This window comes from Terrapene carolina, unplaced genomic scaffold, assembly GCF_002925995.2.
Source record: "Terrapene carolina triunguis isolate 2854851 unplaced genomic scaffold, T_m_triunguis-2.0 Scaffold42, whole genome shotgun sequence".
Taxonomy (NCBI): domain Eukaryota; kingdom Metazoa; phylum Chordata; order Testudines; family Emydidae; genus Terrapene; species Terrapene triunguis.
This window is the reverse complement of record NW_020664393.1, coordinates 63,232,719-63,304,807: the sequence shown is the minus strand read 5'-3', so window position 1 is coordinate 63,304,807 and position 72,089 is coordinate 63,232,719. Positions and strand designations below refer to the sequence as shown.

The 72,089-nt window shown below is 42.4% G+C and overlaps 2 protein-coding genes across 2 annotated transcripts; one reads left to right on the top strand and one right to left on the bottom strand.

Moving 5' to 3' along the window:
• The first annotated feature begins 22,940 nt into the window (after positions 1 to 22,940).
• Positions 22,941 to 37,988, top strand: LOC112105730 (zona pellucida sperm-binding protein 2-like). The gene is made up of 19 exons (XM_029911871.1): positions 22,941 to 23,079; positions 24,001 to 24,128; positions 24,841 to 24,984; positions 25,645 to 25,728; positions 26,494 to 26,661; positions 26,728 to 26,824; positions 26,954 to 27,177; positions 27,806 to 27,959; positions 28,034 to 28,242; positions 28,332 to 28,449; positions 28,576 to 28,781; positions 31,963 to 32,077; positions 32,226 to 32,395; positions 33,327 to 33,400; positions 33,486 to 33,613; positions 34,344 to 34,533; positions 36,069 to 36,210; positions 36,462 to 36,558; positions 37,810 to 37,988. The coding sequence occupies exons 1-19, from the start codon at positions 22,941 to 22,943 to the stop codon at positions 37,986 to 37,988; spliced, it is 2,766 nt and encodes a 921-aa protein (XP_029767731.1).
• A 17,429-nt stretch (positions 37,989 to 55,417) lies between these two features.
• MSGN1 (mesogenin 1) lies at positions 55,418 to 55,936 on the bottom strand. Its single transcript, XM_024198641.2, has one exon. The coding sequence runs from the start codon at positions 55,934 to 55,936 to the stop codon at positions 55,418 to 55,420; it is 519 nt and encodes a 172-aa protein (XP_024054409.1).
• Positions 55,937 to 72,089: the final 16,153 nt, after the last annotated feature.

Sequence of the window (72,089 nt, the reverse complement as noted above, 5' to 3'; positions counted from 1 at the left end):
ATTTCAGAATTTTAAATAAATGAATCAGTAGAAAACATTTTTGAAGTTTCCACTGCACTGTAGATTGGCAACACCAAGGGACTGATCCTGCAATTCTTTGAGGCCTAATCCAAGGCCAATTGACATGAAAGAGGATTAGGGCATGGGCAATTCAAGAATGCAGCATCAGGCCCTTGGTGATTCTGTGGATTTTGATATCATGAACTAGCATAAAAGTAAATTTTAATAGTTATAATTAGGCTTAGAAGTTGAGATTCATTAAAACGAACTGAGAACTACATTGCTTCAGTCTGGATATTGATAAAACATTATCTTCTATTTTATTAACAAATATTGTAATTCTGTTTACTTGTTGGGGATGACACATTATTTTCACTTTCCATCTCTACTCCTGCCATTTTAAATCTGCTGTCAGTTGAGGGGTTGTAGACCTTTACACCAAAGAAAGCTCCCAATATTAAATTATAGAAGACCATTTCTGTGGCAAACTGACTTTGTAGAATCAGATGTGATGCTACAAATCATCAGATGTGATGATTTGAAAGATTAAGATCCCAGAAAAACTGAAATAGAACATTAATATACAGCACCCAAGAAGGGAAATGTGTTCTTTGTAATAAATTTGATACACAAAATAAAAAGACTTTTAAAAATACATAAACATGAACATAAGACATCTCTCTTCATATCCTTAGCAGGAAAAAGTGGATTAAATACATAAAATATATTTAATCATATATATGTTTTCTAGAAACTTGTAAGTCCAGGTACAAGAGAGCGCATGCAATGAGTCTAGAGACTAAGGACAAGATTATCAAAACTGTGTGGTTAAATTAAGGCTTCTATACTCATATTTAGATATTTAAATAATTTTGCCTGATTTTCAAAAGTGCTGAGCACCCAGCAGTTCCCATTGACTTCAATGGGTGCTCGACATTTTTGAAAATCAGGCTATAAACTTATGCCTTACATCCTCAATGGAATTTAAGCACCTAATTCCCATTGAAATCAATTGGAGATAGGCACCTAAATAGCTTTGAGAGTCTGGATTGAGGTGCCTAAATATGGATACAGAAGACTTAATTTAGGCACACAGTGTTTAAAATTTTGGCCCAAGTCCACAGATTATTGATTATTATTAAACATTTATATTGTGGTAGCATCTAAAGGTCACCAAAAGGTTGGGCCCCATTTGTGCTAGCCTCTGTACAAGCAAATGATAAATAATAGTCCCTGCTTCAAACACTTTGCAACCTGAAAGACAAGACAAGACTAACACGTGGCTGGCACAAACAGGCAGGCTGGGGTGGGGAAGGGAAGATGGGGTGACAAATAATTGTAACAAAGAGTGCACATTCTTAGCTGGTCTCTGGCAGGGATCACAGAAGACAAATCTTCATGAATGAAAAGAGGGACTTCCATAATGTTTTAGCTTGTGACTCTGGACAGGAAGAAGAAAAGAAGCTCAACTACCACTAAAAAAAAAAAAAAAAAAAGCAAGAAGATTCTGTGTATGTGATCTGAAGGTCAGAACAATGAATGTGCATATTAGTATATTTTATATATATATATATATTTTATATTCAGGTAGGGGAAATAATGTGTCATTTCTCCCCGTGCTAGGGTCTCCTGTGGCTGGGTGGCCTAGTGGCTAGACCGCTGGTCTTGCAGTCTGTAAGGCCAGAGAGGGTGATAGGGGGACCCGGACCCTACCTCTGCATTGGGTCCCAGCCCAGGACCTTGTGTAGTTTAACTCCTAAACAGGGGAGATGAGTCTCCCTCCCAGGGGTGGGGGGCAGGGATAGTAGTCAAGACCAGTTTCCCTGGGCTTATTCCTACACATTTCTTTAGTTTGGGCCATGGCCCTGCTAATCCAGTTGCCCCCATAGTTGGAGCTTATTTGCAGGCTCCCCTTGGCAGGGGAAGCTTTACTTGCCTTAAGTGGCTGCGCTGGCTGGCAGGTCATTGATTCATCCCTACAGGCAGGCAGACAGAGAGCCCCTGCCTCCTCATCAGTCAGCCCCCAACTGAGCCAGGCCCCCTTCTTTTCTCTCTCCCCCTGCCCCTCCCTCCTGCCTCCAAGGCTGGCATTGGCTAAAGGTATAGCGGGGCAGGGCTAGCTGTATCCAAATGTTTTCTTTAACCCCCGTTGTGCTGGACAGCAGTTTCTGCTCCCTCACACGCGCCCTAAAAAAACCGAGAGAGAAGAATGGTATTTATATTCAAGGTATAAAACAATATTATACAGATTACCGTACATTTTAAAAGCAGGCAAATCTTCACTTCTGTTTATTCTGATTGTCAGATAGCGATCTATAACTACGTATAGGCAGAGAGAAATTGGCTGTGTACTGGCAGCAATAATTGAATGACATAACTGAATGGTAAATAAGAAGACAGCACATAAATATCATGCATTGGACACAAAATGTCCCTGGACAGTAGGCAGTCTTTATATTATGTCTACACATAACTCTTCTATGTAATCACAACACTCTGCATTTCTTCTCATTTGGTTCCAAACTGTATAAAACACTGTCCCACCCAGCGGAGTTCTCTGCTGCAAACTAAACTTGAGGCCAAATTAATCCCTGATGTAATTCCATCAGGTTCAATTTGTTCTAGGGACAGAACATCTATAGATTGATACAACAGCCTCATGAGGGAGCTGTTTCCATCATTCAGCAGCCAGCGCCAGTGGATAAAGAAGACAAGCTGCATATGTCCTAAAACTGCTGAAGTTACCAAGCAGGGATAGGAAGTTATGAGGACATTTCCCTACCTTGTGAGGCCCACATAAGTGCTGACCAGAATTGCAGTCCCTCCTCAGTGGACTGCAGACTCCTCCACTAGTCACGCCAGGGTGCCAAGGGTGCCCACACCTCAAAGGGAGCCAGGAAGAGTAAAAAGGAGGTGGAGTCATGGCTTTGTACCCTTTATGTGCTGGCTATATGTGGGGAGTAGGCTGCACTTCATGAGGTGGTATAACCTTAAGTGTGTATAACCATGCATGCGATGGTGTAACCTGTTTGTTACAGGTTCCCCTGCTTTGCCTGATCCACAGAAAATATAAGTCTTTTACAGCCCCACCTAGGGAACTTCAACTCATGCTTTCAGTTCTGGAGGTTCCCAGTTCAATCCCTGATGTGTCAGCCAAGACAGCAACCATCCCACATGCTGCCCCTGTGCACTGGGGAGCCCAAGGAGTCATTCTGCATTTTTGAGACAGAGTCCCCCCTGGGGAATGTGGGCTCCACCCCACCCCCAAAGCAGGGTTGTGCCTGAATGCCACTATCAAGCCCTAAATGATTTAGTAACTCATTAGTATCCCCCAAGGACTCATATCTGGCTATGGAGGCAGTGCAGACCAGAAGGCTGAGTCCTAGTTAATAACCTTTCTAGCTAATGTGTCTGCTTTTGTAGGCAGCACTTACAGCTGAATTGCATATTTTTTGGCTTCACTTTTTTTACATGGGAAATGTTTGAATAAGATCAGTACACAAGCAAGCTGCCTAGAAACATCTTTCTTGGGTAGGAAACAGAACAAGAGGTTCATAAGGCAATTAGTTGAGCCTCCTAACACTACATTGCAAACCTCACTGAAGAAAATTATACTGAATTTCCTCTTGGATGTGTTACCAGGGTTTTTAGTCTACTCTTGTCATCCAAGAGGGAGATTGTAAAATTCCTCTTGGTTGTATTGTTTCCATTACCATAGAGTAACTTATTATCCAACTACAGGATAAAGGGGAATTATCATGTTGTTTTGGCCATGAGGCTATGGCGTTAACAAAAGCCTTAAAGTTCCAGTTAACTGGTAGTCACTTTAGAAAATTGTAGCCATTATGTCTCCTTTCTTAGTCCAAGGGTCTTGGGTTTCCTTGCCCTAACCCTACTTGCCAGTTGTGGGTTATTGGCTACAGGGCCGGCTCTGGCTTTTTTGCCGCCCAAAGCAAAAAACGCCCGGCGGGCTGGAGCAGCAAGGGGGGCGGGAGGAGGAAAACAAACCTGCCCCCGGCCGGAGCGGCGAAGGGGGGTGGAGAACAAACCAGCCGGCCGGAGCAGCAAAGGGGGGGAGCGGGAAACAAACCTGCCCCCAGCCGGAGGGGTGCGGGGGGAGATAACAAACCGGCCAGAGCGGCAAAAGGGGGGGTGGGGGGGCCTGGGAAACAAACCTGCCCCCGGCCAGAGCGGCGAAGGGGGAGGGGGGAGAACAAACCGGCCGGCCAGAGCAGCAAAGGTGGGGGGGAACAAACCTGCCCCGGCCGGAGCAGCGGGCGGGGGGGACAACAAACTGGCCCACCTGCCGGAGCGGCGAAGGGGGGGGGGGGTGAACAAACCGGCAGGCCAGCGCAGGGGCGGTGGGAGCGTGGGTGCAGGGGGACTCCCGGCCCTGCAGACCCCGGGCAGCAGAGTGCGCACCCCGGCTAGCGGGGGGGGGGGGAGAGAGAAGGGGGGCAGCCAGGGCTTCCTTAAGCGGGGCGCTTGCCACGCGGCCCCTCCCGCTGCTCCGCGCCACTCCGTTCGGCAGGCAGGGAAGGACGTGGGCTGCCCTACCGGGCTTGATGCAGGGCGCTCCCCTCCTCCGCCCCCTACAGGGCGGAGGGAGCAGTAAACCAAAAAGAAAAAACCTGCAGGGGCGGCCAAAGTGGTGAAGTGCAAAACAAAACAAAACCAAAAAAAAAAAAGGATTAGATGGAATGCCGCCTTTTGAAATCTGCCGCCCCAAGCACGAGCTTGCTCGGCTGGTGCCTGGAGCCGGCTCTGATTGGCTACTGATCCTGCGGTTATTAGTAGCGAGAGAATCATCTTTTACCCAAAAGGGGGGAAAAAATAAGAAATGCCAATACTGACTGCCAATATAGCCACATGCTACCAAACAGTTACAAAACCTGTGTCGTGTGCGATACTATATCACTTCTCCTTCACTTTGTCCCATAATTATAATGACAGTCATAGATTTTAAAGATCTAAGCTGATCTGGTTAATGCAGGCCATAGAATTTCAGTATTCTTTAGAGATGGAGATTGTGATAATCAGGCTCCTGCTGGGTTTAGATTGGAATCAGCTGATCATTTTGGTCACATAGGACTCCCCAGCATCCTTTGCTTTGACTGATCACAAACTTCAACTTCCTTTCACACCACTGGCGGTTGGTTTGTTGCCAACTGCTGCGGTCTGAACATTGCAGGAGCAGCTCATGTAGCTCTAATAGAAATGATAAAGAACTAAAGAGAGGAACTCTACACTAGTAAGAAGCACCTCCCACACCTCACCGTGCTGTTGGAGTGAGCTTCATTCTCTTATGACACTGCCCCTTAGACTCGTTCCATACATGATAAAGGCAGAGTAGATATGTGACTGCTAACCACAAGTACACAAATGGCTCATGCAGGACTGATGGGAAGGGTCTCACTACCTGCACAAAACTACTCTAAAAAAGTTGTTTCTCCTGCAAACTGGAGGCCCTGTACCAGCCCAAGGAAATTTCAACTATTGTTTTAGTGGGACCCAAAAGCAGGCTCTGGAAATTGTCTATTTGTTATATCGTAAGTGTATACTGCAAACATAAATAAATAAATCCATATTTAAATAACTGGAGCACTATCCATATTAACAACAAGAGGATATGTTGTACTATTCAATAATTAAAAACTGATTGCTTGATTAGACTATTATTAATTTGTATCATTTATTATTTACATAGTTCCATTGGTCTGCATGGTTGTTTGCAGCCAAAGTCCCTGCCCTAGAGAGTTAAAAATCTGAACAGACACAGTTGTATGCAGTGTTGTGGTAGCTATGTTGGTCCCAGGATATTAGAGAGACAAGGTGGTAATACATTTTATTGGACAGGAAGTTGGTCCAGTAAAAGATATTACCTCACCCACCTTGTATCTGAACAGACACAGCTCAGACAAGGAAGGAATGAAGGGATGCAGCATAAAAGCAAAAAGATTAAACAGCTTGGGTTTGTGACACACCTTGTTTCCTGGCTAAGGAAAATTCTAACCTGTTATATTCCAAACTAAATAAATTCTGAAACATGACATCTCTCTCTTCATATTGGTGCATATTGAGGGAAAGAAGTGAGATACCAGATAGGAGGGTCTTAGGCTCTCTCATGAGGGCACCTTTGAAATGACAACCTAATATGGTCCAGCAATGTAGAAGCACCTCCTTAGGAGCCACTACTTCTGTGGCCTTCACACATTTAAAGGAGGAAACAAAGCCCAGAGCAATGCATATGAAAAGTGGAAACAAAGCATTCTTGGTCGAGGGGACCCAGCTATGAAACAAACTTCCACAGGAGAGCAGGCCAATCTGATCATCTTCAGGAAATGCTGCCATATCTTCCTCTTTGAAAAGGCCTTTCCAGCATAAGAATGACACGGACTTCATTGACACTCCCTTCCATCTCAACTCCCTACAAACAAACAAACAAACAAACAAAAAGAGGAAATCAATAAAATCTAACAAGCTAAAACAAACACACACACACAAACTACAGTACACCAAGCAGAGTTTTGACCCTGAAAAGGGTCAATGGAAAGGGTGCATGAAATCCAGTAGGGACTTTACTGTTGCTAATTATTTTAACACGGAGGGTGCCTCAGATACAACAGTGATGGGCAGCAGAATGAAACCTTTAGATTAGATTAGCTACGTAGACAGATATAATCTGAATTTCATTATCAGAAACTGCCTGTCATCCAAGAGCTGTTCTATCTTTTGAAAACTACTGTAGACTTTATTAAAGAAAGCAGTTTAAGATAATATTATATAGTACTCAAGGGCTCTGCATCCTAAGATGCCCAGTACATTTTCATCTCAGCGTACAAGCATAACTCCAGGGCTGCCCAGAGGATTCAGGGGGCCTGGGGCAAAGCAATTTCGGGGGCCCCTTCCATAAAAAAAAGTTACAATACTATAGAATACTATATTCTCGTGGGGGCCCCTGTGGGGCCCGGGGCCTGGGGCAAAATGCCCCACTTGGCCCCCCCTCTGGGCGGCCCTGCATAACTCCCATTACAGTTATTAGAAATCACTTGGCAAGACTAGAATTTTGCTTCTAAATGCTACACAGTTTGTACACCTTCTTTACCTTGTGTCTCTGGGTTGAATTTCTCCCACTGATTTCAGTGAGGTCAGGATTTTACCCCCAGTCTCTGTGACTTGCTCACCTGTTCAGAAGAAACTTTGCCAGGCTGTGGAAGCTGGCACTAGGAAAATTGCTTAATACCCACTATATCCATATCCCTGCAGGACTGGCAAAAACTGAGCTCTCCATCTGCCCAGCCAGTGAATGAGAGATCATTCATAAGCTTAGTCTGATACTGTGCCCTGCATGTACAGAGCTGGTACCTTCTATTTTTGTAATATTTGTATATAAATATACATTGGCTTTTGCATCTTATTATAATTTAATATTATTTTTTATTGTCAAGAAGCTTCATGCATAAACAGTTTATTCTCTGGCAATTGTATACTTCTGCATTTTGCAAACACTTTTTATTTTTACCTAAAACAGAAATTATTCCTAGATAAGGCCAGAAGGGACCACCATGATTATCTAGTTTGACCTCCTGTTAAATAAAGGCCACTGGACTCCCCTGAATTAATTCCTGCTTGAACTACAGCATATTTCATAGAAAAACATTCAGTCTTGATTTAAAAATTGCCAGAGGTGGAGAATCCATCACAACCTTTGTAAGTTGTTCTGGTTATTTAATACCCTCACTTTGAAAAATGTGTGCCTTATCTCCAGTCTGAATTTGTGTACCTTCAAGTTCCAGTGATTGGATCGTGTTACACTTTTGTCTAAAAGAAGGAAGAGCCCGATATCAAATATTTGCTCCCCACGCAGGCACTCAGACACTGTGATCAAGTCATCCCTTAACCTTCTCTCTGTTAAGCCAAATAGAGTGAGTTCCATGAGCCTATCACTACAAGGCATGTTTTCTAATCCTTTAATCATTGCCATGGCTCTCTCTGAACCTTCTCCAATTTACCAGGATCCTTCTTGAATTGTGGTCACTAAGGCTATATCCACACTTGGAGCTAGGGGTGTGATTCCCAGCTCAAGTAGACATACTCACACTAGCTCTCATTGAGCTAGTGCACTAAAAATAGTAGTGTAACCACAGTAGCATGGGCAGTGGCATGGACTAGGTGCCCTGAGTAGAAATCCTCCTGGACCACACAGGTATGTACTCAGGGGCTAACCCATGTCGCCAGTGCCTGTGCTACTGCAGCTCACTACTATTTTTAGCACCTTAGCTCGATGAGAGCTAGAACATGTATGTCTACTTGAGCTGGGAATCATACCCCGACTGCCGAGTGTAGACACAGCCTAAAACTGGACACAGTATTCCAGTAGTGATCACACCAGTGCCAAATACAGAGGTAATATAACCTCCTTACGCCTACTCAACACTCCCTTGTTTATACGTCCAAGGATCGCATTAGCCCTTTGGGCCACAGCATCACACTGGGAGCTCATGTTCAGCTGATTATCCACCATGACTCCCAAGTCTTTTTCAGAGTCACTGCTTCCCAAGATAGCATCCCCCATCCTGTAAGTATGGTCTGTATTTTTTGTTCCAGATGTATGACTTTACATTTTGGCCATATTACACATATTGTTTGCTGGTGCCCAGCTTATCAAGCAATCCGGAGTGCTCTGTATCAATGACCTATCCTCTTCATTATTAACCAGTCCCCCAATGTTCTGGTCATCTGCAAATGTTAGTAGTGCCGATTTTGTTTTCTTCCAGATCATTGATAAAAGTGTTAAATAAAACAGGGCCAAGAACCTATCCATGAGGAACCTCACTAGAAACATACCTGCTGGACAATGATTCCCCATTTACAGTCACATTTTGAGACCTATCAGTCAGCTATCTTTAATCCATTTAATGTGTGCCATATAAATTTTGTATTGTTCTAGTATTTTAATCAAATATTATGTGGTGCCAAGTCAAATTACAGAAGTCGATTACATCAACACTATTATTTTTATCAACCAAACTAACTGATATCTCATCAAAATAAGATATCAAGTTAGTTTGACGGAATCTATTTTCCATAGACCCATGTTGATTGGCATTAATTATATTACCCACCTTTAATACTTTATTAATCGAATCTCATATCAGCTGTTCCATTAACTCCATTCTTGTCTCTCCAAACTGTGAAAATGCAGAGGACTCCCATCAAACCATATTTCACAAAGTAGATGGTGACTCAAGAGTGACGTTTCCCATTCATCTGAAAAGATTTGAGGTGAAAATGTTCACTTTCTGGCAAGATGGAAATGTGCTATTGGAACAGGTGAGTAGCACCTCTGCAGCCTTTCTCTTGATTAAATAATACCCAGCTCTTACGCAGTGCTTTTATCAATAGATCTCAACGTGTTTTACAAAGGAGCTCGGGATCATATCCCTATCTTGCAGATAAGGAAACTAAGGCAGAGGGAAGTAAACTGACTTGCCTAGGGTCACCCAGTAGACCAGAGGCAAAGCTGGGAATAGAACCCAGGTCTCCTCAGTCCTAAGCAGTGCTCTAAAACTACTAGTGGTCTGTGAGCCTGCACTCTTGAGTCATAACTCCAGAACAACTATACACAATGAGCACTGCTCCAAAAGTTTAAACCATCTCTAACTTAGTCTAATCCATGCTGGAGTTTGCCACAGTGACACTGTAGGGAAAGACAAGCAAGATGAGAAATGAATCAACTGCACAATGAGCATAGTTTTCCAAACTGTTAAAGGAAACTTACTATAGAAACTGATTCTTCCAATGGCAATAACATGACTTCACTATCATGTAGATATACTTCCACTGCAGTGTAGTGATATGTGATGCTAGGCGGCCAGCTTCAGATCTTCTTTGTGTGAGGAGATGTTTTCCTAAAAAACAGAGGCTTGGTAAGGAGACCAAGAAGTTTCTTGAAACTAATGACATTTTGATGTAAACATCTTTGTGCAAACACACTTGAGTGCAACAAACTTTATCCACCACTGAAGCTCTGTATGTCCAACAACTCAGTCATGACAAAACTACATATAGAAAATAATACAATGAAGACCTCTGAGCATAATTTAAAGTCAAAGTCATTATAATAAACTGCTCTGGGCAAGCCAGAATCCCAATACTAATCTTTCTCTTTCTTTCTTTCTTTCTTTCTTTCTTTAGGTCATAGTGTTGAGGCATAGAATATGCATGGGCATGTATCTTCTGGAGCAGTCATTATGGAAACTAAAAAATTAAGTTGAATCCAGCAAGGTAATGAATGAGGACCCCAACTCTAATGTACTAATATGCTGCTCTAGCAGAATGTTGGATTACATTGCTATAACTTACTTTTTTTTCTTCATAGCTGAACAAAGACTAACATCTTGAAACTAGTCTTATCTATGTACCGAGACCATTAAATGAGAATTAAAGCTGTCTTTCTCCCTTTCTAATTCTTGGTAGTATTCTGAGACTAACTCTTGAACCAACTCCTGTCTAGATGGCATCTACCCAAAAACCTCAGCCTATTAGAACATTCACCATAGACCTACACAATGTTCATTTTCCAGTTGCAACTGCTTAGCTACCACATCTCAATATTGAGATCCTCTAGCTGATCCACTAAAAGATTCTTCTTTAAGAAGTCCCTAGGAAGATGCAAGGAACAAAGCCTACTAATGGAAAGCAAGTCACTTTCAGCTGTTAGCTGATCAGAATGTGGACATCTAGTGCTTATGCCCGCAGCTGATTGTGGGCTATGTCTTAACTACTCAAACCATACATTCTTCCAGACCATTACTAGAGGGACTTTGTTAGATTTGGATATTGCATTGACCTTGCTTAATAGGTCTGTAGGATAAAAAGCTCTTCAAGAACTTGCACCTTCTCCCTTCTCTCCCTCTTTCTAGTGCATCTTTAATCATCTTTCCCTCCATGCTTTTCTGCTTCAAATCTTAGTCCCCTTCCTTTAAAATATTCTTCATCATTGGAGTAATCCCAAGTGATTAGGGAACTTTTAATGAGATTAGGCTTGTATCTCTAGAGGCACTCATGCTAAGGTAACTTCATTTAAATTGTCCCATCAGAAAGTATTTGTGGCACAACTCCTCCTACTTAGAGCTAGTAAAACTTTAAATGTTGACAAATCCCTCTTTTGAAGAGCTCTATTACTGTTCATGTAACTAGTCCTAAAAGCTGTAGTGTTATAATTTGTAGCAAATGTTACTGTGCCACTTTCTACAAAAAATATTGGAGAGGAGGAAATGATATCTTCCTTCCCACCTGGGCTCTTGACACTCCCACTCACATCTCTTCCACTATGCAAATTGCATACATGTTACTTTTAAAGCTCTGCATTTACTTGTAATGCAGCTGCAGCTACTGAATCTTAACAGCACTCTTGCAAAGCAAGTCCTTAAAACACAGTTCAAGAAATTTAATCTCTAGGGGAAGAGAGGGGAACTAACAATCGTCCACCTTACCTGTGGACTGTGCTTGCTCCAGGATTCACTTAGAATTAATCTTGTACCCTTCTGCTAGCAAGTTTCATTAGGTCTAAACAACCATTAAATTGCTTAATGTATGAAAACACAGCATTTACTATAAACCATCTTGAGCTGAAATTGCATACTGCACTGGAAATGCTGGTTCTTAATGTAGTCTTCTGTTTGACTAGTCGCTGGCTATGCTGCATAGCCAAGATTATAAATGAGCTTGAGTACAACTAATGCCACTTGGAGTCAAGTAGGTACTTTGCTAACATCTTCTACTAGCTACTTTTGTTCAAGAAAGTTTATTCTTGTCAAATGATAAAATCAATAACCAAGGGAGGGAGAAGACACTTGTTCTGTAATGGAAAGCTAAACTTCTTAAATAGACTCCCTACCCTTTCTTTAATAAAATAAAACATTCTGTTATGACGTAGAGCCTCTCAAGCACAAAAAGTTGTTTACTGGGTGATTTTTCAACCTAAGTATCAGAAATACTGGCCTACTTTAGACCTTAGGCACAAACTTCTGACATCTCCCCCGACTGCAATCCAACCAGATAGATAGGAGGAATAGAAAAGGTAATCTTGTGGAAAGAAGTGAATACGGTGTACTCTAGTGAAACCAAAACTGAATCCTAGAATGGAAGCCGTGATCTTAGCCACCAACCCCACCTTTTTTGTTGGGCAAGAAGTATTTGATGAAGGGTGCGGTAGCACCTTATCTTGGTGGTGAAGGTAGGAAATTCCACTGATCTCCTTGGTGGAGAGATCTCCTTCCCTATCCTTCATCTTTTAAAGAGAAACTGAAGATAACTCATTCCCTCCAAGAATGAAGAGTTTCTTGTGGCTGGGCAGCTTTGGGCCAGAGCTCTGACCCTAGCTGTCTGCCAACACTCTACATTCCTCACGCTGGATTTTTCCAATGTGGTTACTCCTTGCAAGCTGAGCTTAGTACACTTTACTACTGTGAATTCAGTTATCAACCCTACTGTGACTCCAAGAATGAAATGGCCTATTAAAGCCAGGAGAGCTGTATGTAATACAAAATGTTACAGGGCAACTTTCGTGTTGAGACAGTGACTCTTAGCGGGCCTAGTAGTAGCTTTTCTTAATGCCTTTATTCAAGGTAGAACTTCTCTTCCCCTGACAAAGGCTATCAGCCTTCCTACAAAGGGAATATCACTGGCTGGCAGACCTGGCAGTGATTGTCTAGTCCTTGAGACTGTCCTCCAGCACCAACATCTACAGCCTCTACAACAACCTGACTGAAGTATCTTGTCACAAAAAAATCTTACTCTCAGCTGAGATAGGCTAGGTCTACTCTGACTCCTAGAACAGTACAAACACCCCTCGCCCACACCCCCCCCACACACACCCATGCTAGTATTTGAACACCAGTCAAAGGGCATTACTACACTGCAAATAGGTGTCACTGCAGCATATAGAGAGATACCCGAGTTAGCTCAGATGACAACAGTAGTGAAGCCACAGCAATATAAACTGTAGTAGAAGTCTGCTTGGGTTATTGTATATGTATTCAAGCAGCTAGCCCATGCTGCTGCCCATGACACTGGCTGTATTGCTATTCAAGCTAGCTTGATCAAAACTAGCTCAAGAACCTCCTACTTGTACTGGAATTACATCATCTGATTGCAGAGTAGACATATCCAAAGATGCCTGGTCATTCTGCTGAGAACTTATTCTCTGTTAGAGTGAAAGTTAGGAGTAGTAGGTGTGCTGCTTATCCTCTCTTTCCCTGCCAAGAATATAAACATCTAATGTGACTGGAAGGGGTACTTTAAAACTTGTAGAGGGAAGGGGGGCTTACTTCATTTCTAAACACAACCAACCACAAGGCTATGTTGGACAGTGCTATTTTAGCTGAAGTTGAAGAACAGCACAACACATCCTGCCTTCCCCATCAATTGATGCAGCAGTATTAATTTAGCAGGTCTGGTGAAGACAAGCTAAGTCAATGGCAGAGTGCTCTCCCGTCGACGTCTGTACTCCACTTCCCCGAGAGGCGGAAGGTAAGTCAGCAGGAGAGCGTCTCCCGTCGACACAGCGTGGCGTAGACACTGCTGTAAGTCAACCTAAGTTACATCAACTTCAGTTATGTAACTTACGTAACTGAAGTAGCGTAACTTAGGTTGACTTACAGCTTTAGTGTAGACCTGCCCTAAGTTTATAGTTAGGCTTTCAGATGACAGCTGTGTACTGCCCCATTAAACCTGAGGATTTTAGGTGAAGTTACTTAGACAAGCCAGCATCCACAACTAGCCAAAGAAGACAAACAGTCTTCATCAGGGATTCCCAGTGCTAAGAGGAGTGGACAGGAAGTTCTGCCAGGCACAGATGGATAGCTGGAGCATTTGCTGCCTTCCAGGAGTGAAGACTAAGGCCACCACTGCAAATATAAACAAGATTCTGAGTTTGACAGGAGTGACTCCTTAGATGATCACAGTGTTGTTGTAATTGTGTGTGTCTGTGTAGCTTGAATGCTTATCTCTTTCACCAACAGAAGTTGGCCCAACAAAAGATATTACCTCGCCCACCTTGTCTTTCCTTTGGAGATCTACATTGGCAGTCACAACACTGCATCAGATACCATTTCATGGCTCCACGAAGACTTCAGGGCAGGGTGTCAAAGGAGAGGAGTATCATGTGCCTTTCCTGTTCCTTGAGGAAGACAAAGAGAGGATACTAGAGGTGAACAGGGGCTAAGAAAGTGGTGTGGATGGGTGGGGGAGGTTTTAGGGAACACAGGGGTGCCTACTACAAGAGAAGGGGTTATAGAGTTCTGACTGCCTCCATCTCAGTAGGGGCACCAATTTCAAGGATGACTAGCTAGGGCAGGCAGGAGGGCTTTACGCTGTCACCAAAGGGTGAGGTAGGTGATGGGGAATCATGCTACAAACATCCAGATCTGTAAATCAGCACCAAGGCACCGCACATGACAAATCCAAGCACTAAAGTGCATGTAAGGAACATATTCTTTGTCTATATACTACTGCTAGGAGCCTAGGTACTAAACAAGAGTTGGAGACCCTCATACATGAAAAGAAAGGAGGGTTCATGTTACTGAAATTTGGTGAGATAGTCTTTTTATTGGAATATTAAAATAGATGGTTAAACTTGTTCTTGTAAGGATGGAAGGGGCAGAAAAGGGGCTGGGATGGCAATTTATATAAAAGATGTTAATCATATACAATGCAGGACCTCAAATGCTTATGGATTAAACTTCTAACCAGTTAAACTAAAGGTGAGGTACTGGTGCAAATCTGTTACAGATCACCAAATCTCACTGGAGCCCAGGACAAACAGACCTAAAAAATGGAATCTGGTGATCATGGTCTGGTTACATCTACTTTCTGCAACCAGAATGGGATATCAACCAGCAATTTGCATGTTTGAAACTTTAAAGGGCCATTCTGCCAAAATGTGAAGCAATTATTTTTTATTTAAATTTATTTATTTAATTATTAGAATACGTGAGGACTCAAACTTAATGAAGGAGTATTTAATGAAAACTGGGAATTGTTCAAGGATATTCCACTCAATGCCCCACAAGCCACTATTCCACAAACACAACAAAATTATGCTAAGCAAGAAGCCACCCTGTTTAGAAGGAGGTGTGGAAACAGTGATTAGGGTGACCAGATGTCCCAAGTTTATAGGGACAGTCCCAATATTTGGGGCTTTGTCTTATATAGGTGCCTATTACCCGCCACCCCATCCTGATTTTTCATACTAACCATCTGGTCACTAGCAATGATTCAACATAAGTTCCTCCCCTTGTGTCCCTCCCCCCCACTCCTCTCCTTTATGATCCAACTGCACTGAATATCAGGTTTAATGTAGGTGAGAAGAGAAGCTAAGCGTAGTGTATGTTGCAAACATGAATAAATACAGTGCTGTGCATTTTAACAAGAGGGTATACTGCACTATTCAATTATTAAACATTGCTTGCTTGATTGGAGTATTATTTATACAGCACCATTGGTGTGCCTGATGCTTTACAGGCAAATTCCTTGACTTGAAGAGGTAAAAATCGGAACAGACACAGCACAGGCAAAGGAGGAAAGAAGAGATGCAGCATAAAGAAATGCTGCAAAGAGATCGAACAGCTTCAAGGAAAATTCTAACCTGATTTAGTGTGAGCGCTAACAAATTCTAAAACAAAGAGGTGTCCCACTTCATGCTGATGCTGGTAGCTGAGGGAGAGATACCAGATAAGATGGTCTTAGGCTCCCTCATGAGGATACGTTTGAAAATGACAACCTAATATATTCCAGCAATGCTCTTCACACATTTACAGGAGGAAACACGCCCTGGAAGCTGCACATGAGAGCTGGGAACAAAACACTTCGGTCGAGGGGATCCAGCTATGGAACAAACTTCCAGAGGAGAGCAGGCCAATCTGACCCTCTTTAGGACAATGCTGCCAAACCTTCCTCTTCTTTTACATCAGAAGAATGAGACTGCCAATGTGGTGAATGTCTTCCCAAACCCTGTCACGAGACACAAAAAGAGAGAGGAAATTAATAATCATAATAAATGAACAAATAACTTATCCCAAGCAGAGTGTTGATCCCTAAAAGGAAAACGAGCCAGATACGCTAAGAAGTCTTGTAAGGAGTGTCACAGTTCAGAGCAACTGCACCTGTATTCCCTCTCTGTGGTTCCTCAAGGGCACCCACTCTACACTTTTGGCTCCTCAGCCATCACCTCTCTTGGACAGAGACCCATGTCTCTCCCCTCCTGACTGGGTTTTTTCTAGGCTGCACAGTTCCCTGTCTATACTGTGATATCCCCAGCAAGCCAGACTGCTTAAACAGGACTGCCCCATGTCCACTTTGCTTTATCTAGAGATTATGAACAGCTGTAATTGCCAGTACACCTCTACCCCGCTATAATGCTCTCCTCGGGAGCCAAAAAATCTTACCGTGTTATAGGTGAAACCGCGTTATATCTAACTTGCTTTGATCTGACGGAGTGCGCAGCCCCTCCCCCTCCCCCTCCCCCCCGGAGCACTGCTTTACCGCGTTATATCCAAATTCGTGTTATATCGGGTCACGTTATATCGGGGTAGAGGTGTAGTTACAAGTTACCACACAGCTATTTATAAGCAAGTACAGTTATTCTTAAGGTGAAAACACTACAGAGAAAACATATAAAAATAATAAAAGAACCTACATGCATGCTAAAACGCTTACCAGAGGCCACCCCAGCCCCAAACTCTGGTAGGTGTTAGTCCTTCAGAACCCAATAACTGGATTTTCCTCATGGTTACAAATTAATAACTGTCTCAGATTCAGAACCAGAACACCTGTGAATAGGTTACTCTTTCTTTACACAGCTCAGGCCTTTGATCTTAAAACCATGGGAACAGATAATCAGCTAATAATGGTCCTCTCCTCAAGGCATAGCTTCACAGGCTGGATTTTTGCACAACCAAAGATGGGAATTTGCATTTGCTTCCCCCAAGAGATTCCCCAGGCAGACCACATGACATTGTTTGTCCCAAAAGTCCATTCCTGACTGCCACATTGTTCAGTAAAGTCATCTAAAGTTTGTAACATATCCTGGGTTCACCTCCTCCCCTACACAGATGTTGCATACAATCCTGGCCCACAATAATGGATAAACATTCATTTAATACAATGGACTCCAAAGATATTGCAGGGAAATGCCATATTTGTCACAGGGAGTTCATTCTGCCTATTGATTTTACATGAAAGTTGATCAGCTACTATGGTGATGGGCATCAATATAAAACCTTAAGAGAGACAGAAACAAAGATGAGCAATAATTTAAACTTCATAATCAGGAACTCCATGTCATCCAAGAGCTGTTCTATCTTTTGAAAACTACTGTGAAATTTATTAGAGTAAGCAGTTTCTTAAGGCAATACTGTGTGCTATTCAAGTGTTCTGCATCCTAAGATTCCCAGAACATTTTCATCTCAATATACAAGCATAACTCCCATTACAATTATTAGGATTCACATGCCGAGACTAGAATTGTGCTCCTTAATGCTACACAACATTTGTGCCTTCTGTGACCTATGCCAATGGGTAGAGCCCTGCAAATCTGCAGATACCCATCCACTATATACCCACGTATATCCACAGATCAGATACGGATATCCACAGACCATATTTGCAGATCGCAGACGGATGCAAATCCAAATTTTATATCTAGAGCCCTACAAAGCTGTGGTTATCTGCTTTATATCCACGGATATCTGCATCCACACGTGGATATCTGCGGACCATGTTTGCAGATCGCGGATTGGATGCGGATACAAATTTTATATCTGTGCAGAGCTCTACCTGTGGGGTGAATTCCTGGCTCAGAGACTCCTAGTCTCTATGGGACTTGCTCATCTGTTCAGAGGAAACTTTGCCAGGCTGTGAAAGCTGGCACTAGGTAAAATAATTGCTTAACACCCACTATGTCCCTATCCCTGCAGGACTGGCAATGCTGAGCTTCCCATTTATCTAGATAGGGAATGAGAGATCATCTATAAAATTGGCCTGATTCTGTGATCTGCCTGGCCAGAGCTGGTAGCCTTCTATTCTTGTAACACTTGTATATAAGGTAAAGACAAAGACTAAGTCTACACTTACAGCGGCAGGTGTGATTTCCAGCTCAGGTAGACATACCCGTGCTAGCTCTCATCAGGCTAGCACTAAAAAATATAGACCTGGTAGCAGTGAGTGGAGGCACAGGCTAGCTGTCCCAAGTACATACCGAGGAGGTCCTGTTGGGTTTGTACTCAGGGTTACTAGCCCATGTTGCTACTCAGCTACATTACTATTTTTAGCATGCTAGCTTGATGAGAGCTAGAGTGAGCATGTCTACTTGGGCTGGGAATCACACACCCTGTGCTAAGTGTAGACATAGCCACAGTGCTGCAGAAGCAGGTTGTGGGATAGATTTTACCCTTCACAGTTTATATAGCAGCCATAATCCCTGAATATAGGGATTTTATAATGGAAATCTTGAAAGATAAGGCCCCCAATAAGCTCTTTTATAATATGATTATATTAAAAAATGGACTCACGTTGTTATTGACTTGAATTTTACAGTGTCTTTTGCTCTTTAGCTACTCCAGAGTGCTTTGCAAAACAATGAGTTTGATCCTGATAGCACCGTGACTGTGTAACAAAAGTAGTCAGGGGTCATCGGGAACTCAGTAATATCTCAGACGGTGTGAGCTGACAGATCCTGCTTTTTTTACAATCCCTTTTGAAAACATAGGCCACTGTCTCTATAGCAATTAGGGTAGGCTTAAAATTGGTGGGCAAAAGTGTCTAAACCTGCAGCTCTCTCCACTCCCCCCCCCCAAAAAAAAACTTTTTTGAAAGGGAAATATTTTTAAAATCCTGATTTAAAATAAACAAAGTTAACTGCAGCCTTTGTGAGCTGTTTTCAGTTTCTATACTTTTTTTTCCCCTGCAAGTTGTAATGTCATGTTGTTCTTAGTACATTCAAAGGTAAGACAGACCTAATTCACAAAATGGAAAGCAGACAGAGTAAGGAGGGTGTTAATGGAAATGCAGATCTTGCAACTACTAGGAGCAGAGCTGGGTGAATTTTTTTGCATGAATAGTTTATTTGCCAAAAAAAATAAATTTCAGTCTACCTGGAACTATTTACAAATTTGACCTAGATGCCATTCACAAAACAGGAGGAGGTAATGGTACCCTCTTTATAATTTTTAGGCTAGGGCACTCATCTGGAAGAGACCGATTTTATTCCCCCTTCTGGGGGAAAGGATTTGAACATAGATCTCCAACTTCATGAGACAATGCCCCAAACCACTGAGCAATAAGATCTTCCACAACAGGACTTTTTCATGCTCTCCTGTTGAAGCTGTATAAGTGATGAAATACTCTGGCCCAGGAACTCATTGGCACTCACTTGCTAGGTGAGTGGTCTAACTGTAACCACTACACTATACAGTCATTCTCACTTGTCTGGCCACAGACTAGTCAAGTATTTATACAAAGTAGAACAGCTTCAGCAGGAGAGATTCAGGGAGCCCCTCACACACCTCCACACCAGAATATCCTATAGAACAGCAGTTAAAGCACACACCTCTGATATGAGACTTTGGTTTCATCTGACTCAAAACAGGCATTGTTGATTCATTGAAAATTCTTCAAAATTTTCTGATTCTGTTTGGCTAAACTAATTTTTTTCTTGATTTTTTGGAATTGCCAGCTCTAACTAGGAGATACACTTGGAGGAAAGTAACTCAAGGCTAGTGGTCTTCAAACCACCTCTATTTGGAGTTTACTAATTATCTCATTGTCTCTAACAGCTTCATCAGTATCACTCAGGAATTGGCAAAAATCACCTCTGAAGGAACACAGAAAATAATGTAATTAACTATTAAAGTGAATTACTAGGTGAATTGAATTATAGGTGTATGATTGGGGAAGCAGCTGCAAATGATTTGCATGAGTATAAAAATGGAGTCTTGGGTTTCCTTTCTATTGTGAATCCAAAGCCTTGAAAACACAGTCCGGGGGTTTAACACTACAAGCTGGCTTAGGATTCTCAAACTTTTGGTCTGCTTGTCATTGTAAGAGAAAAGAGGCTATAGCTGGTAGCTGCTCTAAAGGGCAATGGTGCCAAACCTTGTGTTGAGGTGAGTGTTTGTGGTGTTTCTGTTGATTATGATTCTCCCTGTGGAGTGCAGGCTGTGGTAGTCTCATGACTATCTCCTAAATTCTTAAAAGTAACGGAGAATGAGCCTGTATCTCCCAAAGGAGGAGACTTAGACTCTCAAAGTCTAAGTATGTAATCACACTATAAAAGCTTTAATTAGAATTAAGCAATGCTGAAATGAAACTTTTTTTTTCCAACTAAAGAAAATGCTACCAAGACAACTATGTATCTGCACATACTTCTTTCTCTTGCAGGTTGTTCCTAATAGGTGTATTAGCCTCTGAAATATGGACTCAAGACAGGCCAGGTAAATAACTTTGAACTACCTTGAAATGCAGGCAAATAGATTTCATCCCCCCTCTGTGGCTTTTCAGTAAATGGTGTTTTGCTTCAATGCTCCAGTTTGGTGCTAGGGAAGGCATGTGGCTGCTGTAAGCACTGGCCAGGTGTGTGGTGGTTCTATTTGAGTCTCTTGTCTCAGTAGACAACTTGCTCTAACCTATGAACTTCTACCTAGAGACTAGAGTACTTAATACTGTCCCATACACTTGCACACTCTAGAGAAGTGCACAGCCCAAATAAAACTGTTCTAAGGATATGGCTACACCTAGAGTTCCGTGAGGCCCAGCTCAAGACATACTTGCACTAGCTCTGATCAAACTAGAGCACTAAAAACAATGTAGCTGCAACAATGTGAGACATTAGATGCTGTAAGTACCTAGCCTTTCTGACAGTGTCTTCTGAAGCTGGGGATTGCACCTCTAGCATGATCCTCAAAATACCCTTCCCACTTATCTTTCACGGCGAGATCAATGCAGTAGGACTGCTCTGAGCAGTCCTAATGGATCAGACCCCCCCCCCCCCCGGCCCTTAGAAATGGTGCCTCCCTCACTGAAGTTTCAAATATGGGGAATTGAGCCTGGGTCTCCCTTCTGCCCCCCCACCTTGATGGGGTTGGGGGTGTGTGAGAGAGGACTTGAACAGGGGTCTCCACCTCTCAAGTACCCCAACAATTGGGTTATAAGATTCTCATGTGGGGCTTCCTCAGTTTCTCCTAGTGAAGCTCTTTCACTTAAAGTCTCACATAGTCATTGAGTAGGAGACTTGGAACCTAAGTGCCCTCATTACCAGGGTATAGTCATTCTCTCTCTAGCATCACAATTTCCTGTGTCTTGTCTGAGTGATCTTATAACTTGTCAGAAAGACCCTTCTAATGCTTCTGCCTTGCAAACACTTATTCCTGTAGCTCTGCATGTGAATAGTCCCTGACTTCTGTGGGATTAACTTCTCCCTACTGTTACTCACACCTTCTTGTCAACTGTCTAATGGGCCACTCTCTTGCCATTTCAAAAGTTATGTTTCTGTTAATTGATTTATCTTGTTAGACTGACCTCACACTTGGTAAAGCAACCCCCATCCTTTCATATATTTATACCTGCTCCTGTGTTTTTTATTTTTGGTGTGTGGTTTTTTCTCCCCCCCCCCCTCTTCATGCATCTCATGAAGTGGGTTCTAGCCCACAAAAGCTTATGCCCAAATAAATTTTAGTCTCTAAGGTGCCACAAGGACTCATCGTTTTTGCTGATACAGACTAACAGGGCTACTACTCTGAAACTTGTGTGTAAAGTGATTCCCATGAAGGACAGTCTGTGGGACTGAGTCCCTAACTTATAACTGGGTTTGCTTCTAAAACGCCTCCTGGAGAACAGTGACTCTACATTAGATATTCAGCTCAAGGCAGCAACTTAGAGCCTTCTGTTCTCAAACTGTTAGTTTTGTTTTCTCAACCTAGGATTGTTCCTAACTTGCAGGTTGATAATAGATCACCCCAGCCCCAAGTCACTTCAAAGTGTCCCCCTGTGGTATCCAGCCCCTCATGACTGAATGCTGCCCCCCCCCCCCCCCCCCCGAAATCCCAGATCCTCTGTTCATAAAAGCAGTTTACCAGTCTTACTCTAGATCACTGCTCTTGTACTATGCACAGCACTTGAGCTCAACTATTAAAAAGGAAATTTAAGAGACTAGTCAAATGTTATGACTTTGTTTTTATATGTAACCATGCATTCTTGCACCTGAATCTAACTGACAAGTTCTCACACAAAGTTATTCTAGTGTTGCTGACTAAGCCTGGCTGAGATCTTTCATGAAGCAAATCCACTATCTGGTTACTCCTAGGTGAAGGACACCTAGTATATTTGAGGTTGCAGAAAGAAACTCTGAACAGGCATTTAATGTTCACCTCAAAATAGGGTTCCCTTCCCCTGCTGTTCCTGTTAAACTCTGGCAGAGACTTCAGAAGTCATTAGCCTTCTAAGTCAAATATAGTTGTCATACAACAGGAATATCTCCATGGTGGACCACTGTATATCTCTTCACTATCTAGAGAAGCATCACTCAAGACCTGCTACTTTTGAGTGACCTGGTTCTAACTGCAGACTTGTAGAATATAATTTTTAATGTTTGTACACATCTTGCAGTAATTATAGTGACCAGTGTGACACACTTTTTTTTTCAGTAAAGCTATTACATGACCATTTCTGGTAAACCCATGGGATCCCTGTGCCATCTGCCAGTTGGTCTCAGACCCTTGATACATGCATGGGTTTGAGTTTTCTCTAACCTGGTGAAACTACAGGTGGCCATGGTCTTAACTATATACTGATAGAGCTGCTGTTTGACCCCAGAAGTGGCAGCATTTCAGTAGTGAAGTCTACTTCTAAAGAACTTAGCATCTTGCATCCAAGTGACTCCTATGGTGATACAGTTACTAATTATTTTTTGTCTTAACATCTCTACAGGCTCCCTGAGCTCAGAGTGCCTGGGGAGCCTCTTGCGGGTTGCACTGAATGCAGAGTACTTTGAGGACAAGTATCTGATCTTCGCTGCTGTTGGTAAGCTGAGCATGAGCTTTAAGGAAAGACTGGGGAAAGTGGAAGGAATAAGAGGCAGCTTTGAAAATGCCTATTACCTCTTAACAGCATGTCCCATTTATAAATACCTAAACTCTAGGTTACCTATGGCTACCATGCATTGGGGCATCAAGTCTGTAATACCTGGAATGTTGTATAGCAGTATCTACACTGGGTCTCCCATTGTAAGACCACAACAATATTTAAAGTAACTTCTAATGAGAAGCCCAAAAAAAAAAAAAACTTTAACTATACTATTAATCTGATCAATGAGTTTTGTGGGTAATCCTCATTTGTACCTTCTCCACAGATGTCATGGTAACTGTACCTACTCTTCCTACTACAGCTCCAAATCTGGGTTTATTAAGATCAAGATTTTAGATTCACTAATAGTATGAAATAGGCCATTAATGTTCCAGGTAAACACCAAGGACTAAACTCTACCTTGGTTAGCCTGGTGATCAAATAGATCCTTGGTTTTCTGTTAATGCATGCATTGGACTACAGCAAGATGGAAGCCACAAAGTAACTAACTCTCACGCCTATGATAGCCTAGCAAGTTGCTGACATGTGACCTTGGGTCACAGCCAGTATAACAGCTGACTGGGATGGGGGGAGAAATTGAGGCACTGAATCACAGCTATAAGATTAGTGCTTGAGATTAAAAAGGGAAATGTGGGTCTGATTATGATGCTGGTAATCAGCTACAGTTAAGTCTTCCAAGTATGACACCAAAGCAATGGTCACCGTAAAGTCTACAAAAGGGATTATTGTACAGTGTAACCTTGGAATGGCTCTCTGGGATGAACTAGTAACTTTGCATGCTCATGTCCAAGAAAAAGCTCAGACCTTGCGTGTAGCTTGAAGGTCTTCTGACCGCTATACTTGAATACCTTTTCACAGACCAGTTTGGCACAGCCCAGGAGATTGATGAGACCCTGGCAGCACAGTGTGGCTATACAATAGAGTATAATTATTGGGGTAACATTGAATTCCGTGCTTCCATTCTAAGCTGCTACACTCATATTGAGGTAAGCCTACTGTATCTATAAATAAAATAGAAAAGTAGGGCATGTTAGTCTGTCCTTCAACATAAAAGTTACAACTTCCAAGGAGTTGTACAAAGACTGTAATGTAGCAATATGTTGCATGTCTACTAACTAGTGCCATTTAGAGAACACTGCCTAGCTTCCCCAGAGCTCTTTCCCGGGCATTGGGGTATATTGTGGTAGAAACATCAATGTGTGTTGTAGTAGACAAACTAATGTGCTAACATAAGAATGAAGACCGTTTAATTGCCACAGAAGAAACTTTACCCTCCAATATATGAACAGATAGCTATCTGCCCTGCTAGCAGCAGGTAACGATCTTTCTCTGCAACCTGATATCTGACTAGCTATGTAATTCATCTAATTTGGACCTCTCCCTCTGCAACTTCAGACACTTGCTTTTATAACATGGTGACTGCTGGAAAGGGGCAAGGACTCTGAATCCTCTCTCAAATACTTTAGACTTGTAGGCAATACTTGTATTGGAGATATGCAAAATACCCTTCAAGTGCTGCACTCATCTAGTCTATTGGGACACATGATTTGGTTGTAATGCCTAAACACTTTTTATTGGGCAGTATTTGCATCACTAGTTAGGATTAGCAAATAAGAGGTGGTGGTGGTGGGAGAGGGGACCTGTTTGGGCACACTAATCAGAGTATCTTGAATAAGAGCTTTTGCTTCATCTCTGCAGAGTGATGTGTATACAGTAACAGTACAAATCCAAGCAGCTACTAATCCAGATATGAAAAATGCTCTAACTCACTTGAAGACTGTGAGTTGCCCTTACAGTCCATGGCATCCAAGAGAGTTAGTGTGTGAAACTAACTACATGGAGGTAAGATCCCAAGCACTGATCTTCCATGTGGAAGGGGGGAACTTGTAAAGGAGTCCTCTGGATAGGGCCTTGGATGGGAACCCAAACACTTGGCTACTATGCATTATAAGCAGAATGTACTGCATGTGGTAATAGGATTCAAATAGTCCAGGGCCCACCTGAAAATAGGACTTTTTTATCCAATAAATTAATGGGTATTGCCTAAAGCATTGCTTATTTCTAGGAAGTTAGGTGATCAAATGTTGAGCTTGTCAACATTTTAATGTCAAATAGGTTAAAGCCAAATGGTTTATCAAAACAGTATCCAGGAGAACTCCCAAGTATGGGAGTCCATCCCTAAAATGGAAATGGTTATTTCTCTATTCTTTGTCAAGAGAACAACTTCCTAACTGGAAATGTGAAACCTGAGAAGTAGGTGCACTAGCTAGACTAAAAGGAAAAGGGTACAATCAACTGGTGAAATGCAGAGAAGCCGGACAGCCTCTGTCCATCAGCCTTTAATAAAAGGCTGTTTGGTAGTTCAAGCAACAAACTTCAGATTCTAAAAGGAGAAGTTACTCCCAGCCAGGGGAATGTGATCACTAACTCAAATGTTCCTAACATAGTGGGGATCAGGAGACTAGAACTTGGTGTCACTAATGGTGGATGTTCCTTTGCAAGGTGTCTGTCAGGAGGAATGTTCCACAGATAACAGCAGACTTGCTCCAAGATGAACCTGAGGACTGGGCTCTAGCCTTTCCAGAAGTAAGTTTAGATGCTACTGTTGTTACTCCTGGCTCAATGTGTCCTATTTACAACTACTCCAGCAATATATTGAAAGCATGCACTGAGGAGTCAGCCTCCAAAAAAATATAGGAAGAGTTCAGAACTCCTGGACTGAAGGATACAGCTAGAGAGACATCTCCTAGCTTCCTGGTATCAGATGTAGAGCAACAGGACAAGTGAAGGAAAGATAGGAATAGCCTCACAAATGAGGTGGCTGGTATCACTACCTCAGTAGCATCTTGAGGCCAGTGCACCATTGTACTAGCTACTATATAAAGACCACCTATAATCCAAAATTCATAATCCATGGGTAGATTATACCCCTGGTAGATAGGGAGCACAAGGAAACCATGAGCTGGTCAGTTTGAAAAACAAGTTAGTGAACCACAGAAGAAACAGCTGCTTAAATGTTGGGTTTTTATAGAGACCAGATGGGTGAGGTAATCTTTTATTGGACCAACTTCAGAAATTGGTCCAAAATAAACCATTACCTCACCCACCTTATCTCCTAATATCCTAGGACTGACACAGCTACAACACTAGGTTTATAGGCACCCTAGCAGAAGGAGTACTGTCTTTCCAGGACCGCAAGATGAGCTTTTTGACACTGGGGGGCGGAAGGAGGAGAATACAAAGGCTCTCACTTGGAGTCTCAATTTGTCTCCAAGTGTAAATGAGAATGGAAATGTGAGGTAGTCTGATAAAGACACATGGCAAAACTTTTGAGCTGTTTGTCTCCCTCAGGCAACAGCTGGGGCAGTGTCTATTTGGCAAGTAGTATTTCACCTGCCCACTGGAAGGAAGGCTCTGCTAGTGAGTGATGCTCAGAATGCTGGCTATGGACTCAATACAACAGACACTAGGATTTTGCTGAGAGCTCCATACAATGCTGCAGAAGCACAGCTAGTCAAGGTTGGTGCACTCCTTCACCATCTGTGTGCTCTCACTGCACAGCTCTAATAGCATCTACTCTTGCAGGTTCGAGGAGTGACATTCTTTGCAGTGAGAGCAAGTACATTCTACAAGCAACGATGGATGATCTTGATGGTAGATACTGCTGTGGCCTGCCCTATAGGTGAGACTTAATCTTTTAAATCTAATGCTAAACATTCAGCGCATCTTCAAGATATTTGAGACATGCCTAGCTGCTAACTCCCTTAAGTACTGCTCTTGATACTAATGGAAATGCCTAATATTCTTTAAGATGGGGTGGATTATACAGATGACACAATTATATGGACCATTCCAAAAAACCTCCAAACCCTCTCTGCTGGGGCAACTAGCTTCAATGATCTCCTTGTTGAAATTGGTGTGGATCTTCACAAACTTTCTGCCAGAGAAATTGCTTCCAGGAAATATGTGCTATCCAACAATACAAATGAAATTACCATCCAGATGCCCATAGGTGCAGAAGGTGGCTATTACAAGGTTAGTGGATGCCTGTCAGTCTGAGCTACAAGCAGAAGGCTAATGCTGGATGGGGAATCCTCCCTACCAGTCTCCATAAATCCAATGTGAGTGGAAAAGGGGACTTTAGGGGAGGGGGTGTTATGCCCCCACTTTTCAATTCTCCACATATTAACACTGACCTGGGGAGCTCTCAACACTGCACCTGATAGACTAGCTCTTCCAGTTGGCCATGGCTGTCTCATAATATCAATGAGGGTTGAACATCCTTGGAACCCATGTGGCTCTTCATTTGCCACTTAATGACTTTGAGAGACAACTCCCCCCCTCCCCATTTCTGTAGAAGGTCTTTGATCTGAGGGGACTAAACTTGGAAGAGCATAAAGCTAGCAGTATGGGGGGGGGAGGAGGAGAGGGGACAGGGATATGGATTGAGCAGTTTGGAGTTGAGAAGCACCTGCCCCCTTATTTCTGCTCCTGTACAGAGCTGTCCCAGAAAAGCAGGATAATGCAACTGCAACCTAGTATGCTACTGTTAGCACAAGTAAATGGTTTTTTGTCAGTTCACCTTACTGCTCCTGAAACTACATACTGTATGCAACTCTGAGTATCTAACATAGTATACTGAACCTACAACTTGACCTTTCAGACCCATGTGAGTGAGGGACAGCATGGGACAAAATACTACATTAATCTGTTTTTGGAACATCAGTGGGAAGACAACAGGTGGGGAGTGACCAAGCATACCATCATCAAGAAAATAGAAACTCCCTTTAAACTTGTACCACCCACCATAACAAACAGTAAGTAACTGAATGAACGCTAAGCTCACACTTCATTTTTAGCAAAGGCCTAACACCACACCACTTCTTCCTAGATACCAACTCCAGCATTAGGCTGGTCAACGTGACCATTGGAACATTCCTCCCAGATGTGGAACTGGTGAACTTGACCATAGATGATACAACTGTAACTGTGCCTGAGGCCCTTCAGCATGGATACAAAGTCTATGAGACTAGATACCCTAATGGAAGCAAAGGCTATGTAATAGAAACCCCATTTGATGTGCCTAGCATTAAGAAAGAGGTATCTGTTTGTTTAGTACCTAATGCACATGTTGTGACCCTCTACTGCTTGGAGTTTCTAAATGTGACTTGATGCTGTCTCTCTCCCAGTACTTAACAGAGGACACTAGACTCTATACTCTGAATGTTACACTTGGATTCATAGTACAGCCAACACATGAGACCTTCACTGTTCCAGTCATAACCATCTCTCCTGTCAAGGATGCAGGTAACAAGACCAAGACAAATGGTCACCCCCACCCTTATGGTGCAACTCAGATTAAGTCAATAGAGTGTCCTTGTCAGGCAAAATACTAATATTCCACGTACGAATGATCATCTCCATCTGTTACAGTGTTGCCTAGTGCAAGAGGATTCTGTGATGATGACAACCTCTATCTAACAGTTGTTCGTGGCAATGTGGATCAAAACTGGCTGCCCTTCATTTCAAACCTGAGCCTATCACCAGATGCTGCTCAGAAGCACAACTATGGACTGGATGACAACGGCACCCACTTCACAATTCGTGTTCCTCTTTATGCACCTCATGTACTATATGAGGTAAAGAGAACCAAACATGCATGGTGTCTAGCCCACTATAACTGGTGGGAGGGGAGCTAGAATTCCAGAATCCTGTCAGTAGGGAGGGGGAAACCCTTCCAGCAAACAACTTAGGGTTAGTCTTCTCAAAGGATTTTAGCCCAACATTGGAATGCTGAGCCTAAGTCTCTTGGCACAGGGGTACACAGGTCTTCTGGGGTACATAAATTCCTCTAGATGCCTAGTTTTACAATGGGCTACATAAAACGCTCATGAAGTCAGTAGAAAACAATTTCATAGACCATGACTTGTTTACACTTTATATACTGTACCCTGAAATAAGTACAATATCTATTCTAATTGATTTATAATATGGTAAAAATGAGACTGCAGAATTGCTTAATTTACTAAGTGTGCTGTGACACTTTGTATTGCATCTACTTTTTTTTTTTTTTTTTTGGTAAGCAAGTACTTGAAGTGAAACTTGAGGGTACATGATACCAATCAGACTCCTGAAATAGTTTGGAAAGACTGAGAGCCACAGTCTAGGAAGTAGTCCTGAGTGGAATCAACAGTCCTCAGGAGCCCAGGGTGTAGGAGATGCTGGTGAAAAGTTCCTGCTCCAGTGTAGGAATTTGAGCCTGGATTTTTCCACTTATTCTACCCAGTACCACACAGTACCAAGGTGGCACTACACCTTCCTTCCAGCTGTCTGCAGGGTCCAATCAGCTACTCTGCTTCTAAGTAGGCCTATTGGATTGGTCCCTGCAGGTAGTTTAGGAAAGGGGAACATAGTTCAGTTATGATGGAACTTTGGCATGAATGAAGTGCCAAGTAGCTTAGCATTAGGACTTAAGCAGATTGCTGCCAGTACATGGGCAGAAATTTTAGATGCCTAGAGGGTTAGGCACCAATTGAGCAGGAGGCTTTGAAGGTCTAAATTTTTGACTCAATCATAGAATATCGGGGTTGGAAGGGACCTCAGGAGGTCATCTAGTCCAACCCTGTGGTCAAAGCAAGACCAATCCCCCAACTAAATCATCCCAGCCAGGGCTTTGTCAAGCCTGACCCTAAAAATCTCAAAGGAAATTCCACCACCTCCCTAGGTAACCCATTCCAGTGCTTCACCACCCTCCTAATGAAATAGTGTTTCCTAATAGCCAACCTAAACCTCCCCCACTGCAACTTGAGACCATTACTCCTTGTTCTGTCATCTGCTACCACTGAGAACAGTCTAGATCCATCCTCTTTGGAACCCCCTTTCAGGTAGTTGAAAGCAGCTATCAAATTCCCCCCCCCCCGACTTCTATTCTGCAGACTAAATCTCAGTTCCCTCAGCCTCTCCTCATAAGTCATGCTCCAGCCCCTAATCATTTTTGTTGCCCTCCACTGGACTTTCTGATTTCCCCCCCCCATCCTTGTAGTGTGGGGCCCAAAACTGGACACAGTACTCCAAATGAGGCCTCACCAATGTCAAATAGAGGGGAATGATCAGGTTCCCCAATCTGCTGGCAATGCTCCTACTTATACAGCCCAAAATGCCATTAACCTTCATGGCAAGAAGGGCACACTGACGCTTATCCAGTGTTTCTTCCACTGTAACCCCTAGGTCCTTTTCTGCATAACTACTGCCTAGCCACTCAGTCCCTAGTCTGTAGCAATGCATGGGATTCTTCCATCCTAAGTGCAGGACTCTGCACTTGTCCTTGTTGAACCTCAGATTTCTTTTGGCCCAATCCTCTAACTTGTCTAGGTCCCTCTGTAGCCTATTCCCTACCCTCCAGCATATCTACCACTCCTCCAGTTTAGTGTCATCTGCAAACTTGCTGATGGTGCAATCCACACCACCCTCCAGATCATTAAGATATTGAACAAAACCAGCCCCAGGACTGACCCTTGGCAGCCAGTATCAAGCAGAGTGACCCCAACTAGATATGGAGCCATTGATCACTACCAGTTGAGCCCAATGATCTAGCCAGCTTTCTATCCACCTTATAGTCCATTCATCCAGCCCATACTTTACCTTGCTGGCAAGAATACTGTGGGAGACTGACTTTAGCAAAGCTTTTGATACAAGGAATAACATGTCCACTGCTTTCCCCTCATCCACAGAGCCAGTCTTCTCCTCATAGAAGGCTAGGTTAGTCAGGCATGACTTGCCCTTGGTGAATCCATGCTGACTGTTCCTGATCACTTTCCTCTCAAGTGCCTCAAAATTGATTCCTTGAGGGCCTGCTCCATGATTCTTCCTCCCTTCTCTCCTCCCCTCCCCCCACCCCCAATGGGCACTAAATTAGCCTTTTCCCAGTCATCCAGGACTTCCCACGATTGCCATGAGTTTCCAAAGATGATTGGCTCTGCAATCACATCAGCCAACTCCTTTAGCACCCTCAGACTTGGGTGCCTAAAATTCTCTGCATCTAGCTCTCCCAATATGTTGGGCTTTAAACTTGCCAGTATTGTGAAATGCCAACCTAATATGGCAGCTGAATCAGAAATGGAACAAATCTTGAGTTGCTGTAGGTATCTTGCCACAGGTGGTGGAACTTCTCATGCCAGAATAAATGCCCGTGGGACACTTGTGCTATACCTTGCACTCCTAACCAAAGACCAGATTTCTTCCCCCACCCCCCACCTCAACTTCACTCTACCAGGGTTAATTATGCTGATAAACCGTACCAACAGTACTCCACTAAACTTGGTGCAACATGAGCCCTTACAAAGAGCTCAAACATGGCACTAAAGCCTCTTGTTTGCAGAAGTAGCAAACAGAAAACACTACTTGAGAAACTGGAGTCCTAGTTAATCATGGATTTCAAAACTACACAGAATTACTAGGTAGCTTCTCCCTTAATGGTTTGTCTGACCTGACCAAGCCTCTCCTACAAACCTTTCTATATTAAAACAGTGTCTAGAGCACTAGGCTTGAACAGGTGGATTAGGTTGGTCCATGGCCTCCAATGCACTGCAGAGCTATGATAAATCGGTTGGCATCAAATGTGGGAGCCAGGGGCAAATGCTTCATCTGGAGACAAGTCACATGACTTGTGCCAAAGGATAAAGCCCTGGTCTCACTGAAGACATCCGTAACAACTGGGCCATGATTTCACCCTTTTGGCTTTTTAAACTGACCTGGCATGCCAAATAAAAGCTCACTTGTCTAACTCCTATTGATAAACTATTAACTTGTTATCTCTCCTAGGATATTCATCCCTCTGGAATAACAGCTTCACTCCATTTAACAATGAAGGATAACACTCATGCTGACATGACAGACTTTTCAATCTCTTGCAGATTTTCACCTAAAGAACTAATAGGTACACTTTTGTTGTTGTTGCCACCCTACTTGGAATGCTTGACCAAAATGATCTAGACTGGTAATGCTGGCTCTCTGCTGGGGTGGGGGGAGGGGTGTAGGAGAGTGTGCTGAATATACACCCACAATGGATGTCTGCTTGTCTTCAGACTGCCTGCCAAATGGAACAATGGCTATCACTGCAATAAAGCTAACAGGAATCACAGATCTGGATACCAGCTTATTTGTCTTGAGAGACAAACGATGCAGGCCTGTTACAGTGACTGAGAAGAGTGCAACATTCATATTCAATGTGAACACCTGTGGAACAAGTAGAAAGGTAAAGGAACCACCCTGACATTCCATCTGTACCTGGTTGGCTTAGATGGCAAGAGCCATAGCTTGTTTTGCAGAACATAACTGTGAGATGTTGATAGCTGGCTTTCCAGAAACCAGTACCACCTTCCTCTTTAGGTGGTCCTAGCCATGATCTTGACCTCTGTCCCACCTACTACATTCTCTGGCTCATCAGGTGCCTCCTTAACACTTGAAAGGATTCTGGCCCTCTTCAGGCTCAAACTGAAGACTACATTCTACCTAGTTACAAAGGTTTTGATAGCATGAGTTTAGGATGGCTGCACCATCTGACCAACAAACCATGTCTCTCATTCATAGAGAATGAAGACCAGGTTTTGTAAACTCCATCACCTGTTTCAGAGGCAGGTGTTGCTACCACTTCTATTGTAGTGGTGAGCCAATGGCTGAAGCAGGATTAGTAGAGGGGACCCATTGAAGAAACGCAGGCTGCTTCCTGCACCAAAGATTACCATCTATACATTACATAGGAGTAAGACTTAGATTACTTGGTAACATTACCAAGTAATCAAGCCACATCAGGCAACTTTTAATGCAACATGTCTCATACAGAATACAGTCAATACTGAACTACCATAGAGTTCAGTTACTGCTTTCATTGGGCACATAACACCCTTTCACTGCACAGCATGACACCCTGGACTTACTGGCTTTTATGCTGTTTGTGAATACTGGCAACACTAATGTGCACATTACCCAATGATCTCTCTGGTGGTTGAAGAAAATGATACTGTTCTAATACTAGGTCTTGGCTGAGTGCAGGTGATTATTGACCTTTGCCACCATAGCTAATGTGGTAACTACAGTAGCTGTTGCAGCACTTGGGTACTTCTAGCAACTTAACTCGACTTGCTTTTGGTGTTAATAGTCTCCAGCTAAATGCCTGCTTCTTTCAGTTTGAGAACACTGTTATGACCTATGAGAATGATGTCTCCTACTTCAGACCTGGCAGTATTACACCAATATACCAGTAAGTACTGCTGTACAGATAAAAGGGGAAGGGTTGTTTCTTTAAACATTGATAACCATCTCTAAACTCTACTTCCCACTCCCAGACTGAAGTGTGCATGTCAATATATGATAAATGAGACCATCGTTGTCCAGTACAGCTCCAAAAACAACCCAGCACCCAGTATCGAGCCAGGGTTTGGCTCTCTTGCTCTAAGCTTGAGGCTGTTCAAAGGTAAGGATGACCATGCTGAGCAGCGTAAGAGCTGACTTTTCTAGGGGGTGGGGAGGGTGGTTATAAGAGTAGCAGGAAGTGACTGACCCTAGGATGCAATATGCACCACTATTGTCACTATGATTATAGTGGTGGCACAATATTCCACCCATCCCACCCCCAATTTCTAGTAAGTGCATAGGCACCCTCCCTCCATCTAATTTTAGAAATGTAGACCCTTCCAGAAGCAATTCTCTTTGCACCTTAACATCCTACACTGCTGGGACTCTGTACTAAGGGATGGTATTGACAAATGTGAAGTCACAACCCACCCCAAAGAAGTCCATCCATCTTTGTAAGGATGGAAACACAAGTGGGCAAGAGAAGATAAGCATGAACTATAACTCTGGCCATGCCACTCTTATCAAGGATGGCTTAAAGTCCTTGCTCCAATCTGAAATTCACTGTCCAAAGTGTCTCTGTAAATGAGCCAGTTGACAGCCCCACCCCATAGTAGATCCAGGGGAGGGGTCTCATCTGCAAATCCTCCCTTCCCCCCCCCTTGCCCTGATTATTTAATTCCCATTCTCCAGACTGTCCCTTCACACCCATGTGCTCATCCTTAAACTGCTGCTGTAGCAAAATGAGATTGTGTAGGTGGGTGAGGACTGTGGGGGCTGGAACCATGGCTCTGGAAGGAGGGCTCCTCTAATACATCAAGATGACAACTTCTTCTTAATCTCACTTCTAGATAAGTCTTATTCTGACTCCTACAAGGAGATAGAGTATCCTGTGGTAAAATACTTAAAAGAGGCACTGTATTTTGAAGTGGAACTGCTCCATTCTGAAGATCCACAGCTAGATCTGTATCTAGAAGACTGTTGGGCTACTACTTCCCAGGACAGAGACAGCAGCCCACAGTGGTCTATCATTCTAGACAGGTAACAAAATTCCTTCCTCCCCTGAGGTCTCATACTACTCTTCCCCCTGCTGCTGTCTGCAGCTGTACTGCTCTAGACTCTTTCCCCCCACCCCCTGCCACAGTGTAGCCACTGGCTACACTGCTTAGGACTAGAAGCCTGCCTCCTGTTCTGCTGCACAGTCTCATATGAGCTGGAGTGAGGGGATGGGGAGCATCTCACTCAGGAGTGGGAGCTGTGGCTGCTGCTGTACTGAACAAGCATTCAAGCTCCTGAGTGCTCACCTGGAGACTAAGTACTGACACTGCCCCAGCACACTTGTGGTGGTACTTCTCCCCTTTTCCTGTCAATGTGCAATGCACCTACATTCTGTTTCTTTGAAAGACTAAAGTTCACTCAGGATTAGTGTGTGGGGGTGGGGGGGGGGAGGTTTACTGGTCTGCATGTCAACTTTATTTCTCTCATGCTTAAACTTTTAATTCTTCGAGGTAGTGAGTTCTAAAATACCTAACCTGTCCTGGTTGGCATAATTATGACTACTTTTAACACTTGCTTTGTCATTCATAATTTAAAGCGGTACAATCAAATAATATCCTTCTAGAATGTAAACTTGTACTCACCTTAGTGCCAATATCAAAAAACCCTCAACTTTACACATTGCAGATGATGGCTGCTTATTTTCAAATTGTATTAAGTTATAGCTGTAAACTTAATGTGTGCAAAACCTGCAGGTCAAGTCTGATACTGCCAGTAATGGAGTCAAATGTTAGTCATGTACATGACCAGTAAACATATATGCCAAAATAAGATTCCCCTTAAGAACTTGCATGATTTTTATGTCAAAATGAAATTTAATGGAATAAAAAGACTGCACAATGGCAGTAACAGTGTCTGAAACAGTAAGCCAACTTATTTCTCTACTAAAGGTAGTGTACAAAGTATCAAACTTCAGTTTCTGATTTCTGTTAAGGCTCTAAAACTGATACCTCAGGCTTGAGATCAGAATACATCATATCTCATCTTTGTTCTAAATTCTGTATAGAAGTTTAGAATATGGCTTTAATTCATGTTCCTATATCTTAATACAGGAATTAAATTGATAATGCTCCTAAGTTATCTGCGCAGGAAAAAACTGATTCCAGGGGCTATGTAGGCACCTGAGAACTCTAAAGTTGCCCCCTACCAAAATCTGAAATGGCTCCCTGGATTCCCTCCAAGTATTAACCTAAACTAGAGGGAAATTTTACTTTAGCTCTGAACTAAAACAGTTACTATGCCCTCAAAGTCGTCAGAAGGGACAATGGAGTTCCTACACAAGTCATCACTTGTACATCATTTCTGCTGCAATACAAACACCATGGGTCTCCAAGACTGGGCACTCTCCACCTGAGAGCAAGGACAGACCTGGATTTTTGTGGCACAGATCCTTTACCACTGTGCTACATCCACTATCGCCCTAGCTAGCAGGGATTTTTGACTCTTCTGCTTGATGTTGCTATATTGACACATGTAGCTTGCTAATCTAAGGCCTCTAACTCTCTTCTTGCGTCTCCAAGCTGTGAAAATGCAGAGGACTCCCATCAAACAATCTTCCACAAAGTGGACAGTGACTCAAGAGTGAAGTTTCCCACTCATCTGAAGAGATTTGAGGTGAAAATGTTCACGTTCATGCAAGATGGAAATGCACTACTAGAACAGGTGAGTGGCACTTAGAAAGGCTAGAGGTGCTAGTCAAGGCACTAATGAGCCTGGAATGCCTGTATAAAACAAGTACTATTACAAAGGCTTAACCTGTCTCTACCTCTAACAAACCTTCCTGGAGGTTGCCAGAGTGACTTTGTAGGGGGAAGGCAAGATGAAAACAATGAGCATGACTTTTCAAATCCATGAAAGAAACATTATAGCAACTGCGCTTCTTCCAACAATAACATAACTTCATTATCTTGTAGATATACTTCCACTGCAGTGTGGTGATATGTGATGCTAGGCGGCCAGCTTCAGATCTTCTTTGTGCAAGGAGATGCATTCCTAGAAAACAGAGGCTTGGTAAGTGGATCAAGAAGTTTAACTCGTGTGCTAGTGATGCACAGGTCTTGCACTCTAATGGATTCTTGATGCAACAAGCTTTACTGACATAGTTTGACATACACAATGTGTCAAAGTATTAACTGCAGATGGAGTATAACTTAGACCTCTGAGGAATAATGCTCATACCTGAAGTCTAACAAACAGCTTTGCTGTGGGCTGGTCAGACTCTTGAGACTTATTTTCTCTCTTCAGGTCGCAGTGTTGAGGCATATCATATGCATGGGCATGTATCTTCTGGGGCAGTCCTTATGGAAAAGTAAATGAATTGGATGCGATCATACCACAAGGTAATGCATAAGGACCCTAACCTCTAATATACTCGGGTGCTACTATAGCAACCTGTTAATTACATTGCTAAACCACTGTCTTTTTTTGTTTTTGTTCTTAATTTCACAGCTAAATGAAGACTGATGCGTTGAACCTAATCTATATGCAAAAATTATTAAATGAGAATTAAAGCTGTCTGGTCTAGTCTTGTCCCTTAACTGGAAGTAAAAATTTAGCTGCAAATGCTGAGCCATAATGCTGCCTTTTTTAATTATCAAAAATCTCTAGTTACTGAACTCTTCCCCTCCCAGTGTCAACTACTTAATACTTCAATATTAAGTGATGGCTCATAAAACAAGACATGTCTAGGTCTAACTAGCAGAAGCTTGTTCACCTTTGGGTAACTCCATAGGAAGGTACAAAACAAATCTCAATGTTAAAATCTAGTCCGCTGTCTGGTGTTTGAAAAATCATTTTAGTATATGTTAAATTGGATATGTAACTATGCACAGAGCTTGTGGTGGGTCACATCCTAAATTACCAAACCAAAATACTTGTTACTACTACTAGAAACAGACTCAGATTTTTCTCCTTTCTTCTCTCTTCCCCCCCCCCCCCCACGCACACACTTAGCCTCCCCCAAGGCCTTGTTTGACACAGGTGTAGCATAAAATGCATTTAAGAATTTCCCCAAAACAGAATATCCAACAAGCCTGCTCCCTCAATGTCCCAGTGCCTTTAAGCACCTCTCCTCCTTCAAAACAGTGCTGCTCTGAAGCTAGTCTTAATCAATAGAGCAATCCAAAGTGACTAAGAACTCTTAAAATGAAGCTAGGCATGTAGAATAAACACCTAGTCATTTTTAGATGGGACAGTGGACTAAAATTTAGAGTCTCTGAATTTTTTTTCCAAAGCTCTTAGTGATGTGCAAAACTATAACAGGATCAAAAACTGCCATAGCACTACCAAAAAAGGAAGAAGAAACCATGTTTCAGGAGACCATTTGTGGCAATCCTTCACCTTCCTTCCTCTCTTCCATTGTGCAGTCTGCACACGTTAACCTAAAGGCTCTGCATTTACTTGTACAAGAACACATTGCTGCCTTTCAAGAGTGCTGTTAAGATCTAGTGGGATGCAAGTTCTTAAATTGTGGTTCAAGAAACTTGGTTCCTCCCCTACCATAGAGATTAACAATCTGTCACTTGACTTGCAAGTTGTGCTTGCTCTAGCAGGCACTTAAAATTAACCTTGTAGCCTCCTGCTAACCACTTCCATTAAGCAATTTTAAGTATGGAGGGCTAATGTAGGAAAATGCAGCACTTGCTATAAATCATCTTGAGCTGAAATTGCATTCTAAATTGTAGAATGCTGGCTCTGAATGCAACTTTCTAGATCTGTAATCTTAGCTATACAATCTTGTACAACTTGGCTTGTCAGAATCTAGTAGGTACTTTGCCATCTTCTGCCAACAAGCTGTTGGCCAAGCTAGTTTAATCCTGTCAATCTAAACCAGTCTTCTATGGTGAGGACAGGTTCCTCCATTGAACTCCCTGCCCTATTAACTCCTCTTCCTCCTCCCCATGGCTTATTTTATTGTACTTCTATAGACTTAATTCTTGAAACAATCCTTGTGCAACTTCTTATAGTGCCTCTTTTTTTTAATCTGAACTACTAGGCTGCTCTAGGTTGAGGCTTTGTGCAGTGTATGGGACAAACTTCTGTTGCCTTCCACTGATTGCAGTCTAACCTAGATCATCTTTACCATCCTTCTATCATGTAAAGAAGCTACTATATTGTAGCATAGTAACTAAGATTGTATCCTAGTGTGGAAATGGCTCTTCTAGCAGCTAGTTGCTGCTGGATAAATTCACAAGAATGCTGAGTTAATAACAAATTGGTGCAGAGGCCAAACCCAGATCTTTGTTTAAACCATGTTTCATGTGCATTAAACAACACTCTCTGGTACTGCTGTGACACTTTCTGGCTAAAAATCTGCCAAATAAAACATTGCTCTGGTGGCCTGAAATTCATGTCTTCTGCCAACTTGCTGACCCTTCTAGCCAGCTCTACTTCGTGCCAGAAGCATTTCAAAGAGGTGCTACCACACTAACTTGACCCCTTTGGTGATCCTGCAGACCTCATAGGTGGAGAGGTCCTTCAGAGTGATTTCTTACTGGTCAAAGGAAAAACTAAAATCAACTGAGTCATCATGAATGAAATGGTGTACGAAATGCTGAGCCTGGAGAGCTATACTGTACCTAATACGAAATGGTATGAGGTAATGCTGGTATTGACCGTCTCCTCTGCTAAGAGCAGATCTCTTAATGCCCTTAGTAGAGATTGAGCTTCTGTCCTCCTTTCAAAGGCTGTCAGCATATTCTTGGCTGGCAGACACAGCAATGATGATCTAAAATCCTTGGGCTGTGCTACAGCCCATTGGCTAAAGCTTCAACACGAACCTTACTGAAACATTGTCTCACAAAGGAAACCTGCACTCTCAGTTGTCCTTATGGTAAACTAAAGGTTGCAGAGGCCAGGCCAACTGCCTCCTGCAGGGCCGGCTCTAGGCACCAGCAAAACAAGCTGGTGCTTGGGGCAGCACATTTTTAGGGGCAGCATGGCCGGCGCCAGAATACTGCCCCTAAAAACGTGCCCCGGCCGCCCTAGCTCACCTCCGCTGCAGCTCGCGTGCCGCTGCTCACCCTCCCTCCCAGGCTCTCAAACCTGGGAGGGAGGGGGAGATCCCGAGCGGCCACAGCGCACGAAACAGCTGTTTTGCGCACTGCTGCTCCCCCTCCCTCCCTCCCAGGCTTGAGAGCCTGGGGGGAGGAGGCAGGGCTGGGGATTTGGGGAAGGGGCAGAGTTGAGGTGGGGCCAGGGGTGGGGTAATTAATAAAAAAAAAAAAAAAACGGGGGCGGCCAAAATTGTGTTTGCTTTGGGCGGCAAAAATCCTAGAGCCGGCCCTGCTCCTGGAACAGGACCACCTCCTCTTCCACATCCACACCTCCAAGAGGAGTCTTCCCCTAGTGTCTCTCTTCTGAGAGCTTCACCTTTGCCAGAATGACTGCAGTCATAGATGTGGGGTGTCTCTTATTTCTCTTCTCTCCACCCCTTTCCCTCCCAAGAATATGAATGTAACTGGGAGGTAGGTTTTTACTCTAAAACTTTAAACACCAAATACCCACCAGGCTAAGTTTGTTTTGAATGATACTATATGTAAGCTAAACTCTAAAAATCCAAAGTCAGAGCAACAGTCTACCTTTCCCAATGCCTGCATAAAATAAGTTAAACTTGCAGATTTGTACAGTTCCACTAAACTGGAGAATTCTCCGTTTTAAACTTGATGCTTTTTCTGGAGCCTCTCCCTCTGATAAGAGGATAACAATCCTCAATTCAAAACCAAGAGAACCAAATTACTTACTTTTCCTTTTCTGAAATGAATCAGAAAGATGGAGCATAAACATATCCTTTTTGCTGCAAGGAACAGCTCTAAATAGTGTAACTCGTTTTTATACTGCCTAACCTATTAGGATGACAAAACTAATTCTATAAGTCTGTCAGTGGAGACAGTTGGTAACTAGTTATCTAGAGCTACAGTGTAAAATGGGGCATAATACTGCTTCTAAATATTTAGCTTTTGACTTGCAAACAAACCATTTATCTGGGGCACAACTATGCTCAGAACTTGCTTTGAGCTAGTATCTATATAAATGCTTAATTGAAACCAGTAAATATGCCAAAGATGTGTACATCAATGTGCTCATGACTCTCTGGAATACCTTGCAGTTACTGTTCTGCCTGCTTATGCAGTCCTGAATAGGCTGCATGACTCTAGGCAACCACATGAAGCATCTGTTGTACTTCCCCCTTTCTGCCCTGCCCACAAAGATCTTGATTGTGCACACAATTGTTCATGAAACTTTCCTTAAACTCAACTTGAGTAACAAGTTTGCAGAGGCCTGTTCCTATTTGTGTGCTGAAGGTAGTGACTTGATCTGATGCTTATTTATAGGAGTTAAGCTTTGTAAACAAGGGTTGTCTAGATGGCTTCAAAGAAATATTCATAGTTCTAGGCCCTGAAGGGACTACTAAATCATCTAATCCAGTCGCCTGTGATAGGGGTATCTGGGTGAAATTGATTTGTCTATGTTGAGCCAATATACTTTTGCCAAAAGTATAACTTCCAATAAGGTCTTCAAACAAAAATACTTAGATGCCTCAATAGCTGGACAGGCTACTACTAATCCCTTAATCTGTTCTGATGGGTAATAATTTTATTTTTTGGAGGGGGGCAGGGGGAGAGAAGCAAAGTTTAGAACTAATTGTCTGGCTTTGGCTTCTAGCCATTGCTGCTTGTTATGCCTTCCTCTACTAAATGAAGAAGCCCTTCAGTAGCTGGTGTATTGTATTCTCCCTGTGAAGGTATTTAGACACTGTAACTAGGCACTTTTTTAAGCCTTAAAAACTTGATCCAAAAAAACCCCACCATACAGTAGGTATTAAATGCATGATTCCTCTTCTCTTCCTTCCCTCCCCTGAGCTAGCATGAGTATATAAATGTAGCTGTGATAGCAGCAGTGGAGGCAGCTGAGCCATAGACTACTTATCTACAGCTTTCAGGCAGGTATGTACTCAGCATAGCTCAGCTGTTCCTCCACTGCCCCTACCAGTATTAACATAGCTACACTACTTATACTTGGTTCTCATTGAGCTCAATGATGCTAGCACAAGTGTGTGTACACAAACAAGGGAATAGCACTCTTAGAATTTGTGTAGATTGACAGAGTATATCTTAAGCCTTAAAACCACTCCTATGGCACTCTGTACCCCTCCAGTTTTTCAATATCACTTTTAAAATGTGGACACTAAACCTCTAACATTGTGGTATTGGCCTAGCTCATGCCATGTCTAAAGGTAAAATTGCCATCCTACTGATGCACTCCTGTCCTATAAATCAATAGATCACCTTAATCCATTGTGGAAAAAGCTATCTCCAAATCACTGCTTTCCAAAATAGGCCATGGGTAGAGAATAGGGGACTAATTTCTTATTGCAAATGTACAACCTTGCATTGACTCCTAAAATGTCTTGTTGTGAAAGGGTCCAAATTACCAAGTGATCCAGATCACTGTGTGACTGTACTGTCACTATGACTTTGCCAATCTTTGTAAACTCTGCTGGCACTATTTACTTCCATATCATTGAAAATGTTGAGTAGCACAAGACTTAGTACAGAGCCCTGTACAACTCTACTAGAAACACACCTATTGACTACTTAGCCAGTTCTTGGTCTACTTAATGTGTGGTTAGCTGATTTGTAGTGCAAACTTTTAACAATGGCATAATACTAAGACAAACTGATTGCTAAAGGTTATAGTACAGACTTGAGTCAAACATATACATTTCCTTCTTTGAAACTGCATGTTGAACAAGACACTTCCTATGAAACTGTTTACCAGCCCTATAGATTTCTATCAGGTGAATTATATCCGCTCATTCATTTATTTTTCCTTGGATTGATGTTGCCTAGATTATCCTCCTTTCCTTCTTAAATAGCATAGCATAACCCTCTTCTGGAATTTCCCTAGTATTCAGATTGATTTTTAAAAATGAATTTCTGGGCCAAAGGAAAATTGGCTTAGTTGCCCTCAGACTCCTGCAGGCAAGTCTTCTAGGCCTACTGACTCAAATTTATGAGAGGGTGGTAATGAACTTGCAAGTGTATAAAATGAACAAAATATTTTGAGCTCTCAGGATTGGTCTAGGACATAGACTTGGAAAAATATTCTGGAGAGAGAACTCGCTTACCCCCACACCCTCCCGAAGAGAAATATACCTTTCAAAACTAATCTGTGAGTGTGCAAAAATGGATAGTGGAAGCAAGACATCAGGGAAGAAAATGATTATGGGACTGTCTATTAAAGCCAGTATAAAAAGCAATGGTATGATTGCACACTGTCTAAGAAAGATACTAGAATTGGAAAACTTTCAGAGAAACATATTTAGGAGTAAAAAGAACAGGAGTACTTGTGGCAGCTTAGACTAACAAATTTATTTGAGCATAAGCTGTCATGGGCTACAGCCCACTTCTTTGGATGCAGTAGCCCACAAAAGCTTATGCTCAAATAAACGTTAGTCTCTAAGGTGCCCCAAGTATTCCTGTTCTTTTTGCAGATAGACTAACATGGCTGCTACTCTGAAACCTGTCATATTGAGGAGTGTGGAACAGCTTCCATGTGAGGAAATACTTAAGACTGGCACTGCTTAGAAAAGCAACAACTCAAGAGAAGATGTGAGTTTTATATAGCTCTCAAGTGTTATTTACCCCTCCACATAACACAAGAACCAAGAGGCACCAGCTGAAATAGGAAACAAGTTTAAAGACACAAGCACTTCACATAATGTACAGTGAACCTGTGGAACTCATTGCCAAGCCATATTGTGAAGGCCAAAATACAGTAACAGTTTTATTTATTTATTTTGAGAGAGCCTTGCATAAGTTTGTGGAGAATAGCCATTCATGGACCTATTAGCCAAGCTGATTAGGAATACCCAGAGCATAGGGTTGCATTCCTGGACCTCTAACTGTACAGAGGATTGATGACCTCACTAAGTTGCCCTGTTCTGTTCATTCCCTCTGAATCATCTCATACTGGCCCCTGTGCTAGATGAGCTATTAGAGTAAGGCAGTATGGGTATTCTTAAGATTTCTTTTGCTACTCCTAACAATGGGATAGGCCTAGTGCCAGATGGGGATAGTGAAATTGTTACTGATCGAAGGGGAGGGGGAAAAACACAAACACACACACATATTTCTGTTCTGTATTTGGAAAGCAACAAGATTAACCAGATGAAGAGCTTTCCAATCAGTTATTCATGGGTCCCAGTTCTAGGAGCATCACTACTGTTGATGCTTCAGTGTCATATTATTCCTTTTCATGATTGTTGTCAGCTACAACAATGAATTTTGTGATCTGCGTGAACTCAACTACCAGCTGTTAAAGGTTCCCATTGTCTGTGTTGATAACAATGGGTAAAGTGAAGCTGCCAGGACTGTCTAACCTATCACTAGTTTGCTTGATTTGTTCTGTTATTGCACTAGCTTCTTTCAAAATGAATGTACTTTTAGTCTGTTTTTTCCATTGATTCCAGATCTTAATGAAGAAATAAAGTGAGTTTAATACCCTTTCATCAGGAAAATCATTCCTAAGCAACCATCAATCTGACTTGCAGGTGAACATTGCGTGCTCTACATATGATTCTATTGATCTGAACTGAACATTAAAGTAGAGACTTAGTGAATTTTTTTTGGTAACTAAAGCAATAAAGCAGAGGTATGTCTGCTGCTAAAGCATGATATCTTTATTTTCACTGGGAAGGAACATTTATAATCAGCAACCCAGTGCTCTGTAAACAAGTATCACTCCCTTAAAGAAGGCTCCCCTAACTTCTCATTACTCCATCTTAAAGCTATACTGTAATTTCTACAGTTGCCTGTTAATTCACTTGTTAACAGAAACACCATGGCCATAGGCAAAGCAGTATGGTTCTTAGTACAAGTGTGTGTGGAAGGATGGGCTCTTTTTAAGGGATTTGTTCTGTTTTCTCTTTTGTATTGTATGTTTATAAAAACATTTTTCAATAAAATTCATAACTATGTAGCTAAGCGCAGGCTCCAATGTTCTTGATTTTTAAGGTGCTCCTACTTGCCTTAGGCTAGGTCTACATTACGGGGTGAGGGGTCAACCTAAGATACGCAACTTCAGCTCCGTGAATAGCGTAGCTGAAGTTGCGTATTTTAGGTCAACTTACCAAGCTGTGAGGACGGCGGCGAGTCGACTGCTGCCGCGCCGCCGTCGACTCCGCTTCTGCCTTTTGCAGCGGTGGATTTCCGGAGTCGACGGCAGAGCCATCGGGGATCGATTTTATCACGTCTTCACTAGACGCGATAAGTCGATCCCCAATAGATCGATTGCTACCCACTGATCCGGCGGGTAGTGAAGACGTGCCTTTAGGGCTGGTCCACACTAAGCCCCCAGTTCGAACTAAGATACCCAACTTCAGCTACGTGAATAACGTAGCTGAAGTCGAAGTATCTTAGTTCGAACTTAAAGGTACTTACCGCAGGTCCACACGCGGCAGGCAGGCTCCCCCGTCGACTCCGCCTATTCCTCTCGCGGAGCAGGATTACCGACGGCGAGCACTTCTGGGATCGATTTATCGAGTCTTGTCTAGACGTGATAAATCGATCCCAGAAGATCAGTTGCTTGCCGCCGAACCAGCGGGTAAGTATAGACGTACCCTTAGATTCACAACCACTTGGAAGAGCTGTAACCTATTGATCAGCTTTAATAAAATAGCATATCTGCTCCCTTCTCATGGCAATGACCTAAACTGTGTCAATCAACTTTCACGTCTCTGAGCTGCTACCCTTTTGCTGCCAGTATGAACATCTGTGAAGTCAGAGATCATCGGAGATTTTCAACTAGCCAAGGGATTTTGGAGTACTGCCCTCTGAATCATTCAATAAGGCTTGTGCTGCTGATTTCCCTTTTCACTCTTCAAAATTTGTCCATGTGGTAAATAATCCCCAGCAGGTACAAACAGATGCAGCTCCTACTCGATTTGCAGTAATCACTCACCCTTCACTGAGTTCTAGTGCTCTTGTTTAAATAAAATGAGTCTCTATCATCTGAATCATTACTATTTGTACTGCAGTTGTGCTCTGGCTCCCTACTCAATATCTGTAACAAATTCCTATCTCAAATAGTTCATGATGTAAGCAACTCTCTTTAGATCATAGAGAACCTATACACCCACTCCCTCGCCTATCCTTCAACATCCTCTTGCTGTCTTTGAAGGCCACTGAAAGCAGTAGAGAAGTTTAACTTCATTATTCCCTTTATTGATTTGAAATAGAAAAGTCCTCTTCATCAATAGAGATGTCTAGTGTTCCCTTTCATGAAGGCAACTTCCATTGTTGAGCTAGCACCATGATTTGAAAAGGGGAGAGACAACAGACAATGGTCAAAGTCAAATAGTGTGTGCGCATTCAATAGCTGTGGTTTTGTCCTTTAATAAATTAAACATTGGACAGTTTTTAAAGGAAATACATTTTAAAAGTCAACTAAGTGCAGAGAGGTTAAAAATGTAGGTTTGAGGGTAAAATTGCACAAGTTTAATGTCTTCATGTGAATTAAAATGAAACCTACTTCATCATATCTCCAACCCTGTTCATTAGTGGTCTTGTAATAAAACTCCCATTAAATCAACTGGGTTAAGATTCACCCTTAGGTGCACCCTTAGGAAAACTTTGTACATACAGAACAAAAGTTTATTTTAAAAAACAGTAAATCTTTTTATAAGGAAAATTGTATTCAACAACCTCTCCACCACAGAGGAGCCTGTTTAAATTAAAATTCAGGAACTGCCTGCCTTGTTTTAAATTTTAAAAACAACAAGAAACCTCACAAGTGTTGAATCAACACCTACCTGCCTTTTAAGTGGCCATTTTATGACCACATACTTTTCCCACTGGTTGTTGGGATGTTATTTTTATACCCCTGTTAACACAAGTTTGAAAGGAGATCAGTCTTCATTGTTTATGCTTAATGTCTACTGCACATTTCAACAGGTGAATGATAAAAGACCAAGTGAAAAGAGAAATCTAGTGACTATTTTGATAAGAAAATAGAGACATTAGCAGAAAGGTATCACAGTTATTAGCACTTGAAATAAACTCCAGTAAGTTTGGTAAGTTTTGTTATTTCAGCTCAGGGCTGGACCTATTGCCTCACTATTTCTCATATTTAGTTTAACGTCCATTAACACTGAATTTAGTTTAGGGTAAACCTTTCCAAATGAACCATATCTTGAGGAGTTTTTTTAAAAAGAAAGGTTTACAGTATTAGGGATTTTTGGTATTTAGCACTGAACTGTAACCAAATATTGCAAAATTAAAAGGGGGGGGGGAGCAGCTAAATGTCCTCTCTCCCTCCCCCTTTGCTTCCCCTCAGTCTATACACTGGGACAATAGGGTCCAGTGGTTAGGGTACTAGCCTAGGCTTTAGAAGACCTGGGATAAATTCCCTGTTCCACTACAGAATTACAGTGTGACCTTAGGTAAGGTCTGTTTCCAGCTCTAATGAAGATACTAGAATTGACTACCCCACAAAGGTGATGTTAAATACAGAGGTGCTCAGATACTATTGGCATGGGGGCAATATAAGTACCTGAGATAACGGGGGATGGTAAACCAGCTTCAAATGGGCTACAGTGTTAGAGGAAAGAGCCCTCTGACTGGGACTCCTACTCAAGGTCCATGGAGTAGTGGTGTCTGTTGGTCTAGTGAAATAGCACATGCGCGCGCACACAGCCGCAGCCAGGGAATATGCTGCAGCCCTATGGCTTTTTCTAGGTTAGGGATTATCCTCTTTAAAAGCAGTTACATGTAGCCCAATTGTATAACCATAGCAATTTGTTAGATGCTCACACATAGCCTTTCAGCTTAGAATTGCAAAGTACATTACACATGCTAACTCCATCAATCTCTCAACACAGCTGTGAGAGTAATAGTATTATAACTGTTTTTTATATATAGGTAAACTGAAGTAAAGAAATTAAGTGAATTGCCAAAACACACTGTCAAGGGGAGAGCCGGCAATAGAAAGTAAGAGTCCTTCCTCTAGCTACTTTGCTCTAACCACTGAAGGTCAGTCTCTCATACATATAAATAAAAGATCACAGTTCAAGTAGTAGCATATTTTCCCTGCTGTCTGGGGATAGGCAATGGGTCCTTCCTCCTGCGATGTAGTAATAAATTGAGAAATCACTCTCCACTGATGACAGAAATGGACTGACCAGCCTCCTCATCTATATGAGCAGTGTGCTGCCCAACCTGCCCAGTGCAGTCTAATTATAACATTAATAAACTATTTACAAAGAGTAAAAAATAATTAGCTGAAAGTAGGAAAATCCCACCCATGATTCTGGTTCGTGGGACACAGGAAAAAGTACTTGGTCAATCCAAAAACCTACCTTGGCCCTTTTCAGTAGCTCCTTCAGAACTCAGAAAACAGCAGTCATTTAAAATAGCTACAAGCTAAGAGCAATTTAGGGCAGTATCTATTGACCACCAGTCCAGTGGTTTTTTAATCTTTTGGTGCCAAATATTGGTCTCCTTGAAGTTTGTGGCAAAATTTCCATTGGCCTCAGTGAGACCAGGATTTAGCCCTTGGGAATTAGTATCAGTACAAACCTCGATCAATTACATTTTTGATATCTTTCGTCAGGTAGCACACTGACTTTCCCCTCTCCCATCCCAGCTCCTTCCCTTCCTTTTCTTCTGCAAAGGAGAGTCCAACAGCAGACTGTCTTAATCGTTGGCATGCAAATTATTTTACTTGCTGTTTGTTTTTTCATTGAACTTTCTCATCTCTCTGCAGCTACAGTGTGTGCATAGGTCATGTTTTTTTTCCTCTTCAACTCAGTACAAGTTTTGAAAGAGAGAGAACATGCCTTATAAAATAATAACACCTAGGCCAAGTGTGCAATAACTGATACTTGGTTCATCCTGTCGGGGGGTATAAGGAAGATGATCAGAACATTGAAAAAGGGGAACCACTGTTATGGCTATTTCTTCCCTTTGCCTGGTGATTTTAAAATATTTCTATCTCCATTACTGGTTTGAAACATTAAAGTCTCCAAAAGATGATCTAATGTTCTCTTCTGTCCTGTCCTGGGAGTTTCTGTGTGATAAGTAATAGAGTCCCAGGAGCAACAGAGCTGTTGTACGCTGATAGACTCTTCTTAGTTCCCAGGCAGAGGGTCTCGTGACATAGCCCTGCAAGGAACATGAGCCAGCTAGGAAGGCTGGGGTGGAGAACAAGTCTGCCAGAGGAACACATCAACTGGGAGAGGACTAGGAACCCTGCACCAAGCGTTGTGAACCAGCTTGGAAGGCTGGGTCGGAGTTCTTATGTTTCTTTGTGAATTTTGTTAATAAACCCACACCCCAAGAAGAGTTATCTGACACACCTGTATTGAATTTATAGGAGAGCCCAAGAGGGGGAACTGAGGCAGCAGTCAGACCAGACATATGGTTTTGCTACACTCTAAGTGCTGTATAAACATTAAGGGTTTGATCATTTCTGGCTTTGCCCTGCACACTAAGTCCAGGCTCTGACTCATGTTTGAGCCCAAGCCCTTCTGTTCACACACAAATCAGTCTGACTCAGGTCCACAAGCCTCAGCACCCAGGTCTTAGAGCCCTGCTAAGGGGGTGGGTCAGAGCCTATGTGCCCCGGGTCCAAGCCCTGTCATTTTGCAGCATGGACGCCAGTCAGGCCATAGACCCATCAGAAGGTCTGCGTAGCACAGTATAGCTGCATTAGCACGGCTTTGAGACCCAGGTTTTCAATGCAGTGTGAACACAACCACAGGCTTGGAATTACTGAGTCCAGAAGCCCAGGTCCCCAGACCCAGGCTTGGTGTGCAGTGTAGGGTATGTCTACACTGCAATGTAAGCCCACGGTTAGTAAAACTCAAGTTAGCAGCCCCTGGGTTTGTTAACCTAGGGTTTGAGGGTCTGCTCTCATTTGTAACCCGAGGTTAGGAATTGTTGAACCATGGTCCCAACTTGGGGCTGTAGTGTCTTCACTGCATTATATGAGCCTGAGTCCAACCACCCATATCCCAGACTTCCTTGTGCCCATCCAAAATGTGGCCACTCTAGCCTTTATTCATGGTGCAGTGTGGGAAAACTTGACTGTATACCAAACTTCACTGTCCAGGGGACAAAAAGTTGGCCCATGGGATTGTGGGATACTTTTGGTGGACTTCCAGAGCATAAGTCCAGTGGGGCTGCATCTCTACTGGTTAGCAATAAGGCTTGAACCCTGGGTCTCTCATACCTTGACTCAGGCTTGGACCCTCCACCCCCATGAGATACTGAGACCCCCCACATCCCAGCCCCGGGTTAGCATGATTTCTCTGTAGATGGATGGGGGTTTAGGCTTAAGCCTGAGTTCAAACACTGGGCTTACATTGCAGTGTAGGTGTACCCTTAGGGTATGTCTACACATCAAACAAACACCCACGGCTGTCTTGTGTCAGCTGACTTGGGCTTGTGCTGTAAAATTGCTGTGTAGATATTTGGGTTTGGCCTGGAACTAGGGTGACCAGATGTCCCAATTTTATAGGTACAGTCCCGATTTTGGGGTCTTTTTCTTATATAAGCTCCTATTACCCTCCACCCCTTGTCCTTATTTTTCACACTTGCTGTCCTACCTGGAACCCAGCTCTGGGACCCTCCCTTCTTAAAGAGTCCCAGAGCTTGAGCTCTAGCCCAAGCTGAACTTCTACACAGCAAATTTTAGTCCCACAGCCTGAGCCCCGCAAGCCCAAGGCAGCTGACCTGGACCAGCCACAGCCATGTCACAGGTCTTTTATTCCAGTGTAGATGGAGACACTTTAGAGACACTGACAGGGATCAGGGCACCTAAGTCTTGGGTTTAGGTGCTTAAGTTCCATGTTTGGCTCCACTGTGATCCATAAAACTCCCACCAAAACCTGCAGGCATCTAAATTTACTCAGCACCTGAGTTTGGTTTCAGAGTAAAAGATCCCTAGGCACCTATGATCCTGCCTCAGGGCATGCACACTGCTGCCTCACTTTAGGCATCCAGATGCCAATGACATGCCTAAGCCCCAGAGTGACTCATGAACCAGCTGTGGGGCCTCAGTGAGCAGGTGGGCTCAGAACGTGCCTAGCACAGCAGGTCCCATTGGGGCAGTAATCACCTTGTAACTTTCAGTGTGGTGCTTAGAGCAGTCACCTGGGACGTGGAAAACCCAGGTTCAAGTCTGCCTTTGGTCTCTTTTTTTGGCCCAATTATTGTTTAAGTATTTATGCATGGAGGAAGAGTTAGCAGGAGAGAGAGTATGATTCTGTAGTCCAATGGTTAGAGCACCCACCTGGTAGTGGGGATGCCATGGGTTCAATCTTTCTGCTCTCATCACTCTTTCATTAGTTATCCAGTGTGCAAGTGCTTCAAGAAGCGAGACTGAGGGACCCTGAAATAAAAATATCCCAGAGCTCAGTGGTTAGAGTGCTCTCCTAAAATGTGGGGAAACCCCTGTTCAAATCCTTTCCTCCCCCTCTGACAGAGAGAGGGGGACTTGAACCTTGCTCTCCTCTAGCCCAGGTGAATGCCCTAACCACTGGGCTTAAAATCATACAATGGGCAGCTCCTCTTCCTTCTTCCCTTCCCTCCTCTCCTCTCCTCCTCAAAAGGGCTTAGCCGCCTAACTGCAGGTGTCAGGTTTCTGTTTGTGGTGTGCTAAAGTGACATAGGCATCTCCCTGAAACCTGGCTGTAGGTACCGATCTCTGAGAGAGGGGTGTGTGCTAAGCATCTCCCCATAGGTGCTGACTCCATGGGTGCTCCAGGGCTGGAGCATCCACAGAAATGTTTTTGCGGATGATTAGCACCCACTGGCAGCCTAGCTCCTCCCCCCCGCACCTCCTGTTCACTGGCAGCCCCGTTAGGCACCAAGATGCTCAGCATTACTGTGCCTAAGTCTAAGATCCCACCCTTCGGCTATGTCCACACTTAGAGCTGTGATTCCCACCTGGTAGAAGCATACTGGGGCTAGGTCTCAGCAAACTACCTTGCTAAAAATAGTAGTCCGGAAGTAGTGAGTGGCAGCATGGACACCCAAGTATGTACCCACGGGGTCCGAACAGTTTTGCACTTGGGGCAGCTAAACTGTACTGCTGCCCAAGCTACCGCAGTGACACTTCTATTTTTGATGTGCTAGCTCGGAGCGGGCAAACTTTTTGGCTTGAGGGCCACATCAGGTTTCGTAAATTGTATGGAGGGCCGGTTAGGGGAGGGGGTTGTGGCCCGGCCCCCACCTCCTATCTGCCCCCTGGGACTCCTGCCCCATCCAAACCCCCCTGTTCCCTGACGGCCCCTCTGGGACCCCTGCCCCATCCACACACACCCGCTCCCTGTCCCCTGACTGCCCCCGGACTCCCGCTGCCCCATCCAACCCCTCCTCTCATTCCTGACGGCCGCCCCGGGACCCCTGCCCCATCCAACCGCCCCTTCTCCCTGTTCCCTGACTGCCCCCAGAACCCCTGCCCTGACTGCTCCCTGTCGCCCTATCCAACTCCCCCTCCTTCCTGACTGCCCCCCAGGACCCCTGCCCCCATTCAACCCCGTTTCCTCCCCGACCACCATCCACACCCCTGCCCCCTGACCACCACCCCGAACTCCCCTGCTCTCTATCCAACCCCCCCGCTCCCTGCCCCCTTACCACGCTGCCTGGAGCACTGGTGGCTGGCAGCGCTACAGCCATGCCGCCTGTCTGGAGCCGGGCCAAGCCGCCGCCACCACCACGCAGCTCACAGACCAGGTCAGGCCCAGCTCTGCAGCTGCGCTGCCCCAGGAGCTCACAGCCCTGCTGCCCAGAGCATTGCGCCGGCGGCGGAGCGAGCGAGCTGAGGCTGCGGACGAGGGGGAGAGGAGCTGGGGGGCGAGCCTCCCGGGCCAGGAGCTCGGGGGCCAGGTAGGACGGTCCCACAGGCCGGATGTGGCCCACGGGCCGTAGTTTGCCCACCTCTGTGCTAGCTCAATGAAAGTTAGCACAAGTATGTCTATGCAAGCTGGGAAGCGCACCCCCCCCACCTCCAAGTGTAGACATAGTCGAAGTGACTTACCCTGGGTCCCACAAGAAGTCTATGGCAGCGCCAGGAATTGGAGCCAGATAGCCTGAGCTCCAGTGCAGTGCCTTAGACCTGCTCTTTCTCACTGAGAAGGAGCATTCCCAGCCTGACACCTTGGCTCCTATGTAGGGTCTGGTCAAAAACGGGTCCTTGTGCAACTCTCAATGCTGCCACTGGCACTAGTCACCCCATATTGGGCTTGAAGGATAGGCAGCAAGTGGGCCCAGGGTTCTGCTCCCATTTCATACCAGCAGAGGTGGCCCTGTGGGGTGTAGGGACATTAGGCTGCAGCATTCTCTGGAGCTGTGGGAGGCACTGAGTCTCAGACATTCACAACCCCTGCAGGCATTCCTCCTGGGGCAGTGCTTCTCCACACAGCCCCCACTGGTATGGTGCTACGTAACAACATCGCTTAAAAGTCCCCTATGAAACAGCTAAGTAGTAGTATCTGCATTTAACATATAGGGAAACTGAGGCCCAGAGGCTAAATGACCTGACCAAGGTCACACACTGAGTCTGGCAGAGCTAGCAATAAGAGCCAGTGCTCTTGCCTGCTATTCTGCAGCTCTAATCACAGGGCCCTCCTTATCTCCGGTAACACTGGTTTTACTGATTATTTTAGTTTGTGGGGGATTAAAGAACTAGGCATGAATCAAAAATCATAGTACAGACTGTATCTAGTCTCACTTTTAGGGTTTGTCAGGAACCGGCAATCTCTGTACCTGCTACATCCTGGACACTGTACAGCAGTTGTGCAAATTTATATGCAGGAATTTTCTATGGTTAGTGAAGTATATAGTTTCTGTGTGATATGTGCCTATGTTCTGCCTTGATAATCTAATAGGTCTTTATTTGTGCTGTGATTACTCCTCTCTCAGGATGCAACTGAGATCACTCAGCTTGTTTCACTGAACACACAAGTTGGATTGGAAATCTAAGCTGAGTTAAAACAGATTTGGAGCCTATGGAGTACTTTTAAATGTGGCTTGTTATTGAAATCAGAGACATACTCTATTTCCTGCACAGTACTGAACTCAGATATATATTTCAGCCACTATATGAATGACATACTGAACATATAGATATGCACGGACCATGCTAAAATAACATTGTGTCAGATCAAGCCTAGCCTTGGCAAAACACATTCCAGGGACAGATTTATCCCTCCACCCCACTGCCCCCAAACAACCAAATGTCTCAGAATAGGTAAAGAGAAAAGAAAGAGCTGGGAAACATACAGTAAAGTAATAATCCTTTAGTGCTCACGTTTAACATATCATGTACCCCCAACAACACAACACATGCATCCAACATAGTGACACTCATCTATTCACCCTCCCCATGCACACAATATGCTAGACATCCCTATATTCTATATAGAATAATGGTGCAGCCCTGGTTATGTCTTATAGCCCAGGACAGAGAAAGGGTTAACCCACTTTGTTCTGCTCCACAGAGCTCAGACCTGCATTGCAGCAGTGCACCAGTTCTTCTCCTCTTTCTGTCCTCTCTGCATATTGCTGGCCTCCGAGTGCAGAGCAAGGTCTTTCTAAATGAATTTGGAGGAAAATAGATAACGCAAACTTTTCTTTTCACTGTTTAATATGATGTAGCCTGTGTTGCATCTATCACTGAAAGTCAAAGTAACTTAAGATTTAAACTGTTTCCTGGTTATAGAGGAAGGAAAACTAACTGTTCTTGACTGCGGGAAACTGCTGATCTTTTGACATGGAGACCTTACAGTTACCCTAGGTTTCAAAAGCACCTGAAGTGTGAACCTTGCACAATTCTGTAACTTGAAGTGATTCACTGAGATTAAATGTTTAGATTCTGGTCAGTTGAGTTGTGGGAAGAGGGAGGGAGAGAAAGAGGAGGGTGTGATCTAATCTAGCCCTCTGATAAAAGGCCCACAGAATTTAATACAAATTTAACCAATGAGGTTCTATGTACCGTAAATATGTTTCTATAGAAATTATTAAAACAAATAGAATTTAAGAGAGAATATCTTCATAGCATTTTAAAAATTCTATAGAATTTAATATCCCTGCTGTGAAAACTTGTAGGCTAAGTTTGACAATTCTATAAAAGGTTATTTTCTATTAGATTCTATATGGATCTAAGAATCAGTCATTATTGGAATATGCTTTTCTGTCAGAGATACAATACAAGATATTGAGTATGAAGCAATGATATTTTTATTTGTTTTCAAAGACATTCTTAATATTACTTGTTTCTTCATTTTAGATACATAATTCTAGAAATGTGGATAAATAGCCTGATTTATCAGCAATACCTGAACTAAATATACATGCTCTTCCAAATCCTAATATTAAAGTGCCTACAGACCATTATGCTTAGTATTTTTGTATTAATTTTTACATCTTTTAAGAATTCACTTTAAACCCATTGATCTTTTTTTTTTTTTAAGTGAGTAGATTGATTATTTGGCCAAATAATCAGTCCTTATTAAACAGAAGATTGGTCAGAATTGTGGTGAGTAAATCCTAGCAGAATCTATTTGCCTTGCTCACTATTGAATCAGACTGATTTTAATATATTTTTGAAGCTCATTAAAAAAACCCAACCCAACAACCCATAACTCAAGTAATGTACAAGTATAAACATCCCCTTCGACTTAGAGCATTCTGAGATATGTACAGCAGCTACCCATCCATCCCTATTCCTTTTGTTCTGTCTTCATTTGCTCAAGACACTCTGGATTTTTTAAAGGAAGAACTAGCTCAAAGTTCCATTCGATATTTTTAAAGATTCTTTAGGAGGGATCCAGTGGCAGGTTTGTCAGGCGGTAGGGGGAGGGTGTCTATGCCCGTTTGACATTGTTCAGCAGGTCTGTGAGTTCACTGATGTACTTGATGGTGTATTTCAGTGTCTGTATTTTGGTGAGAGGCTGGCCTCTTTGGCTGTAGACAGGAGGTAGGTAATTGCGCAAGGTGTGTAAAGCATCAGCCAGGGTCCTCATCCTGAGCTTCTCTCTCTCACTGGCTTTCCTTCTGCGCTGGGCTGACATCCTGGCCTTGGTACCTTTCTGAGCCTTGACCTGTCCAGCATTCGGTAAGTATGTGGAAGGAAAATCCATCAAGCTGTATCCAATCAGGCTGCCGCTGCTGCTGCTGTTGTAGGGCATCTCAATCACAGCTGGGCAAGGGGAAGAAGAATACGATTCAAAGGAAGGAGATGGAGATAAGCTGTGAGGGGATGAGATCTGGTTCAGCTCATAGGCTCCTGCATTACTCTTCCAGTCCCAGGAAGACAGAAAGGCAGAATGGTCAGTGCCCAAACCATCTTCCATATTCGGCAAAGTCTCATGCAATTTATCCATCCAGGAAGAGCAGTTGTGAGAAGCAATTCCCTTAGCTAACAAGCAATGGCTGAAGTCTTTATGCAGGGAGACCCTTTTATGACAGGAGGGTGGGGGGGGAGAAGTGACAAAGTGGGAAAGAGGGTTTTGTGAGGGGAGTTCAAAGGAGGTCCCAAGTGCTAAGATGGAAAATGAACTCCTGAAGTGTTATTTTCTTCTCACCGATAATTATCTACCTTCAGCTAAAATACCTTTAAACTAACAGGCAACAGTGAGAAGGAAAAAAGATTATCTTCTTGTAACTAACCAATTAAGACTCCACATCTACATTTAACATTGCAGTGGGGAATAATTATTAAAAGAGGCAAAGGAAAAAACAAAACACAGCAACAGCTTTATTTGATTTTATTAACATGATATCTAAACAAAGATTAGGGGCTAATTTAGCTACAACTAATCAAGAAAGAGATCTTGGAGTCATCATGGATAGTTCTCTGAAGACGTCCACGCAGTGTGCAGCGGCAGTCAAAAAAGCAAACAGGATGTTAGGAATCATTAAAAAGGGGATAGAGAATAAGACGGAGAATATCTTATTGCCCTTATATAAATCCATGGTACGCCCACATCTTGAATACTGTGTACAGATGTGGTCGCCCCTTCTCAAAAAAGATATACTGGCATTAGAAAAGGTGAAAAGAAGGGCATCTAAAATGATTAGGGGTTTGGAACGGGTCCCATATGAGGAGAGATTAAAGAGAGTAGGACTTTTCAGCTTGGAAAAGAGGAGACTAAGGGGGGATATGATAGAGATATATAAAATCATGAGTGGTGTGGAGAAATTGAATAAGGAAAAGTTATTTACTTGGTCCCATAGTATAAGAACTAGGGGCCACCAAATGAAATTAATGGGCAGCAGGTTGAAAACAAATAAAAGGAAGTTCTTCACACAGCACACAGTCAGCTTGTGGAACTCCTTGCCTGATGAGGTTGTGAAGTCTAGAACTATAACAGGGTTTAAAAGAGAACTAGATAAATTCATGGAGGTTAAGTCCATTAATGGCTATTAGCCAGGATGGGTAAGGAATGTTGTTCCTAGCATCTGTTTGTCAGAGGGTGGAGATGGATGGCAGGAGAGAGATCACTTGATCATTACCTGTTAAGTTCACTCCCTCTGGGGCACCTGGTATTGGCCACTGTCGGTAGACAGCATACTGGGCTGGATGGACCTTTGGTCTGACCCAGTATGGCCATTCTTATGTTCTTATGCTGTGAAGTGATCACTTGGCTAGAAAAAATTAGCATCTAAAACCACGTAGCATTATTTTCTGTGTAGTTATTTGAAGTCAATATATTATAACTGCGATGAATTTGGCCCACACTCTCCGCTGGAGCGATATTCACTCATAATCTGTGTTGTAGACATAAATCAGAAAAATGGTTTGCTTAGTTTTCTGTTTACACTTATAGCTTTACAGATTTCCCTTGACATTTGGTTATAACTTCTCTTTGAAGCTCTTTGTTTTTATTAGTAGAACAAGAAGCATAAAGGCTTATTCCTTGCAGCCTGCACATTCATTTACCATCATAAATTGTCCAACTCAAACCAAAAAGAATCTGTAACTGTAAACAAAGTTGAAGTATTATAAGTGAAAAATTACAAATACAGATGTATTTTTTTTTAAATAGTGTATGAGCTCTATGCCCAGACAGTAAACCTTTACGTAGAGGTTTTTAACTGAAAGTCATAAGTATAGCAAACATACATAAAACAAAACTAAAAGCTATTTATGTAAGATGCTGTACTTCTAGAAATCCATCCCTTGTATTAGGAGGGAGGCAACTTTCATATATTCACAGAAAGACTCTCTCTGCATCCACTGCAGTCACTGATAAAACACCCAGTGAATTCAGTAGTGCAGCATTAGATCCATATCCTTTAAATGGGCGACCGGGAATGGATCACCTATTCTGTTCACTCCCTCTGAAGCACCTGGCATTGGCCACTGTCAGAAGACAGGATACTGGGCTAGATGGACCTTTGGTCTGACCTAATATGGCTATTTTTATGTTCTTAAATTAATAATACTCAATTCACATATAGCATTTTTCATCTGTAAATCTCAAAGCACTTTAAAAAGAGGGTAATCATAATTTACCCTTTTACAGAGGGGGAGACAGAGGAGGTACCTTGCCCAAGATCATCTAGTAAGTCAGTAGCAGAGGTTGGAATATAACCTAGGCTTTTGACTCCACTGCCCACTGACTCATGCGGCCTCCAGTCACAACATTAGTTAGTAATGAAGGTGTCACAGAAAGAGCGAGAAACATAGAAGAGAGGAAATTTGGAGTCAGGAGGGAGGAAAAGCAAGAGGCTCCCTTTGAGGACCAAATTGTGCCCTTGCAGGTCCAAATGCAACTCTTATTGAAGTCAGTAGAAATCCTCAATCTATATGTGAAGGCAAAACTTCATCCTTAATTTGTAAGCTGGAAAATGATACCAAATTCCATGAAATTCTGCAAGTTTTTCCTGAATCCTGTAAATGAGGCTTTTGTGGGGGGCAACATCCATTCTGAAAAAGAGGGAGGAGAGATGCCCAAGAATTTTATGCAGCCAGTGAATATTAAAAATTGATGGGGACATTCCATTTTTCTATGGTTATGACACTTGCACGGGGTTAATTAAGAAAACTTATTTGTGTTCAGTTAGCATCCGAGCCAATGTTCACTGAAATCAATAGACTCCCATTAACTTCAGTGGACTTTGGATCAATAAGTTGTGTACAGGCCTTTATACCATCAGTTCATGGGAGACTTGATATTGATATTAGAGTGTTCTTGTGCATGAGGTAAATGAGTGAGAACCACAAAGCAAAGGTGAACAGTTCTGGCACTTTGAGTGGAGGCTTGTTTAACAATATTGAGCAACAGAGTATGTAATGTGCTAGGAATTCCACTACCACACCACACCTCATGCAGGATTTTTTCCAGATTTTACGCTGAGTGAGCCCATTGCCATGCTGTATGCTGGTTTATTTCCTCATTAAGCAAAGTCAGTTGACTTAACATATTATGCAACTACCTGTGGACATTAAAAACCAAATGATACCAACTGAGGGACATTTTCTGTGATTTCACCTAGTTGCATGCGTGCAACTGATAACATGAAAAAGACCAAGAAAGAAAGTGCTAAGCTACCATAAATAGGTGACCATTTTTGTCCTCATTAAAACCTCTCTCACACCTCTTTTTTTCTCTCTTCGTATGTTCCCTGGTGACCGTCTCTCTTTCAAATTTTACTTTCTTCCATTTTATTTTTCATTTTTCTATCAGAGTACTTTTTCCATAGTGTCTCTCAACACAAGAACTAAAGTGGGTCAAAAACAGAGGAATGTTTTTGAGGGGAAAAAACTGAGAGTGGGGAGTGCTGGGTCAAGGAAGTTTCCAAAAAAACTTAAATTGCTCTTACCACTAATATTTGATTTGGGGTCAAATTTTTGAATCCTGAAAGTGAAATCGAAATTAGACTCAATGATTTCACCCATTCTTACGGTCTCCTTATTTTAAAGTGGTTGAAACCATCAACAACAAATGCATCAGCAGTGTGCACAAGTATGTATGCATGTTCACAGTTCATTTTTACTGAGCAATATCATGTAAAAACAGCAGATACAAACAGGAAGGTTCCATAGCTATAAATTTTGGCTGCATATGAACAGCTTTATCTAGTATACTATGTACATAAAATTGGAAGGGATTCAGACAAGATATTTATGGGGGGGTGGTAGGAAAACGCAGATTATCCCATATCTGCCTGCTATGGGGTTTCTTATACATTCCTCTGAAGCATTTGGTGCTGGCCACGGTCAGACAGGATACTGGACTAAGTGAACCACTGGTCTAATCCATTATGGTGACTCCTATGTTCAGACAAATCTACAAAAGAGGGGAAAAAAGGTAACGGGCCAGATTTTGCGATGTGCCCTCTCACTGTGCACACAATTTTGTGGCACAAAATGGGAGGTGAAGATGAGCCCCAAGGACCTGATCCAAAGCCTCTTAAAGTAAATGGAAAGATTTACATGGTCTACAGTGGATTTTAGGTTAGGCCCTAAGCCTCAATGTGCAAGCACTGGAATCACAAATAGATGGTCGCTATCAAACTAATTTGTATTACAATCCATAACAGGAATAATTTGTTGATACTTGCTGAACACTTCATGATGTTGTTTTGACACTAGTAAAAATTAGATTATTTAAAATGTGCTACTGGGAGGAAAGCTTTTACAAATAGCCTTCATTCTCCAACTAGGTACTGGATTTATTTTTCTGTACAAGATAAAATATTTGATACTCTTTCCCCTGCAAGTCACAGTAGAAAATCAGAAAACAGAGAAATTCAGTTATTATGGGAAGTACATTCCCATAGCTTTCCTTTAAGATACGTAAAATTCATACATTTCCACAATGTAATAATATTAAAAGTTATTGAGTTATGAGTCTAATATCATAGAAACACTCACTGACACTTAAATGATAAGGCATTTTCTGCTTGACTGATCATTTTGTTTTTTGTTTCAGTAATTTATTCAGCAGTATAAAAGCTAACATTGCAATCTTCATCTTCTTTAAAATGAGAGGTTTCTTGGTCAGATTTCTGACCTATAAGAGAAGGGGAGGGAGGAAGGAAGAAAAGTAGGAAATTATTATTAAGCTTGTTTCTGTATGAATCATTGCAGACAAGAGTCTTTTTCTCAAATAACCGGAGAAGGCACTAGAATAGAATATAAGATTTATCTTATAATATCCACCCAAATTGTGTAAAGAAGCCCTCACACCCATGAATATGGAAAATTTTTATTAATGCAAATTTATCTTTTGGGAAAATTTACTATGAGAAATAAATATATCCAGTAGTGTACTTCTGGCAAGTTTGGGGAAATGTGTAGGCAGAATAAACATAATAGTAAGAAGGAGTACAAAAGGAGAGAAAAAGTGTTGCAATTCAGGAAAAATATAGCATGATCAGATTTTAAATGAATTAATGTAGGCAAATGTGTTTCAGTAGCAAAAAGAGAAAGAAGCATTTTATTCTTTTAATATCTAATTTTATTTACAATCGGGACAAAATTCCAGTGAGACCTCCTTTGTTTATTCCAAAAAGATGGCGGATACATTATTATCAATTACAATGGGACCTTGGCCTCCAGGAGCTGAGAACTATATAAATATATAACAAAGAAACAGTCCCTGCCCCATGCTGCTTACACAATCATATTTCGTTTTGCCTTTCAGATAACAATTCCCCAAATGTTAACTGATTAATACCTCTTATCCAGCAATTGTGAGTTTTTTAGTTCCTGTTTTACAGAGGTTAAACATAGGCACAGACCAGTTAATTACCTGAATTTCAAAAATGCTGAGTGAGCATTCACAGCCCCCATTGACCTCAGTAGGAGTTCAGCACTTCTGAAAATTAGAACCATAGATTTCTTGCCCTGGGTCACACTCAAAATACCGCAGATTCCCAATTTTCAGTTTCACTTTAACCAATACACTATGCTTCCTCCCATGCTTGTCAGTTATTTGGCTACTGGGTTTTTCAAACAGCAAGGACTTTTGCAGTATTCTTGCTCATGATATAAGCCATGATCTCATTTCATATAAATAAGAATGTTCTTAAGAGGACAATGTTTTAAATAATATTGATGAATAGCAAATTACAATTCACTCAAAAAGAAAACTGAAAGTCTTTAAGACAAGACGACAAAAAGGTGGGTGGGAATGACAGTGGATGCAACTCTGTGAAATGCCGAGAGTCCTCAGCTCCTATGAAGTCAATGAGAGTTGTGTGCACACATGTGAGGTTAGAACTGGGACAATAACTATTATTTTCATCATTAGCAGAACATTTATGAACAGTTGGGGATGGGATTTTCAAAAACACTCCAAGTGCTGGCCTAACTCTGCTTTAATTAAAGTCAACTGGAGTTTTACTATTTTTAGCACTTATGAAAATATGATCCTTAAACTTCAGACACTTCAATGTTCTTAAGACACATTTTAAAAAAAAAACTAACTAGGACCCCGATCCTACAAGGGAATCATGCAGGCAGATACCATTGACTTCTGTTGGACTCCGTATGGTCACAAAAGTCACCCACACAGTTCTCTTTGCAGGATCAGGGCCTATAGCTTGACTTTAAAACCTCAGATGTGAGTATTTGATCCTCCAAAAAGTGGCAATCCCAACTGACTGAAAAGTGACAGCAGCTCCCCAATTCATTAAAACAACTGATCTCTAAGCAACTGGCTTCCTAGATGAAAAGACTTACGTGTGGAATTTACACCTACCCACCTTTTAAGTACGGATTTTATTACTTAGTGTTTTTCAACTGATATTTGGGAATGTCTTTTTAATACCCCTGTTAACAGAAGTTGAAAGGAGAATAGTCTATGTGGTTGGTCTTTAATGTCTGCTGGTCATTCCAATCAGAGGGAAAGGGCAAAGGGGAAAAAATAGCCTATGCTGGCTTATTTTGCTCAGAAAATGGAAGACAACAGATGTTATCAAAATAATAGAGACCTATTCAATCAGGAGAATTTCAGTGTCCAGTTCTACAGCCCCATTATTTCAGCGGTTTTTCAGACACCTGCAGTGATGTTTCAGAGGGGTAGCCGTGTTAGTCTGTATCAGCAAAAACAACGAGGAGTCTTTGTGGCACTTTAGAGACTAACAAATTTATTTGGGCATAAGCTTTCGTGGCTAAAACCCACTTCATCAGATGCATGGAGTGGAACATTGTTAATAACTTTTGTTATTGGGTTCAGATAGCACTTATTACTACGGCTATGATTTTGTCATGGAAATTTTTAGTATATTTCATGGCAGAGGTACAGGACAAAGAACAATAAGCCACTTGAAGGTCACCAAATATTGTAGTTTTCTCTACATTAACATACACAGGAGTATAGTGTGGGGGGGTGCTGAAAGGTGAGGTCTGGGCGTAGGGGTTGGAGAGTCAGCCTACACTGCAGCAAACGGCTCCTGTCCTGCAGGGCTAGACCCAGCTCCCCACTCCAGGCATTGTGACCAGGTGCACAAGATCACAGCACCACTGAGGTAACCTCATGTCTGGCTTGTCTGCCCCCTTCTCTCCCCCCACCCCCATAGATGGAGACAGGGGGCAGACAGGCCAAACCTGAGTGGCGCTGCAACATCGTGTACCAGGTTGCAACACCATTCGGTTTGGGGGCCTAATCAAATGTGTTTTTAAAACCACTTCCAAGATTTCATGGACTTTATTCAAATTCATGATTTCCGTGACCTCTGTGACAAAATCGTAGCCCTACTTATTACTTATTTAAATTGTGGTAGTGTCTACAGACCCCTACCAGGGACCACGGCCCAGTTGTGATAAGGCATTGTACTAACAAGTAAAGCATGTTTTTCGTCCATTAAAACAGCACACAGTGCCTTGCATTCTGAATGGACAGTTTTCCAGAGTGATGACAATTGTCATCAGGATATTCAGAACCTCTTTACAGAGCTCACAAAACCAGCTCCAGCAGCTGAAGAAAATCAAATTAAAAACAAAGATCTATGCTTATTTCAAGTCAATTAGTATATTCTTTAAATGCTACTCAGTAGTGACCTGAAGTAGTATGAACAGGGGTGCTAACCAGTTATTCAGGCCAAATTTCAGCACATACTGTTCCATTTTGCCTGCTTAAATTCCCTCTTCAGTTTCAACTGGAAAATATCATCTTTACTTCCTCTCCTAAAACTGTTGTGTAGCATTGGTGTGTGCTGCTAGACAGTGGCCATATTTCATCCCAGAAGTGGCTCCATTTTAGTGCTGGATGAAATGATCCTCGGGGACATAGCTGGCATATCAATTTAATTGTTATAAAACTATTGATATTCTATGAAAAAGGGCAACATACAAATTTGAGATCATAAACACTAACAATAATTAGCCTTCATATAGTTTGCATGTTCAAAGAACTTTGCAAATATCAGGGCCCAAATTCAATATAGTACTTAAGCACAGACTAAGGTCCAATTTTTTAAGCAAAGCACTTAAGCACATGCTAAAGTCACATTAACTTCAACTGCAACCATTTCTTAGCTCTTTTTATCTGCTATGGAAATTAAGCATATGCCTAAAGTGAAGCACATGTCCTTACGTGCCTTGCTGAATTGAGGCCTAACAAATTAAACATGGCACACCATTGTGAAATAGACAGGTGTGCAAGTATTATCCCCCTCTTACAGGTAGGTAAACTGAGACAAAGTCAAGTGACTTGCTCAAGGCTACACAGTAAGTCGATAGCCGAGCTGGATCTAAAGCCCACATCTCCTGATTTCTGGTCCAAAGTTCTAACTAGAGAATGCTGCCTTTGCACACCGTATCATTGGGCTCTTCCATTTTCCATCTATGTTAAAATCAATACAAAGTCCAGGAAATGTTATGTTGTGAAGAACAGTGCCAAGTAATCACTAGGAAGGAATGCCTTGCCTAATGAGGCCACTATACAAGTTGGGTACTTGTGCTCAAATTGTTTTCAGTATCTTACTCCTAGGGTTGTCACTTATGTTTTTCATCCTGACAATTTGTATTGTCATGGCAAAATTCGTCAGATTTTTTTCTTCAACCTAGAAAAGATGTGCATCAACTTTTTAATAATCACATGCTAGTCAATTTTTGATTTTTTTAAGCTTTTAACCTTCTTCAGGTCTCATACCCATGAGCTGTACAATTTCAATATTTTTTTTCAGGTTTCCCACCATAGCTCTGATGATTCAGGACTCCAGTATTTTTCCTGCCACTTCTTAATGCCTGAATTGGTTCTTAAGTTAGAGCTCCCTGTGTTTGAGTGATAGGAGGCACAGTTCCTTGGGGACTGGATTTTCTCTGGCTGAAATCCTGGTCCCATTCAAGTCAATGATAAAACTCCCTATTTACTATCTTATCCTTACCTTCATCTTGTCTCCTCTGCCTCCTCCCCCTATTACTATCTTCCTCTTTCCCTGATTATCCCTCTCCTCTTGTACTCATTATCTCATCTCTCCTTCCCATCCTCTCATCTCCTGTAGGTTTCCCCATTAAATTCATCTTCTCTTTTCTTCATCCTTCTGGATGTTCCAAGTAGAACATGCTTTTTAACCCTCACAAATCACACATTCATACCACATGCCAGTTCACCTGCACCACTGACTGAATAGCTCTCTGCCACCTCCACAGAAAGATACAGTCACTTACTGTGGAGAGGAAGCATTTGATCACCACCTGGGACAGGATTTGTTTTGTTCTTTCCCTTAGCTGCAACACATGGGAAATCCCCAAAGTATAGGTTGGAGAATTAGTAGGTCTATAGATTTAGGGTGGGGTTCAGCTGAGGTTCTCCACTCCATTATTGATCCTGCATAAGCTAGTGTTGCTTGGAGAAGACTCTGCTAGAATATGTTAAACTATTTTCACTTCCATTGTTTAAAACAAATGAGAGAATAGAAAGGCCAACCTACCAGAAAAAATGCTGAACAGAACAGTGAGTGAAGCACATCAATCTGTCGCCTCAAAGGAAGTGACAATAAAATGGAGACTTGCAATGAAGAAAGGCCTGTAATCAAATTCAGTCCTGCTGTTCACTTCTGTGAGCCAATTATAGTGTGGGCCACTAATTTCACCCTCAGTAATGGGCACACACCCTTACCAGGAAACATGGGCTCTATTCCTACCTCTGCCACTGACCTGCTGCACGATGGTGGGCAAGTCACTTCACTTCTTTGTGCTTCCATTTCTCCTCCCTTCCTTTTATCTGTATTGTCTATTTGGATTGTAACCTCTTCAAGGCAGGGACCATCTCTTACTAGGTATTTCTATGGAGCTCAGCACAATGGGTCCTTGCTCACATTTGGGGCCTCTAGGTGCTAATGTAATACAAATAATAATTTGATAGAATATAGACACAAACAGCAAGGAGTTAAATCTAATCCTCTAGGATGCTATGACAATATTCCTTTAAAACTACCCAAGTCCCCTACAGAAACAATTTACAAAAGTACATATTGGCAAGTAGGACAGAAACAAACAGGACCATAGGGAATTTTGAATTTCCCTAACATTGACCTGCTCTGTTAGGCTCTGATACACATTCAATTTAAGACTCTTGATTGAGATCTGGTGCTCACTGAAGGGCTGAAATTGAAACAACACAGACAGATATCTATCTTTTGGAGATGAAAATGTACCAGTAACTGAATTTTCTAGGAAGTGCTACTAGAACTTAATTCTCCTAAAAGCTTCCAGGACCATTTAATGGAGAAAACAGAAGAGGGGCCTATACAATACATATTAAATATATATGTTAAAATGTAAATATATTATCAAAAAGTAATTTAGCACTTGTATAAACCCTTTCTATCTTAAAAGAACTTGTCAAACAATAACTAATAATTTTAACACCCCTTTAAAGTACCTAAATATTATGGGAGGCAGTGTGGGCCCACTGATAGGGCAAGTGACTGGAAGTCAGGAGACCTGTGGTCTGTTCTTAGCTCTGGCACTGACCAGTTACCGAGAAACAGAGAGGTGAAGTATTTTGCCCTATCCATAGAATGATGCTTACCTTCCTTTGAGATGAAAAGCACCATAAAGAAAATATTAATTACCCCCTTTGTACAGATAGTGAAACTGAGGCAGCGACATTGAGTGACTTAACCAAGGCTACAAAGGGAATCAACGTCAAGCCCAGGATTAGATGAGTTCCTTGAACTCAGTTCTCTGATCAGCCATTTTGACAAAAAGGTGAAGATATCTTCTATTGTATTAAATAAGAGAGAAAATATTTGTGGTTCAACTAATTAGCTGCAATCTAGACAAGTTCCCAGTCAATGTTTTGGGTTTATAGTTCAAAAGAACTGTTCATAGACTCATAGACTCATAGACTTTAAGGTCAGAAGGGACCATTATGATCATCTAGTCTGACCTCCCGCATGATGCAGGCCACAAAAGCTGACCCACCCACTCCTGGAATAATTCTCTCCCTTGACTCAGCTGTTGAAGTCCCCAAATCATGATTTAAAGACTTCAAGTCGCAGAGAATCCTCCAGCCAGCGACCCCTGCCCCATGCTGCGGAGGAAGGCGAAAAACCTCCAGGGCCTCTGCCAATCTATCCTGGAGGAAAATTCCTTCCCAACCCCAAATATGGCAATCATCTGAACCCCGAGCATGCGGGCAAGATTCTCCAGCCAGACCCTCCGGAAAATGTTCTCTGTAGTAACTTTTAATATCCCTTTTAATAGTTATTGACCTATTGACTAAAATCACGTTATCCCATCAAACCATCCCCTCCATAAACTTATCAAGCTTAATCTTAAAGCCAGAGAGGTCTTTCGCCCCCACTGTTTCCCTTGGAAGGCTGTTCCAAAACTTCACCCCTCTGATGGTTAGAAACCTTCGTCTAATTTCAAGCCTAAACGTCCCGGCGGCCAGTTTATATCCATTTGTTCTCGTGGAATTTTAATTTAAAAAAATCACTTACAAGCTTTAGGTGACAAGCTTCATTTTACCTGTTCGCAGTCCTGGGGCGGATAAGCTCCCTGTTTTCGTTTCTGTCTCTTTCAAGGCTTTGCCTTTCAGCCGAGAATACTAAAACAGTGACCACACACCCCTACTCCCCAAAGTGGATTGTATTGTAAGATATAAAAACAATATAATTCAAACTACAGATAAATGAGTCTAATCTTGACATCAGGAGACATTGGCTCAAGCCTGTATTTCCCTTAAACCGTTCCAGGAGGATTTTTTTTTCTAGATAAAAATCTAACATCATATATTCAAAATATTTTTGGCCTGTGTTATACACAAGGTCAGACTATGTGATCTAACTATGCTTCCTGACCTTACAAATCTACAAATATATGAATATTCACTTTTGCTGATGTATGTTTTCCAGGATGTTTTTGAAACTAGTTTATCACTTCAAGATTTTCCACCTGGTACAATGTAGTGGGGGAGAGGGGAGGGGAAAAAAAGATCAAAAGGTCTATAAATGTGTCAAACTTTAAAATGCAAATCACCTGCCATAATGTTGCTGAGAACAAATCTTTCATTATCACCTTTCTGTGAAAGGTTCAAATTAGCCTGAATTAGTTGAAAAGAACAAGCAAAAGACAACAAATTTATCTTCTTGTGGGTTTTGTTACCTTTTAGATTTATTTGGCTAATTACACAATACTCTATTACTCAGAATTATTCCACAATGAATTCTTCAGGCAATCTATAAATAAATAGTGATCACATAATGGTGTCATTACAGTTAACGGACAGATATGGCAATGTTGCTTGAAGTGTTGATAATTATAGAAATGGTTTATTTGTAAAGCCAAAGGAATCCTTATAAGCAGGACACTGTAGGCTGAAATAACTCTACCATTCTAAGTCAATATACGACATTGGAAAATTAGACATTTTATATGAACTGTACATGTCAATGATCCTTTAAAAGTTATAATGAGCAAAGTTTAAGGGTTAGGAATTTTTCTAGATGTCAGTCTTACAAACTTCTATCGTCTGTGACAAATAACATTTCTTTAGTATTTAGAGGTATATTCATTTAGAAAGAAAGGTCTTCTGCAAAATTCCATCCTCCCTCATCCCCAGCATCTATGTCACTTCCATGTCCTTCCAACTTACATTTTAGGGCCCAATTCTGCAATGAACTACACATAGCACCTCAGCTCATGTGGCACATATCGTGGGATGGGGATCTTTATTTCCCACTCAGTTTAAAATGTTTAAACTTTAAAGTTTAAAATGCTGAAACACTGTAAATACATTACTACAACAGAAGGAAATCTACATATATTTCAGAATTTTATGGAAGCAAAGATTACTGTAATTTGCATTGCTTAATAAAAATGCCAGTCCTTTCTGAGGCTAGCAAATTAAAAGCTGTTGTGCCAGCAATGCATGAGCTATGGAGCCTTCCCTCTCCAGGTTACCAATTGAAATCCAACCAGGATTTGCAGTGATATGACTGAAAGTGATCTCAACAGACTTCTTATTGCATAGATATCCCTGTCACAAAAATCAGTACTCTAACTGGTGCCGCTGGTAGTCTTAACAGAGAATTCATGGTCATGGATAGAAACTGAATCATCCTAATGCTCTTAGAGCTGGCCTTTTTCGGGTGGGGAAGAGGCACGTTTATGGGAGAATATGGGGAAACCTAGTATGGCTACTTCCAGTACTGTCCATTTTACATATAAACTAGGGCTGTCGATTAATTGCAGTTAACTCACGCGATTAACTAAAAAAAAAATAATCACGATTAATCGCAGTTTTAATCACATTGTTAAACAATAGAATTGAAATTGATTAAATATTTTGGATGGTTTTCCACATTTTCATATATATTGTATTCGATTTTGTAGTTGAAATCAAAGTGTATATTATTTTTTATTACAAATATTTGCACTATAAAAATAATAAACAAAATAGTATTTTTCAGTTCACCTCATACAAGTACTGTAGTGCAATCTCTGTCGTGAAAGTGCTACTTAAAAATGTAGTTTTTTTGTTACATAACTGAACTCAAAAACAAAACGATGCAAAACTTCAGAGCCTACAAGTCCATTCAGTCCTACTTCTTGTTCAGCCAATTCCTAAGACAAACAAGTTTGTTTACATTTACAGGAGATAATGCTGCCTTCTTCTTATTTACAATGTCACCAGAAAGTGAGAACAGGTATTCGCATGTCACTTTTGGAGCCAGCATTGTAAGGTATTTTCATGCCAGATGCGCTAAAGATTCATATGTCCCTTCATGCTTCAGCCAGCATTCCAGAGGATATGCTTCCATGCTGATGACACTTGTTAAAAATAATGTGTTAATTAAATTTGTGACTGAACTCCTCAGGGGAGAATTTTACGGCCCCTGCTCTTTTATACCCTCATTCTGCCATATATTTCATGTTACAGCAGTCTCGGATGATGACCCAGCACATATTGTTCATTTTAAGAACATTTTCACTGCAGATTTGACAAAAATGCAAAGAAGGTACTGTAGTGAGGTGGTGTGGCTCCCCTCCACCCCGGAGAGAGACGAGTCCATCCGGAGGCTGGGGTGGGCAGAGCTAGGGAGCTCTGAGCCTGCCCCTCAGAGGGTCAGGCGGCGACCCGGAAGTATAAAGGCTCGACCTCAGAGCTCACTGGAGGGCCAGATGCATCCAGCCTAGCCCGCGACTGGGAAACCCCCGTGGCCCAAGGTGCCCGCCAGGACTGTCCCGACTTGCCCTGCGCCCGCTACCCAGAGGAGTTGCCGGACCTGCTGCTCGCCCACTACCCAGAGGAACCTATGGTGCTGGACCCCCCAGAGGACACCACCGTGACTCAGGTACCACAAGAGGGGGAGCCAGGAAGTAGCCCTGGGGCAGCCGACCCCAGTCTGGCTGCAGCACTGCCAGAGCCCATGTCAGTGTGTTGCGGCCAGGATCCCCACTGACTCAGCAGCGGGTCTTCTGCCGCTGCTAGGGCCCCGGGCTGGGACGCAGTGGAGTGGGAGGGCCTGCGTCCTCCCTGCCAACCAACTCGTGGGTGGCAGTCTCCCCCTCTCCCAGGCCTTTTAGAGGCTTGGGCCTACTGTTACTGCTCAGCCCTGATTCATTATTGCCCCACCCTGACCTAGGGCCTGGGCACACTGTGGTTTGTACTGTTACTGCTCAGCCCCTGCCTGAGCTCTTGACTTATTATTGCCCCGCCCTGACCTAGGGCTTACTACTGTTTATATTGCTATAGCATTACTGCTCAGCCCCTGCCTGAGGGCCTGAGTCATTGTTGCCCCACCCTGACCTAGGGCTCCGGCATAAATGTACTTATTTCTGCCTCCACAAGGGCCGCCAGGGAAGTCACCTGCGGCCAGACTAATTCCCCAAACCTGAGCTGAGTGTAGTGAGCCAGTGTGGCTCCCTGCCGCCCCAGAGAGGGTTGAGCCCCGGCCAGCCCCTCTACAGCTACCCATATGAGATTTCTAAAGATAGCTACAGCACTTGACCCAGGGTTTAAGAATCTGAAGTGCCTTCCAAAATCTGAGAGGGACAAGGTGTGAAGCATGCTTTCAGCTGTCTTAAAAGAGCAACACTCCCATGCGGAAACTACAGAACCCGAACCACCCAAAAAGAAAATCAACCTTCTGCTGGTGGCATCTGACTCCGAGAATGAAAATGAACATGTGTTGGTCTGCACTGCTTTGGATTGTTATTGAGCAGAACCCATCATCAGCATGGACGCATGTCCCCCGGAATGGTGGTTGAAGCATGAAGGGACATATGAATCTTTAGTGCATGTGTCATGTAAATATCTTGCGATGCTGGCTACAACAGTACCATGAGAACGCTTGGTGTCGCTTTCAGGTGACATTGTAAACAAGTGGGCAGCATTATCTCCTGCAAATGTATACAAACTTGCTTGAATGATTGGCTGAAGAAGAAGTAGAACTGAGTGGACTTGCAGGCTCTAAAATTTTACATTGTTTTATTTTTGAAATGCAGTTATTTTTGTATATAATTCTTCATTTGTAAGTTCAACTTTCATGGTAAAGAGATTGCACTACAGTACTTGTATTAGGTGAATTGAAAAATACTATTTATTTTGTTTTTTACAGTGCAAATACTCAAAATCAAAAATAAATTACACTTTGTATTCTGTGTTGTAATTGAAATCAATATATTTGAAAATGTAGAAAACATCCAAAAGTATTTAAATAAATGGTATTCTATTATTAACAGTGCGATTAATCACGTGATTAATCACAATTAATTTTTTTAATTGCTTGATAGCCCTAATATAAACTAAGTACATGTCTTTGCCTAAGGCTATTAGTCCATTCTGAGCACTTAAAGTACTTTTTCAGGAATGTAATTATCTTTGCTTTTTTATAGGTAGTTATATTAATTTGTATGTAATTTAACCTGAGTTTAAAAGTGCACGTGTAAACATTTGAATCACTACAAAGCAAGAGCAAAGCTGATATATTATGCCCAACATTTATCAAACGCAGGGTTGACTAGCAGGGTGGGTTTTTTTTTATGAGGGATGGGAACACTGGAAATTATTCCCCAGCACTCCTTCATTTGTTGGAACCTGGATTTGTTAACCCTCTGGGGAGGCT

Coding starts and splice junctions, on each gene's coding strand:
- LOC112105730 (XM_029911871.1), top strand. CDS start 22,941: ATGGTGATACAGTTACTAATTATTTTTTGTCTTAACATCTCTACAGGC. Junction 27,178..27,805: donor CAGAAGGTGGCTATTACAAG/GTTAGTGGATGC, acceptor TTGACCTTTCAG/ACCCATGTGAGTGAGGGACA. Junction 34,534..36,068: donor TGGTCTATCATTCTAGACAG/GTAACAAAATTC, acceptor TGCGTCTCCAAG/CTGTGAAAATGCAGAGGACT.
- MSGN1 (XM_024198641.2), bottom strand. CDS start 55,936: ATGGATAAATTGCATGAGACTTTGCCGAATATGGAAGATGGTTTGGGC.